The following is a 72,089-nucleotide window of genomic DNA, read 5'->3' on the forward strand; positions in this document are numbered from 1 at the left end:
GGTTGCAAGATAGTATTTGCAAGCTTCCTGGTAACCTCAAACAAAAAAACATACAACAGATACAAAAAATAAAAATAAAAAGCCAGAAGTATAATCTATCACCAGAGAAAATTACTTTCACTAAAAGGAAGACAGGAGGGAAAGAAAGAAGAAAAGAAGACCAGAAAACAAGTAACAAAATGGTAGGAGTAAGTCCTTAATTATCAATAATAAGATTAGATTTTCTCCAATCAAAAGCCAGAGTGGCTGAATGGATAAATAAAGCAGACCTATCGACCTGTGGCCTGCAAGAAAAATATTTTACCTATAAAGACACACACAGGTTAAATAAAGAAATGGAAAAAGACATTCCATGCTAATGAAAATTGAGAAAGCAGGGTAGCTACACTTATATAAGAAAAAATAGATTTCAAGACAAAATCCATAAAAAGAGACCCAAAAAAGTCACTATATAATAATACAGGGGTGAATTAAGTAAGAGGATATAACTGTAGAGCGTTTGATTTCGTCCCTATTTGGGGTGCCACTCGTAGCCTGGTGGACTGAACAAAGGGGGCGAATGCGGGAATAAAAGAAAAAGACAAGAGAGTATATTTGGAAGAAGGGGTCGGGGGCCACCTTGCCTCTAGTGGGCAAGGGCCCTGAGCTTTTTCAGCCCTCTGAATTTATTAGGTAAAAGAGATAATGAGAAAGGTGGGGTGATTGTTGGGTAATTGTCAGTCAGCTGTTTTGTTCACAGCAGCCTTGTGAGACTGCCTCCTTCAAACAATAGGCAACAGATTTCTCAGTAGATAATTTCAGGGAGCCTGGTGCCAGGAAGTGATGGCCCTCAGCAAACCTCCTGGCAGCAGGCGCAGGCGTGAGTTTGCTCATGTCCTGCATTCATGATAAACAGTTTGCTGTTTGATCATATAGCCTCCAGTGGAATGTTGAGTTGGCCACAATCTCTTTGGCCTTTTTGGCTCCCAATATATAACAATTGTAAATATATATGCACCCAACAGTGGAGCACCCAAATATATAAAATATTATTAGAGCTAAAGACAATACAATAAAAACTGGAGACTTCACCTCCCACTTTCAGCACTGGACAGATCTTCCAGACAGAAAATCGACAAAGAAACATCAGACTTAATCTGCACTATAGACAAAATGAATCTTGTGATGGTTAATATTAGGTGTCAACTTGATTGGATTGAAGGATTTCTAGAAGGCTGATAAAGTGTTGTTTCTGGGTATATCTGTGAGGGTGTTGCCAGAGAATATTGAGATTTAAGTTGATCAACTAGGAGAGAAAGACCCACCTTCAATGTAGGTGGGCACCATCCAATCAGTTGCCTGTAGTGCTAGAACAAGGTAGTCAGAAAAAGTTAGGATAACTTTGCTTGCTGGGTTTTCTTGCTTGCTTTTTTCTTCTCATGCCAGATGCTTCTTTCTGCTCCTCCTGCCCTTGAACATGAGACTCCAGGTTCGCTGGACTTTGAACTCTTGGACTTGTGTCAGTGGCTTCCCCAAGGTTTCTCAAGCCTTTGGCTGCAGACTGAAGGTTGCTCTGCCACCTTTCCTGCTTTTAAGTCATTCAGATTTAGACTGAGCCATTACCAGCTTCTCTCTTTTTTAGCAGGCAGATGGCCTATTGTGGGGCTCTGCCTTGTAATTTGGTGAGTCAGTTTTCTCAATACACACCCTTGTGAAACAGAATCATTGTCTGCAGTAAATACCTGAGGTTCGTTGTCTCACACCAAGGGAATCAAGGATGCAAACACACACAAGTAGTAAGTTTAGAAGTGGAGGTTTATTAGGCAAAAGAAAGAGAAAGGAGAACAGCTCTCTCTCCTGCGAGAGAGAGTGGTACCCTCACAGGAATTCCAGCCCACAGCAGAGTGAACCACATTTTATAGACAAGTTTGACGAGGTGGTGGCTGATTTACATAGGGCCCAAAGATTGGTTGGACCAGGTGTGACATTTACAAAGTGTGTGAGGAAACTGGCTGCCCCCATCCTAATCTTATTATGCAAATGGGGTCTTTGTTTGGCTGTTGCCATGTTACCTGCTCCTTACTGTACACGTGGCTAGCAAAGAGTAGGGATGATGGAGCCACCATGTTGGACATGCCTATCCGCAGTTATTGGCACAGCTGCCAACATTCGTCTGTGCAAGTTTCTAGCTTGCCTGTCTAAGTCTGCAGCTTGATTTTGTAGGCTGCTCTTTGTTAGAAAATAAATGATTTGGGGGCTATTTTTATTAAAAGGAAAACCTTACCAAGGACTTCCTTACCCTCACTATCTGCCTTAATAATTTCTTCTTAACAGCTATATAATTTCAGATATACACATATGCTATTGATTCTGTTCCTCTGGATAACCCTGAGTAATACAGATTTTGGTACCAGAAGTTGTTCTAGAGAAGCAGAATTTTAAGGATAGATTTCCTTAGTTCATTTTGGGGTTTCTTGAGAGGGCTGTCTAATGTGATTAGACTTACCAATGCTAAGGACTCTATTTTTAATAGTACCAAGAGCACTGATAGTCCTTGGTGTGCATTGTTTAGAGAGATGTGCAAAATAAATGCAATTGATACTTCTAATTCACCACTCCTGAGCGGCAGGTTTAGTCACTCTATACATAATACCTTTGAACAGTTTTGGAGAACCAATAACTGTAATGAAGTTCATTGGTTGCTCCTAAGTTTGCTGGGCAAAGTGGTGAAATAAAAGGATGAGCTCAGGGATATATCTCCCAGCTGTAAAAGCATATGTTTAGCCTCAAAGCTTCTAAGGGTACCCTGGTGAGACTCTTAGTTTTTTGGAGACAAAGGGCTGAAATTCAGACATAAGCTTGAGAGGCTGACCTAAAACAATAGGTGCATACTCAGCCTTGCCATATGTCCACTGTTTAAAGTGGCGGCTTTGATTGGGAAAAAAATGTAACTCCCTGTAACTTGGAATAGATATGTGTGGGAGGACCCTGATGAAGCTGGGGACACTGAGCTTCTAAATTCTGATGAGCCTTTTTTGTTTTTTCCAGAGGAAATGGCCTCCCTCCATTCCCCCTGTGGTGGCAACTTTCCTCTGCCTCATACAGGCTGTTATCAGCCTTTTTACCTTTGTCTGAGGAGATTAACTCTGCATTGCATGAGCGAAGAACAATAGCCTCCCCTGAGGCAGTTGCTAGGCAACACAATGCTGATTCTCTTCAAGACCCACTCCCATCACCTCTGTAACTAGACTCAAGTTCCAGCAGCCCCATGGTGGTGCGGTACAGTGTGACCCATGAGAAGGTGTGCTACACTCCAAAAGAATGATCTGAGTTTTCTAATTTATATGAGCAGAAACCTACAGAATAGTTATGGAAATGGATATTAAGGGGCTGAGAGAATGGTGGTAGAAACATAAAATTGGATCAGGCTGAATTTATTGATATGGGCCCACTAACTAGAGATTCTGCATTTGACGTTGCAGTATGGGGAGTTAAACAAGGTTCTAATAGTTTATTTGCTTGGTTAGCTGAAAATTGATCAAAAGATTGCCCACTTTGAGTGAACTGGAGATGCCTAATCTCCCTTGGTTTAATGTAGAGGAAAGGGTCCAAAGACTTAGAGAGATTGGAATGTTAGAGTGGATTTGTCACTTTAGACCTACTGTCCTAACTGGGAGGATCCCGAAGACATACACTTCACCAATACCTTGCAAAATAAATTTGTGAGGGGAGAACCAGAATTTTTGACATTTGTGACATTTTCTCTGTATGTCAGATCTTACAGTGTGAACCACAGTGACGTAAATGGAAAACTTAAATGCAATGGAAATAATTGAATCCCTAGGTAGCAGGGGCCAAGTGGTGTCACTCCACTATCAAAGGCAAAGGGGGCATAATGAACAGCAGAGGCAAAGCAACAGTCAGAATAGTCTGACTCATATAGAGCTCTGGCATTGGCTAATTAATCATGGCCTTCATAGAAGGAAAATTGATGGGAAGCCTACTGTGTTTTTACCTGAGTTGTGTAAGCAGAAAACTTTCAGGTCAAGTGGACTAAAGTCTAATTTGAATTATAAAAACAGAATCACAGCCATTCTATCAATTTCCAGGCTTGAGCAGCTTACAGACCCAGAACACTTTCAGTGAAGGTGAGGACAGGTCTTCTTGAGAAAGTACCCCACTACACTACCACAAATTTATACTGTTAGTCATTCTCCCATCCTTCCCCAAGAAGACTTCCATCCTTTTACCAGGGTCACTATACACTGGAGGAAAGGGAAATAAGAAGACCTTTCAAGTACTACTGGCCACTGGCTCTGAACTGACACTGATTTCAGGGGACTGAAAATATCATTGTGGGTTATAGAAGTAACCCACAATTAGGGGCTTATGGAAGTCAGGTAACGGAATTTTAGCTCAGGTCTGACTTATAGTGGCTCCAGTAGATCCATGGACACACCCCGTGGGCATTTCCCCAGTGCCAAAATACATAATTGGAATAGAAATACTTAGCAGCTGGCGGAATCCCCACATTGGTTCTCTGACATGAGGGGTTAGGGTTACTGTGGTGGGAAAGAGCAAAAGGAAGCCATTAGAGCTGCCTCTACCTGGAAAAATAGTAAATCAAAAACAATATTGCATTCCTGAAGGGATTGCATATATTAGTGCCACTACCAAGGGCTTGAAAGATGCAGGGGTGGTAATCCCCACTACATCCCTGTTCAAATCTCCTATTTGGCCTATGCAGAAGACAGATGGATCTTTGAGAATAGCAGGGAATTATGGTAAGTTTAACCAAGTGGTGACTCAAATTGCAGTTGCTCTACCAGATGTGGCTTCATTGCTTGAGCCAATTAATATATTTCCTGGTACCTGATATGCAGTTATTGATTTGGCAAATGACTTTCTCTCCATCCCTGTCCCTAAGTCCCACAAGAAGCAATCTGCCTTTAGTTGACAAGGCCAGCAGTATACATTCACAGCACCCCCTCAGAGGTATATCAACTCTCCACCCATGTGTCATGTTTGTTCACTGAGATCTTGATCGCTTTTCCTTTCGACAAGGTATTACACTAGTTCATTACATTGATGACATCATGGACCCAATGGACCCAGTGAGTGAGAAGCAGAAGCCACTCTGAACTTATTGGTGTGACATTTCCATGTCAAGGGATGGAAAAAAAATTCAGCTAAAATTTAGGGGACTTCAAGCTCGGTAAAACTTCTAAGGGTTCAGTGGTGTGGGGCCTGTTGAGATATTCCTTCTACGGCAAAAAATAAGTTGTTGGATTTGGCCCCTCCTAAAATCATGATAAAAGCACAATGCCTGGTGGGCCTATTTGTATTTTGGAGGCACCACATTCTTCATTTAGATGTGTTACTCTGGCCCATTTTTTGAGAAGGCTGATAGTTTTGAGTGGGGCCTAAAACAGGAGAAGGCTCAGCAACAGGTCCAGGCTGCTGTGCAAACTGCTCTGCCACTTGAGCCATATGACCCAGCAGATCCAACAGTGTTTGAGATGTCAGTGACAGATAACAATGCTGTTGGGAGCCTTTGACAGGCCCCCATAGGTGAATCACAGAAGCGGCCTCTAGAATTTTGTAGTAAGGCTCTACCATCTTCTGCAGATAACTACTCTCCTTTAGAGAGATACCTCTTGGCCTGCTACTGGGCCTTGGTAGAAATTGATGTTTGACTATGGATTATTAAATTGTCATTTGACCTAAATTGCCTATAATGACCTGGGTGCTTTCTGATCCATCTAGCCATAAAGTTGGGTGTACAAAGCAGCATTTAACAATCAAATGGAAGTAGAATATATTTAATTGGGCTTGAGCAGGTCCTGAAGGCACAAGCAAGCTACATGTGGAAGTGGTTAAAATGCCCATGGTCTTCACTCCTGCCACTCTGCCTTCTCTCTCCCAGCTTGCACCTTTGGCCTCATGGGGAGTTTCCTGTGATTAGTTGATAGAAGAAGAGAAGACTAGAACCTGATTTACAGATGGTTCTGCATGACATGCAGACACCACCTGAAAGTAAACAGCTGCGGCACTACCACCCCTTTCAGGGTTGTCCCTGAAGGACAGTGGTGAAGGGAAATTTTCCCAGTTAACAAAACTTAGAGCACTGCACCTGGTTGTGCACTTTAGTTGAAGTAGAAATGGCCTAATGTGTGACAGTATACTGATTCATGGGCGGTAGCCAATGGTTTGGCTGGATGATCAGAGACTTAGAAAGAATGTAATTGGAAAATTAGGCACAAAGACATTTGGGGAAAAGGTATGTGTATGGACCTGTCTGAGTAGTCAAAAACTGTGAAGGTGTCTCATGTGAATGCTCACCAAAGGGCAACCTCAGAAGAGGAGGATTTTAATAATCAAATGGATAAAATGGCCCATTCTGTGGCCACCACTCAGCTTCTTTCTCCAGCCACCTCTGCCGTCACCCAATGGGCTCATAAATAAAGTGGCCATGGTGGCAGGGATGGAGGTTATGTGTGGACTCAGTAACATGGACTTTTACTTACAAAGGCTGACCTTTCTAATGCCACCACTGGACACCACTGTGTGTCCGATCCACCAACATCAGAGACCAATACTGAACACTTGATATGGGACCATTTCTCAGGGTGGTCAACCACCTACGTGTTGGCAGCTAGGTTACATTGGAACTCTTTCATTATAGAAGAGGCAGTTGTTTGTCCTTACTGGAATAGACACTTACTTAGAATATAAATTTGACTTTCCTGCATACAATACTTCCACCAATACTATCATCAGTGGACTCATGGAATCCCTCAGCTACTGCGATGACATTCCACATGGCATTACCTCTGACCAAGGAACTCATTTCACAGACAAAGAAGTGTGGCAGTTGGCTCATGCTTACGGCATTCACTGGTCTTATCATCTCCCCATTATTCTGAAGCAGCTGGCTTGAAAGAATGGTGTAATGGTCTTTTGAAGTCACAATTACAATGCCAACCAAGTGACAATACTTTGCAGGGTTGGGACAGAGTTCTCCAGAAGGTTATGTATGTTTCGAATCATCATCTGATATATGGTACTGTTTCTCCCACAGCCAGAATTCAGGATACCAAGAATCAAGGGGTGGAAGTGGAAGTGGCACCACTCACCATTACTCCTAGTTGACCTGCTAGCAAAATGTTTGCTTCCTGTTCCTGCAACATTATGTTTTGCTGGCCTAGAGGTCTTAGTTCCAGGAGACACAACAATGATTTCATTGAACTATAAGTTAAGACTGTCATGTGACCACTTTGGGCTCCTCTTGTCTTCAAGTCAACAGGCTATTAAGGGAGTTACAGTGTTGGCTGGGGTGATTGACCCAAACTATCAAGAAGAAATCAGACTACTACTCCGCAATGGAGGTAAGGAAGAGAATGTCTGGAATACAAGAGAACCCTTAGGGTATCTGTTAGTATTACCATACCCTGTGATTAAGGTCAACAGGAAACTACAACAACCCAATCCAGTCAGGACTACAAATGACTCAGAGCCCCCAGGAATGAAAGTCTGGGTTACTCTACCAGATAAAAAGCCACGATCAGCCAAGGTGTTTGCTGAAGGCAAAGGAAATACAAAATGAGAAATAGAAGAAGGTAGTTATCAGTATCTGCTGTGACCATGTGACCAGTTACAGAAATGAGGACTATAATTGTCATCAGTATTTCCTCCTTATTTTGTTAAGAATATGTTTGTGCATATATATACCTCAACTAAGAAAATATTTTTATTTTATTTCTTTTTGTATTTCTTTATAATGTAACATAAGACTTACTGACTTCATATCAGCATTTAAATGTTGGTAATTTTATGTAATAGCATTCAAGTTAAGAATTGGTGCTTTTTAAATTATATAAAGGATAGTTGTACTATGTTAGGCACAAATATGACCTTATTATTATCTTCATTTGGAGAGTAAGTATGATTTAAGGAGATCTGTATGGATGCCAAGTTAACAAGGGGTGGACTTGTGATGGTTAATATTAGCTGTCAACTTGATTGGATTGAGGGTTGTTTAGATGGCTGGTAAAGCATTGATTCTGTGTGTGCCTGTGAGTGTGTTGCCAGAGGAGATTGATATTTGAGTTGGTGTCCTGAGAGAGGAAGATACATCTTCAATGTAGTTGGGCACAATTTGCACAATTTGGTGCAGATAAAACAAGGCAGACTGAAAAAGGTAGAATAACTTTGCTTGCTGGATCTTCTGAACTTTTTCTTCTTTTCATGGTGAATGGCTGCTTCTGCTCCTTGTTCCCTTGGACATCAGACTCCTGGTTCTCTGGACTTTGGACTCTGGGACTTGCACCTGTGGCTTCCCCAGGGCTTTTGAGCCTTTGGCCACAGCCTGAAGGCTGCACTGTTAGCTTTCTCAGTTTTAAGGCTTCTGGACTTGAACTGAGCCATTACCGTGCTCTCTGTTTCCCAGCTTGCAGATGGCCTGTAGTGAGACTTTGCCTTGCCTTGTAATTTAGTAAGCTAATTCTCCCTAATAAACTCCCTTATGTATCCTATTGTTTCTGTCTCTCTGTAAAACCCTGACTAATACAGATCTAATAGATATTTACAAAAGAACATTTTATCCAACAGCTACAGAATACACAATCTTCTCGTCTTCACAAGGATTATCCTCAAGGATAGGCCATACGTTAGGTCACAAAATAAGTCTTAAAACAATTACAAAAATTGAAATAATACCAAGCATCTTCTTTGACCACAATGAAATAAAATTACAAATTAACAACAAGAGGAATTTTGGAAGTCATACAAATACATGAAAATTAAGGCTGGGTGCGGTGGCTCACACCTGTAATCCCAGCACTTTGGGAGGCCAAGATGAGCAGATCACGAGGTCAGGAGATTGAGATCATCCTGGCTAACACGGTGAAACCCTGTCTCTACTAAAAATACAAAAAAAAATTAGCCAGGTGTGGTGGCGGGTACCTGTAGTCCCAGCTACTTGGGAGGCTGAAGCATGAGAATGGGGTGAACCCAGGAGGCAGAGCTTTCAGTGAGCCGAGATCACTCCACTGCACTCCATCCTGGGAAACAGAGTGAGACTCCGTCTCAAAAAAAAAAAAAAAAAAAAAAGAAAATTAAACGACATACTCTTGAATGACCAATGGGTCAATGAAGAAAAAAAAATAAAAAATTTATTAAAACAAATGAAAATGGAAACACAATATATCAAAACCTATGGGATACAGAAAAAGCTGTACTCAGAGGGAAATAAATAAATATAACTGCCTACATTAAAAAACCCTCAAATAAACAATCTAACAATGTACTTTAAAGAACTAAAAAAGCAAGAGCAAAACAAACCCAAAATTGGTAGAAGGAAAGAAATAATAAATATCAGAGCAGAAATAAATAAAACAAATAAAGAATACAAAGATCAATGAGACAAAAAATGGTTTTTTGAAATAAAACAAAACTGGCAAAATTTTAACCAGACTAAGAAAAAAACAAAGATCTGAATAAATAAAATCAGAAATAAAAAAGGAGACATCGCAACTGATACTACAGAAATTCAAAGGATTATTCATGGCTACTATGAACAACCATATGCCAATAAATCAGATAATCTAGAAGAAACTGACAAATTCCTAGGTACATACAACCTACCCAGATTGAACCATGAAAAAATACAAAACCTGCACAGACCAATAATGGGTAACAAAATCCAAGCCATAATAAAAAGAATCCTAGTAAAGAAAAGCACAGTAACTGATGGCTTCCTGCTAATTTATACTAAGCATATAAAGAAGAGCTAGTATCAATCATATTCAAACCATTCTGAAAAACAGAGATGAAGAAAATCTTCCAAATTGATTCTATGTGGCCAGTACTGCTCTGATACAAAAGCCAGTCAAAGATACATCAACAAACAAGCAAACAAACAGAAAACTGCAGGGCAAAATCACTGATAGTTATTGATGCAAAAATTCTCAACAAAACACTAGCAAACTAAATTCAACAATATATTGAAAAAATAATTCCTCATGACTAAGTGAGATTTATCCCTGGGATACAAGCATGATAAACATACACAACCAGTCAATGTGATAAACCCCATACAAACAGAATGATGGACAAAACTCTGATAATTTCAATTGATTCTGAAAAAGAATTTGATAAAAGTTCAACATCACTATATGATAAAAACCCTCAGAAGTCTGGTTATAGAAAGAACATATACCAACATAACAAAAGTCCTATTTTTCAGACCCACAGCTATTACCACATGGAATGAGGAAAAACTGAAAGCCTTTCCTGTAAGATCTACTGTATGATAAGGATACACACTGTCACCACTGTTATACAACACTATGTTGGAAATTTTAACTAGGACAGTCAGACAAGAGAAAGAAATGGAAGCCATACAAATTGGAAAAGAAGAATTCAAATCACCTTTGTTTGCAGATGATATATTCTTATATTTTGAAAAACCTAAAAACTGTACCAATAAACTATAAGAACTGAAAACAAATTCAGTAAAGTTGCAGAATACAACAACAACATACAAAATTAGTAGCATTTCTACATGCCAACAGTGAACAATGTGAAAAAGAAATTTTAAAATGTCCCTCTTATAATACCTAAACATGAAATTAAACACCTAGGAATTAAATTGACCAAATAAGTGAAAAACCTCTATAATGAAAACTATAAAACACTGATAAAATAAATGGAAGAGGAACAAAAATAAAAATAAAGACATATCTCATGTTAATGAATTAAAAGAATCAATATTGTTAAAATGTCCATACTACCCAAAGCAATCTACAGAGTCAATGCAACCCATATCAAAGTACCAAAGACATCTTTGCAGAAATAGAAAAAGCAACTCTAAAATTTAAATGAAACTACAAACGACCCAGAATGGCCACAGCTATTCTAAGCAAAAAGAACAAAACCAGAGGAATCACATTACCCGACTTCAAATTATACTATAAGGATAATGTAATCAAAACAGCATGGTCCTGACATAAAAACAAACACATAGACCAATGAAATAGAATAGAGAACACAGAAACACATCCACACACTGACAGGGTAGTCATTTTTGACAAAGATGCCAAGATCACACACTGGGGAATAAGTACTTTTAATAAATGATGCTGGGAAAACTGAACATCCATGTGTAGAAAAATGAAACTAGATCACACTCTCTTGCCATTTACAAAAGACAAACCAAAATGGATTAAACACTTAAATACTAGACCTTGAGCTATGAAGCTACTACAAGAAAACACCGGGGAAACTCTCCAGGACATTAGCCTGGGCAAAGATTTCCTGAGTAATACCTCACAAGCACAGGCAACCAAAGCAAACATGGACAAATGGGACCACATTAAGTAAGAAAGATTCTGCACAACAAAGCAAACATTCAACAAAGAGAAGAGGCAACCCAAAGAATCGGGGAAAATATTTGCAAACTGTTCATCTGATGAGAGATTAATAATTATAACACATAAAGAGTGCAAACAATTCTATTGAAAAAAATCTAATATTCTGATCAAAAATGGGCAAAAGATTTGAACAGACATTTCTCATAAGAAGACATACAAACGGCAAACAGGCATATGAAAAGGTATTCAACATCATTGATCATCAGAGAAATTTAAATAAAAACTATAATGAGATATCATCTTACCTCATTTAAAATGGCTTATTTCCAAAAGACAGGCAATGACAGATGTTGGTGAGGATGTGGTGAAAAGAGAATCCTTGTACGATATTGATGGGAATGTAAATTCATAGGACCACTGTGGAGAACAGTTTGGAGATATCTCCAACAACTAAAAATACAGCTACAATATGGTGCAGCAATCCCATCCCTGAGTATATATCCAAAACAAAATAAATCAGTATATGAAAGAGATATCTGCCCTCCCATGTTTGTGTCAGCATCATTCATAATACACAAGATTTAGAAGCAAGCTACGTGTCCCTCAACAGATGAATGGGTAAAGAAAATATGATACACATAGATACTGAAGTACTATCAGCCACAAAATAATGAGATCCTGTCATTTTCAACAACGTTGATGTAATTGAGGAATTATTATGTTGAGAGAAATAAGCCAGGCACAGAAAGACAAGCATCACATGCTCTCACTTATTTGTGGGATTTACAAATCAAAATAACTGAACTTATGGTGATAGTGAGTAGAAGGATGGTGACTACAAGCTGGCAAGGGTAGTGGGGGTGTGGGGATGTGGTGATGTTTAATAGGTACTATACAGCTAGGTAGAAAGAGTGAATAAGACCTAGTGTTTGATAGCACAACAGGGTGACTATACTCAGTAATAACTTAATTGTACATTTTGAAATAATTTAGAGAGTGTAATTGGATTGTTTGTAATACAAAAGATAAATGCCTAAGGGGATAAATATCCCACTTTCCATGATGTGATGATTATGTATTGCACACTTGTGTGAAACCATCTCATGTACACCATAAATATATACACCTACTACGTTTTCACATAAATTAAAAATAAAAATTTAATACAAGAAAATATATTTTTAAATTTTAGTATTATAATCCACCAGTCATTTTGATTTTGTCTTAATGAGGGAATAGATCAGATTAGACAGTAGGGAAATTTGGGTATCCCAATGATACACATTTTATAAATATCATTTTTTGTCAGATTCTCTAAAGCTCATATTTATCTTATGTTATAAATTTATATTAATTGCTAACATACATAAGGGTATAAATTTTAAATTCACCTTCAATACTACTTGTAGCTTTACTATACCAAGGTTATGTGTAAGAATGTAATTAATTAGAAACTATCAGTGTTACTATAGAGCTTTCAATCCATTCTCTGGGTGCATATCTAGCTATACAACAAACTACATTGTGTAAGGGCAATGTAAAGGTTCAAAAATGTATGGTAATTCAAATAATAAAGATAGATAGAGATCCACTTTAGATTAGTAAAATGAGACATAATAAAATTATAGCAGAAGAAAAATGTGCAGAGTAGGTGACTTCAAACACCCACCCCTCCACATCAACATTTAAAAAAAAGGTAGAAACAGTCAGAACCAACAGTATCAAAACTCTGAAAACAATCAAATATTTACACCCAAGCAAATGCTACATCAAGGAAAAGCTGGCTTAAAAATGATGGGAAAGTCTGGGCGCCGTGGCTCATGCCTGCAATCCCGGCACTTTGGGAGGCTGAGGCAGGTGGATCATGAGGTCAGGAGATTGAGACCATCCTGGCTAACAAGGTGAAACCCCGTCTCTACTAAATACACAAAAAATTAGCTGGGCGTGGTGGCACGCGCCTGTAGTGCCATCTACTCGGGAGGCTGAGGTAGGATAATGGCATGAACCCAGGAGGCGGAGCTTGCAGTGAGCCGAGATGATGCCACTGCACTCCTGCCTGGGAGACAGAGTGAGACTCTGTCTAAAAAAAAAAATGAAATAAAAATAAAATAATAATAAAAAGATAGGAAAGCTTTGTGGCAGTTTTACATCCCCTTGTATTAATGGCTTCACAGATCATCAGTTGTTTTGAAGATAGCTGCCCATGTTCTGCGTGTGGGACCCTGGTCTGAGGTTCTGGAGAGAGCATAGCAAACTGTTCACAATTTATTATGTTTGTCTTTTCTAACCTGTTAAGAAACTACTTGAAATTCTAATGCAAGATACTTTTCTCTGTTTCACCTAGTATGAACACCCTTAGGGTAGAAAAGCAGAAGTTATTTCATAAAAACATTGTAAGGTTAATAAAAAACTTAACAATGATCAGGAGCAGAAGATTATAGTTGAGTTATATAACAGACCATGTAAAGCTTGGAAGGCAAAGCTGTGGAGTTTCTTTGGAATATCAGGGCATTCAAAAGCACTTGTGTATACTAGTGATTTTAAAATTCTGTACCTCTATTGGGACAGGATGTATTGCCAGAAAATAAAAAATTTTTAAAAAACTAAGTTTTTATAATTAGCTGATCTCTATGTTCAATGCAAGCAGGAAATGAAACATAAAGCGTAAGTATAAATCATTTGGACAAGTGCTAAAGAGTATCTCAAAACAGAGCCAATTGTCAAAAACTGGGAGAGGTATGTATTATTTTGTTTTGTTGTTTTCCTCCTGGTATTTAAAAAAATCTTTATCAAGAAAGTAGTTGAACACAAGCTAAAGAAATCAAGACTTCAGTAGAAACTTCAAAAACCACATACAACGTGGATTATAATCTTTACAAAAATAGTTTGGAGAAGTCACTAAATAGACAACTGCACACTACAGCAATAAAGCATAGCAAATTCTAGGGGACAGGAAGAATCATTTGTCTTTAATATGTTCAAAGACCTAAATAAAACCAATGCACAAGAAGTAAAACAAAGAATAAAACAACATATTCACAAACTAAGAATACCAATAAGGAGAAATAAATTTAAAAAGGAAACAAAAGTTCTGTAGTTGAACATACTAACGTTAAAGTGAAAATTTTACTCTAGAGATTCTACTGCATGTTACAACAAGCAGAAGGAAGAATAAATGTACTTCAGATAACATAACTGAAATAATTCAGCCTGAAGAACAGAAAGTAAAACAGAATGAAGAAAAGTGAACAGAGAGTAAGGGACCAGTGAGCTGCCTTCAAATTGAATGATATACTCATATGGGAGGTCCAGAAGAAAAAGAGACTGAGAAAAGGGTGAAAAAAAATTTGACTAAATAATGACAAAAAAAAAACTTTAGAAACTTGATAATAGACAAAAATTTACACATCAAAGAAGCTCAACAGCCTCCAAGCTTCATGAACTCAAAGAGATCCACCTCGAAATACATTATAGATCAAACAAAAGACAAAAACAGAAAATCTTGAAAGCAACAAGAGAAAAGTGCTCATTGGGTACAAGAAATTCTTGAAATAATTTATGGCTGACTTCTCATAAAAAACCATGGAGGACAGAAGGAAGTAGGATGACATATTTAAAGTAATAAGGTAAAAATACTAACAACAAAGAATTCTATATCTGGTCAAAATAAAGATGAGTTTAAGATACTTGCACATAGACAAAATGTGACAGAGACTGTTTTATTAATGGATGTGCTCTACAAGAAATGTTTAAGGAAGTCATTTGGTCATTTGAGCCAGTAGCAGCTTTGCAACTTGCTGGACAGAGCTCTGAGGGACAACTGAAAGCCTCTCTGCCACTGTCTCTGCAGCAGATCTGCCCTTGCTACCCCTGGACTAACAAAGGAGCAAAGACGCTAAGTGCCTTATCCACACCTCCAAAAAAACTGCAGTCGACCCAAGGAGAGGAGGCCAGTCCATCTTCTCATATATCCCACCACCCACCCATTCGTCACCAGATAGGGAACCCCTGTCTTGGGACCACAGTGCAGACCATCCATTTTAAGATGATTGCACTGAGAAATTGATGATGTGCATGTCTCTGGGGTGGAGCCCCCAGGAGACAAGCAAAAACCCTTGGCTACAATCATTACTGGATTTCCTTCTTCTGCCATCCCCATGTTCAGAAAGAAACATAAACTGGGAGATCACCCCAGAGCTCCAGTGGGCAGGCCAGGAGTCACAATATACAGCCAACACCCAAAGGGGAGAAACACTCACACTTTCAGGACATTGAGAGGAAACATTGCTGCAACTGTGAAAAAGCACAGGAGAGCCACACAACTGAGCAAGAGTCAACCAACTGACCAATATGCCCAAGTGCAAATTACTGGATCACACCCCAAAGCTTCAACACCAAAAAAACCTTACTAACATACCCCCCTCTGAAACCAAAAACAAGAAGTTAGCTTCAAATAAAGACCCTGCACAAATGCATCAGCCCTGTGAAAACATTCAGTAGTCTATTGACTGTACTCAGTCTGCACTGCAGTTAAAGAAACACCCACATGCAGAGATGTGACTCAATTCAAGAACTCCAGTAACTTAAATGGCCAGAGTGTTGTACATCCGCCAAATGATTGCATCAGTTCTCCATCAAGAGTTCTGAGCCAGGCTGAGCTGGCTGAAATGACAGAAATAGAATTCAGAATAGGGATGTAAAAGGATCATCAAGATTCAGGAGAATGGCAAAACCCAATCCGAAAAAACTAAGAATTACTATAAAATGATACAGGAGCTGAAGGATGAAATAGTTAGCATTAAAAAAAAAAAACCCTAATGGATCTCACAGAGCAGAATAACCACATACAAGAATTTCACAATGTGATCACAAATATTAACAACAAAATAAATCAAGCAACGAAAAGAGCCTCAGAACTAGAAGACTGGCTCTCTGAAATACGACAGTCAGACAAAAATAAAGAAGAAAAGAATAAAACAAAATGAATAAATCCCTCAAGAAGTATGAAATTATGTAAAGAGGCCAAATCTGTGAATCATTGGCACCCCTGAAAGGGAAAGGGAGATAGCAAACAACTTGGAAAACACAATCAGGACATCATCCATGAAAAGTTCTCCACCCTTGCTAGAGAGGCCAATAGTCAAATTTAGAAAATACAGAAAACTCCTGCAAGATTCTACACAAGACAATCATCCCCAAGACACATAATCATCAGATTTTCCAAGGTTTAAATGAAAATTTTAAAAAAAGAACATTAAAGGCAGCTGGAGACAAGGGGCAGTTCACCTTCAGAGGGAACCCCATCAGGCTACAGTGGACCTCTCAGCTGAAACTCTACAAAGCAGAAGAGATTAGAGGCCTTTCTAAGTGAAGGATAAATAAGATCCCTTACAGATAAGCAAATCTCTTTTGTGTGAACCTCAATGAGGCTAGAGGTTTCATTATCTTTAGCAAATTTATGCAGAAACATAAAACCAAATACTGCATGTTTGCCCTTATAAGTGTGAGTTGAATAATGAGAACTCATGAAAACTAAGAAGAGAACAACAGACACTGCAGTCTATTTAATGGCAGAGGGTGGGAGAAGAAACAGGAGCAGAAAAAATATTGAGTACTAGGTTTATTACATGATTGATTAATCTGTACAACAAACTCCCATGACATGTATTTACCTATATAATAAACCTTCATATGTATCCCCAAACATAAAATAAAAGTTTAAAAAGGACATCACAAGGAAAGAAACATACAGAATATTATTTCTTATAGATGTGGATGCTAAAATCCTCAACAAAACACTAGCAAGCTAAATTCAACAGCATACTATTAATATAAGTATTATACATTAGTGCCAAGTGGAATTTACTCCAGAAATGCAAGGATGGTTCAACATAAAAATCAATCAATGTTGTATTCCACATTAATTTTAAAAAAATGGAAAGGGAACCTACATGTCCATCTCAATTGATGTAAAAAGAGTATTTGACAATTTCCAACACTCAAGATGAAGGCATTAAGAAAATTTATAATAAGAATGCCAATCAAATCGTTGATGACATATTACTTCATATATAGTAGAATGGACCTAATGTTAAAGAAACAAAAACAGAAAACAAAAAATATTGATAAGAATGTAGAGAAATTGGAACTCTTGTAGATTTCCGGTGTACATGCACAATGGTTCAGCTGTTATAGAAAAAAGTCTGACAGTTCCTCAAAAAGTGAAACAGAATTACCATGTGACTTGGCATCTACACGCATAGGTATACACATGAAATAATTAAAGGCAATTACTGCAACAATTAAATGTAAGTGCATATTCTTAGCAACACAATTTACAACAGTCAAAAGGTGAAGACAGTTCAAATGTTCATAAAATGATGAATATATAAACAAATCATGGTACACAACAATGGAATATTATTCAACTGTAAAAAGGCATGGAATACTAATATATGCTACAATATAGATGAAGCTCTAAAACATTGTCTTATTTGAAAGAAGAAAGACACAAAATATCACATAATATACAATTTTATTAATATAGAATATTGAATATAGGTAAATCAATATACAGAATGAAGATTGAGTTATTCCAAGGGCTAGGAGGAGGGGTGAATGGATAGAAATTACTTAATCAGTAAGGTTTTTATTTTGTTTTCTTTTAGAGTGTTTGAAATGTCTTGGAACTAGATAGAGGTGGTGATTGTGCAACATTATGAATGTATTAAATGTCACTGACTTGTTCAACTTAAAATAGCTAATTTTATGTTATCTGAATGTCACCTCAATTTCTTTTTTAAATTATAGGGCAAGATTAAAGGCCTCATGAAGTTATAAAAACTATAACCACTACTTCCCTAAATTATTAAAATATTATAATAAACATCATATGTAGCAAAATATGAAAGCAATTTTTATAATATTTCTTTGTACATTTTTAGCAATATATAAAGAAATGAAATAAAATCTGTCTTACCACTGACCCATAGAGTTTCTAAGCTGTGGGACTGGCGTGTTTCATGACTGATACTGGGGTTTTTCAGAGTGCATATATATCAATCATTGAAAAACGTGGGTGTGCCTTTGCACCTAGAGCACAGCACATATTTGTTACATGAAGCAGGCTGGAAAGACAGAGCTTGAGAAGATGGATGCATTTGGACACTCAGACTGCCATCCACATAAATCTACAGAGTGAGAATTAGTTTCATTATTATTGCTATGCCCTAACCAACTAGAAATGCCTTTTTAGCTATTATGAATAAATTTAGAAACCTAATGAAGTAATTCTGGTATACTTGGTAGCAGTCTGCTACACCAAAATACTTATATTGGATTAGGGTGCATTGATGTCTACACTTTTGTGCTCACAGTTAATTATGGCTTAGAAACAACTGTATTAACACACTAGGTAATGCTTTGTTTCCTGTGAAAATGCACAGATGGAGGTTTCTCTCATTCCTTTCAATGTGAATCCAGTGAGAACCTTCAAATAGGAAGGGAATCCTATTAGAGCAGTCCATTTATAATTTTAGTATAGGAATTGTTGAAGACTGAGTTGATAATAAAATAACTGAATCAGTGTGAGGTAAACTCTCTACTTGAGAGGTTCACCAAGCAGTGGAAATGGTGCTAAACGATCTGTCAGGCAACCCATTTAAGTCTCAAGGACAGCAGAAATATTTAGCATAAAATGATTGTGAAAAGTCAGAGAATGTAAAGGCTTGACAAAATTTGCAGTAAGAAAATTAGGAGAAACAGTATCAGTTCAAAATGAAATCTGCTTATAGTAACCTGATTACCCAGAAACTGATTATTCAATTTTATAATCGTTAGCCTGTTTGCTTTTATCTTTGCTGCTCCAGAATTACCCAATTCACTGCTTACTAGCATTTAAATGCCACGATGTAAAAGCATAGGTAAATAATAAATGGCCTTTGAGCTAACTTGATGCCCTGGGAAGATTGTCATGGCATTCAAGGCCTACTCAGAGTCAAAAGACATGATTCTTGAAAGAAAATAAGTCATTGTTCAACTGACCATGGGAATAAACAGCAACCATATAGATGTGTGCTCCCATCCTGACTAAATCTGGCAATTAACAATGTTGTGTCCAATGAATGAAAGTACAGGAGGGCTACTGGCTTTTTCACCAACAACTTTGTTACTGGGACTTATGTTTTAATTAAAGTAACTAAATAAATATTTATTTATTTTTATCTAGTATATATTAGATATTTTAATTAAAATAACTAAATAAATATTTATTTATATATAATATTTATTATATATTAATATATTATATATAATTATTTATTATTTATATAATATTTATTCACAAATAGGTAGAATAATAGTTATAAAAACTCTTACTGTAAGCTCAATGCATGCAAAGTATATTCTAGGCAGGTGGAGTATTAGTTTAATTTCAGAATCAGATGCCATGAAATGAAATACCAAAGAAAAAAAATAGGACACAGGAATTGACTGAGTCAGCCTAAATAATTATGTGAAAGAAACTAACTCATTGGTTCATCTGATTTTGACGTAACACTCAGGCAAAGTTGGAGATGTCTATTCAATATATCTAGATAACTCACATATATCACCATACATTTCATAATTTTTTTCATCTTTTATTATTATTAACAAAGTTTATGGTGTATCTTTAGACAGTGACAATTGAAGACTGCAGAATTCTCCTTTGGATGGTGGATTTTTAATTGCAGTCATTAAAATACAAGCTGACATGTCTAGATTATGGACTGTTAATTGTGATAAATTAGATGTTATTTATCTGCTTCTAGGCTACAGATTCCGATTCATTTACACACACTGATGAATCTGTTTATGTTGAAATATTTTAAAGTAAACAACAGAAAATAGCAGTCTTTGCTGTTAATGATGACCGTTGCAACACCTTTCAGAGGCTTCTCTTTCATCATGGACTTCTATGTTCCCACTGGGTGGAAAGGGACAAGATTATGAGAATATGCAAAAAAGTCTATCAGTGAAAAACTGGAGATAACATTTAAAATCACTTTTATTCTAGGACATTTCCTTGGCTGTAGAAATTCTGGGGATAATGATTCCTAATATGCCCGTCCTGATGCCTATTTCTTCTTACGTTCTTTTTTAAAGATAGGATATCAGGGGCAGAATATCATCTTATCATTTGTTCTATTGTATGTTGTGTGCAGAAGAAAAATATTAGCAGAGTAATTGTAGGTAGAGTGACCACAGAATTTATTAAGTTCCAATATTTGACAGTAAAAAGGGAGTGTTAGTAATCAAAATGACAGAAAAAAAGTTGTAAACTAAGACTATCCCAAACAAAATTTTGATGTATGCTCACTTTTGGTTATGGGCAAAGGATGATCAGATTGAGAAAAGATAAAGGCTCTTAATTATACTTTATAATCTAATATAGATTTGTTAATAAAAATTTTGATTTATCAGATTAAAATTTCTATTTCCCAATGACTGAAAAATAAAAATAATAATCCATGAGAATTCAATAAAATTACTTAAATATTTACAAATGTTATAGATATTTAAGCAACATTATTTATATAGTAAATAGAGATAAGTAAATTAGGCATACATTTATTGCAATGGATACATGCAATGACTATTAGAAAATAAGCCTAACTTGAGAAAAATAAAAATAAACAAATGACAACCAAAATGAAATATATATTGGTAAATAACATAGACATACAATTTTAATAGTAAATTAAAATAATACAAAGTGAAAATGAAGTAGTATTTGCTAAAACTAAGGATTACTTCAGTATCTATACAATCAACTATTTGTTTGTATGCCAGTCTTTGTGCCTATTTATAAAGAAAGATAAAACTAACAGTAAAGTTTTTAATAAAAATAATTACAAGAAGGCTTATGAGCTCTTACCCAAAATAATCTTTCTGTAGCCTAAAGTCATTAATTAATTTAATTTAAAAGTAGTAAAAATGTTATAAAATACATAGATTAGGCAGTACATAAATAAAAGTCATTTTATACATTGTAGATTGATAAAATCCAAATAATTAAAACAAAATAGTATAAAAGTAAAAAAAAATACAAGACACAAAATGCATGGGTAGTTCAAAAATGGATTAAACTGCAAGGCTTCATAATATATAATTTTGTTGTAGAATGTGCAATGGTTCACAAGCATTGTGTTTCATAATTTTTCTTCAAAGGAATTGAAACTTTAAACAAGATGTTGCAAATATAGAATATGATTCACATTATAAACTTGGCTTTTATTTCGTTTGTAGAGTTTTATTTTTAAGGCATTTTTAATATATTTTATGTAAATTCCCTCCAACCTGAAACACATACCATCAGAAGATACCTAGTGCAAATGCACAATAATATGATCTATATTAAAATGTATATAATAACATTAGAGGTCATGCCTTATACAGAATAATGTATTAAAGTATATTCTGTGATAAGCCAACCAGTTTATTTATAGTATTAGAATTAGCTTTATATTTGAAAATATTTATGAATCCAGAATTTATTGTTTTTTGAGAGACAGAGTATTGGTTACAATAGACAAAGTTTGATGTAGGAAACTTTCTCAAATCTCAGTGGTTTTATACAAAGTATTTTGTGTTAGTTTATTTCTCAGTATCTTTATAAAAATTAATTTGTAATTGTTTGTTTATTCTTTGGTCTCCCTGGTCACAATAACTGAAGAAGACAGGTGGAGTGTTGCTCTGCTTCACCAGCAGGTGAGACATGTCATCATCAACCCAGACCATTAGCTCCAGAAAATAATATTTCTGCCTATCTCTGCTAGCATTAGAAAATGAGAGGAGCAGAAGTAAACAGAAGGTTAAAAAGAACCTGTGAATTGGTGTGGTTTCTTATTCTTTAATTGGCTACATGTGTGATCCTGGACTAGCCATGTAATTACTTAAACCTCATATTCCTCATCTATAAAATAAATAGAATGAACTTGAATGATATTTATTTCCTGCTCATATGTAAAGTTCAGTGATGGCAATATGTAAATTAATAAATAATATGTAAATGAGTGAGGATGGCTGTGTTACAACAAATCTTTACTTGTAGAAAAAGCAATGAGCTAGATTTGACTCATAAGCCATAGTTTGACAACTTTTGATCTAGAATAGTTTCTGTTGAATAGGTAGCTGATATGGTTTGGCTTTGACCCCACCCAAATCTCATCTTGAATTGTAACTCCCATAATCCCCATGTGTCCTGGAAGGGACCTGGTGGGAGGTAATTGAATCATGGGGTTGGAGGGATTTCCTCTGCTGTTCTTGTAATAGTGAATAAGCCTCACAGAATCTGATGGTTTTATAAAGTTCAGTTCCCCTGCATGCTTTCTTGCCTGCTGCCATGTAAGACATGCCTTTGCTCCCTCTTTGCCTTCCACTGTGATTGTGAGTCCTTTCTAGCCATGTGGAACTGTGAGTCCATTAAACCTCTTTTTCTTTATAAATCACCAAGTCTCAGGTATGTCTTTGTTAGCAGCATGAGAACATGCAAATACAGTTAATTGGTACCGGGTAGTGGGGCACTGTTGTAAAGATACCTGAAAACATGGAAGCAACTTTGGAACTGAGCAACAGGAAGAGGTTGGAATAGCTTGGAGGGCTCAAAAGAAGACAGGAAAATGTGGTAAATTTGAAATTTCCTAGAGACTTGTTTGAAATTTCCTAGAGGCCTCAGAAAACAAGAAGATGTGGGAAAGTTTGCAACTTTTTAGAGACTTGTTGAATGGCTTTGACCAAAATGCTGATAGCAATATAGACAATGAAGTCCAGGCTGCCATGATCTTAGATGGAGATGAGGAACTTGTTGGGAAGTGGAATAAAGGTGACTCATAATATGTTTCAGCAAAAAGAATGACAATATTTTGCTCCTTCCCTAGAGATCTGTGGAACTTTGAACTTGAGATAGATGATGTAGGATATCTGGCAGAGGAAATTTCTATGCAGCAATGCATTTAAGAGGTAACTAGTGTGCTCTTTGAAGCACTGAGTTTTGTTCATCACAAAATATGGTTTGGAATTGGAACTTATGTTGAAAAGGGAAGCAGAACATAAAAGTTCAGAAAATTTGCAGCCTGACAATACAATGGAAAAAGAAAACCCATTTTCTCAGCAGAAATTCAAGCTGGCTGCAGATATTTGCATAAATTATAAGGAGCCAAATGATTATAACCAAGAAAATGGGAAAAATGTCTCCAGGGCATGTCAGTGGCCTTCATGGCAGCCCCTCCCATTATAGGCCCAGAGGCCTAGGAGGAAAAAATGGTTTCGTAGGCTGGCCCTGGGGCCTTGGTGCTTTGTGCAGTCTCAGGATTTGGTTCCCCTCATCCCAGCCATGGCTAAAAGGGGCCAAAGTATAGCTTGGGCTGTGGCTTCACAGACTGAAAGCCCCAAGCCTTTGGCAGCTTACATGTGGCCTTGGCCCTGTGGGTGTGCAGAAGTAAAGTATTGAGGTTTGCAAACCTCTGCCTAGATTTCAGAGAATGTGTGGAAATGTCTGGATGTCCGAACAGAAGTCTATTGCAGGGATGGAGCCATCATGGAGAACCTCTGCTAGGGAGGTGTGGAAGGGAAATGTGGGATTGGAGCCTCCACACAGAGTACCCACTGGAGAACTGCCTGGTGGAGCTGTGAGAAGAGGGCTGCCATTCTCCAGACCCCAGAATGGTAGATCCACTGACAGCTTCCACTGTGCGCCTGGAAAAGCAGCAGAGCAGATACTGAATGCCAGCCTGTCAAAGCAGCTTGGAGGGGGCTGTATTTTGCAAAGCCACAAGGGCAGAGCTGCCTGAGACCATGTGAATCCACCACTTGCATCAGCATGACCTGGATGTAATACATGCCATCAAAGGAGATTGTTTTGGAACTTTAAGGTTTAATGACTGCACTATTGGATTTCAGATTCGCATGAGACCTCCAGCCCTTTGTTTTGGCCAATTTCTCCTATTTGGAATGGATGTATTTGCCCAATGCCTGTACCCCCATTGTATCTAGGAAGTAACTAACTTGCTTTTGATTTTACGGGCATAGGCAGAAGGGGCTTGCTTTGTCTCAGATGAATCTTTGGGCTTGGACTTTTTGGTTAATGCTGGAATGAGTTAAGACTTTGGGGGACTGTTGAAACCATATGATTATGTTTTGAAATTTAATATCATGAGATCTGGGAGGGGTCAAGGATGGAATTATATGGTTTGGCTGTGTCCCCACACAAATCTCATCTTGAATTGTAGCTCCCATAATCCCCACTTGTCCTGGGAGTGATTTGGTTGGAGGTAATAGAATCATGGGGCCAGGTTTTTCCCATGCTGCTCTTGTGATAGTGAATAAGTCTCATGATATCTGATGGTTTTATAAAGGGCAGTTCCCCTGCACATGCTCTCTGCCCTGCCACCATGTAAGACATGCCTTTGCTCCTCTTTTGCCTTCTGCTGTAATTGTGAGGCCTCCCCAGTCCTGTGTAACTGTGAGTCCATTAAACCTCTTTTTTATTACTTAAATTACCCAGTCTTGGGTATGTCTCTATTAGCAGCATGAGAACAGACAAATACAGTAGCACTTTGTTTCTCTCTTCCTACGCTAGTTAATAAATCCTCAAAAACAATTTAATATGTTAAATTAAAATTTTCTAATGTAACAGAAATAAGATGAAAGAAATTTTCCAAGTTTGGAGAACTTGTACACTCACCCATACCTCTTGTATTTTCTGGTTACAACTCCTAATGATGTCACCTCCAGCATAATAGTGATCCGGCAATACTGTTTATAAAAGCATGTTTTTAAAAAGATACTGTTAGAGCATATGTAGTACAGATTCAAAAGCTTAGAGAGCCTAAGATTATGGCAAAGAAGTTGATTATATATAAAATTAATAATATAAGTTGTAGGTAAAGATAGTATATGTAGGGTAGAATCTATAATACTAAGGCAAATAATCTATCAAAGCAATGAGCCCAGAGGTTTGGATTGATGGAAAGATGGTGAGAATAGATTTGCTGATATAAATTTGTATATAATATACTCCCATGATTAGTTTACTTTTTTCTTTTTGAGACAGAGTTTTGCTTTTTTTTCCCAGGCTGGATTGCAATGGCATGTTCTTGGCTCACTGCAACCTCCGCCTCCCAGGTTCAAGCAATTCTCCTGCCTCAGCCTCTTGAGTAGCTGGGATTACAGGCATGTGCCACCACGCCTGGCTAATTTGTTTGTATTTTTAGTAAAGACGGGGTTTCTCCATGTAGGTCAGGCTGGTATCAAACTCTTGACCTCAGGTGATCCGACTGCCTCAGCCTCCCAAAGCGCTGGGGTTATAGGTGTGAGCTATCGTGTCCAGCTGATTAGTTTACATTTTTATATCTCATATTAAGATTTCTTTTTTAGTCCTAATCTAATACTGTTTGCTGCCTTCCATTTTTGAAAACCTTATTTTAAGGAATTTACCAGTTTTATTGATATTTTTACAAGAATCAGATTTTATAGTTATTATTTTTTGCATTATTGTAATTGTATAACATTATATAACATTTTCCATACTAATTACTGTTTTTCTCTACATATGTCATCAGATTGATTTTTGTTCATTATTTAATTTCTTATAATGAATAATATATATGTCCTTCATTTACATCTTTTTTTTTTTTTTTTTTTTTAGACAGGGTCTCTATCTGTCACCAGGCTGGAGTGCAGTGGCACGATCTTGGCTCAATGCAACCTCCGCCTCCCGGGTTCAAGCGATTCTCCTGCCTCAGCGTCCTGAGTAGCTGGGACTACAGGAGTGCACCACCATGCCCAGCTAGCTAATTTTTCTATCTTTAGTAGAGACAGGGTTTCACCATGTTGGCCAGGATGGTCTTGATCTCCTGATCTCATGATCTGCCCACCTCGGCCTCCCAAAGTGCGGGTATTACAGGCGTGAGCCACCGTGCCTGGCCCCATCTTTCTTTTTTCAATGTTGAAAGTATTTAAGCCGTTTTGAAAATAAATTTAACTATGTTCTATTAGTTTTTATTTAAAATGTTCTTATTTTATTGTTTTCTAAGTGAATAATAATTTTATGTTGAATTTTCTTTGAATAATGGAATACTTAATAATTTATTTCAAAATGCCTAGTAGTTACCAAATTTATTTCTTTCTATTATTTATTGGAATTTTATTGAATGTATTTACTTTTATCATTTAGAGGCATGTGAATATATATGTACATACATACACACAAAAGTTTTATTTTAAATTTCTTCTATGTGCTTCATTTTAATAGAAGTATACTAAAATCTTCCAGTGGACCTATGTATAAGTTCATATAGTCTCCCTTGTTGACTATGGAAATCATTATTGTGTTTGTCTCCTAGAATTCAAAATATCTTCTTTCAAAAGCTTTTTTTTTTGAGACAGAGTCTGGCTCTGTCTCCCAGGCTGGAGTGCAGTGGTGCAATCTCAGCTCACTGCAAGCTCTGCCTCCCAGGTTAACGCCATTCTCCTGCCTCAGCCTCCCGAGTAGCTGGGACTACAGGCACCCGCCACTACGTCCGGCTAATTTTTTGTATTTTTAGTAGAGACGAGGTTTCACCGTGTTAGCCAGGATGGTCTTGATCTCTTGACCTCGTTATCCACCCGCCTTGGCCTCCCAAAGTGCTGGGATTACAGCCGTGAGCCACCATGCCCGGCCTCAAATGTATTTTATACCATGGTCTGACTTACTTTGTAAAAGCAGCTTTATTTATTTAACTTCCTAATTTAAAAAATCCTTTATACCTAGACATTGTTTATTATATCTATAATAATATACTTGCATTTAAAGTACTCCCAAGTCTTGTCAACCTTTGTCTGAACTTAACCTGCTAGTAACTCTCCCCACACAGAAAGCAAGTTTTTTCACCTCTGTGCCATTAGTCACACATTTACTTTTGCCTGAAACATCCAGATTTTATCTCACTATCTACTTAGCCCCAATCTTTTTGCCAAATATTCTCCCCTAAACGACCTGCCAATTTTTTGTTTTTCTCAGCATTGCCTGTGTGAAGCATGAATTCTAAGCATTCTTTACTTTTTATTTTTTTTTTAATTTTATCTTTTCATTGTATGACAACCTAACAAAAATAATATGAGAATACAATCAGAGACAGCCATGTTATAACTCAGTACTGCCACAGAATTTTGGTGTCCATTTTAGTCCATTTCACATCAATTGTTCTCCAATAATTTTAGTATCTATGATACTACAGGGAATAAAAGTACAATTTTCTACCCTTAATATTATATTCAAATTTGGTCACTTCACAGGGCAAATGTTTTATTTCAAAAATAATTTACAATTTAAAAATGCTTACATAGAATAAAACCTAGTTTCTTAGATTCATATAGTGAGAGATTGCCTGAACATCATAAAAAATAAATAGAAAGGTGGTCTGAAAGTAATGACAAGGAGCTAAAAACAAAACAGACATGAGAAGGTAAATTTATTGTAAATGATAATCAAATGATATAATGAGGCTGAATGAAGAGTAGCTTCACAGTTGTTCAAGTCAATTATATGATAGAACTGACTCATTATATGGTCCACCATGTAGACATGTGTAACAACACATACAAGTATACTGCAGCATAACTGTCAATATCTCTAACTGATGGACTCTGTATATTACCTTTATTGTACTTTCCTTCTTGCAGTAGTTCTTTAACAGTAAGTGTGTTGGAAGGCAGTAACTCACTTTGCTTTATATAAATGGAAGCAGAACTTTTTTTTTTTTTTTTTTTTGAGGCGGAGCCTTGCTCTGTCACCCAGGCTGGAGTGCAGTGGTGAGATCTCGGCTCACTGCAACCTCCGCCTCTGCCTCAGCCTCCTGAGTAGTGGGATACAGGACCCATACCACACGGGGCAATTTTTGTTTCACCGTGTTGGCCAGGCTGGTCTCAAACTACTGACCTCAGGTGATCCGCCAGCCTCAGCCTGCCAAAGTGCTGGGATTACAGGCGTGAGCCACCGCACCCTGCAGCAGAACCTTCTTATACTTCCACTTACTGTTCATAGGTGTTACTGACCAGTGAGAATTTTCGAAGATCTTCAGAACAGAATGGTAAAATTTAGGAAGTTTTGTTTGACTAGCAGAATAGTGCTCAGAGTGTCTTATATGTTTCCTTCCAGATGCAGATGAGCTATAGGGTTTTGATTTTTTTTTCCATGTAAAGATGAAACTTAAGACTGTAGAGAAACATACAGATGATAATTCTCTTCACTTTCCAAAATTATGACAGCTAAGTCTCTTAGTCACAATTTAGAAAATCAGATTGCACATACATTGAGTTATGAAAAACAATGATATTTTTGTAAATGTTTCAAGATAACATTTTATACTGAAGATGAAAAATGTCTAATGTAGAAAACGAATCTATCCTAGAGCCTGAAGACAAATAATCCAGAAATATGATAGGCAAACAAAGAAATGCTTTTCTAAATATTAGCCCCACACTATAATGACTTTGACCCTGTGTGGTTGCTGTGATTACCAAGAGGAGAAAGCCTATGTTTACTTGAAATTGTGGCTTTGATCACTAGAGATTTAAATAATCCAGGACAACCAATATTTTAATAACTGAGGAAAAAAATCAGTTGCTTCAAAAGAGTATTCAGAATCAAATACTAAAAATTGAGTATGAGTTGGCATATGGGAATATACGTATTTGTTTATATAACATATAAATACATATATATGTGTGTGTAATCTGTGCATGAAAATGTATGTGTTTGTGTATGTGCGCATGTGTTAACAAGTCACAGAAGACTGTCTCATTCTAAGATTCGGAGTTTCCAATTTACTTGTGAATAATTTATTTGCCAAATTTTATTTTGTATATAGTAATATAAGCTTTGGAGCAGAGATTTTCAACTTTAGGTCTGTTGACATTTTGGAATGCACTGATCTTTGTTGTCAGAATGAGGCTGTCTTGAACATTGTAGAAAGTTAGCAGCATCCCCAGTATCTATCAAGTAGATGCTAGTAGTAGCCATGCCTTAGTCTGACAAGCAAATATTTCTCTAGATATTTCCAGATGTTTCATGGGAGAGGAAGTGAAATCATCCCAGTTAACAACTATTGCCTAGAGAAAAATAAACAATAAAAGACACAGAAGCTCTTTCTCAGCATACACAGATCCTTTGTAAATATGTAATTTCGATTTTTTTATATTATTATGTTCTTTAAATATCATACTTCATTCTTTGGCCAAGTCACATTTGAGAAGTATGATCATTTCTTTAGTAAAATCTATATAAAAGGATAAGGTCAAAGCTATTATCATACACTTCTACTTAAAAATTCTGCTTAAATTCACAAAGGCTGTAATAATTATAGGTTTATTATCTGTAAAGAAGTGTGTAAATTACATAACAATAAACTCTACAGGCTGTATTAAAATTTTAAAGGCTAGAGGCATCTGTACCTTACATAAAATTACTTCTATACACAAAGAAAATATTAATAATGAATATGAAGTTAAAAATGTTTTAAAATCAATGCTTGTCTAATTTTGAAAACTTATTGGAGTCTTGCAGTACTTTGATAATTTCTGCATTAAATTCTCCTAAAACGTTGTCTGCTTTGTAGAAGTTTCAAGGACACATTGAAGGGAATTAAATTATAAAGTAACACTGCAGCTTGTTCTTATATTTACATTTATCTTTAAGGAGAGTAATTTATTTTGGGGGCCAAAGAGAACTATATACCATACTAATGCACATTCAGTTTAAAATTTGCCCTTCACGCTATAACTGGACATTGTTAAGCTCAGTTTGCAGTGGTTTTATTTGCTGGAGGGGAAATTTCAAATAGGTAAGCTCTATAGTAGTCTCTGCTTCGAACATATTTTCTGTTTTGCATTTTTGTGGGAGTGGCAAAACAAAAAATCATCTGCTAAAAAGAATAACCTCATAATAACCATTTCCTAAATCTGTTGAACTGATCCTCATATGTCTACCAGATGGTGAAGTGGTGAAATGGAACCAAGAATGCCTTGAGGCAGTTGCTGTTGCTGTTAATCTCTGGAGGATTTCAATATGGAAGCATACCTGCCTAAAGCCTGCATCAACCAAAAAGAGATTTTTCAATATAGTTTCTGGAAAGGAAGATAGGAATTTGTTGTGTCTCTACTCTTCTGTTCAAACAAAAATACGAATTTTTGCTGGTTTTAGAAACCAGCTGGTTTTGCTTGAGGACTAAATTATCAACATATACTACAACTTTGTCCTGAGCTGCATCTAAATTTAGATATTCTGTTCTAATAAATTCTGTTCTAATGCATTTAAATACAAAGTCTGGGCTGGAAAAGAGGCATGCCAGGAAGAGGAGGGAACGTTGTGTGATAATCAAGAAGACAAATTCCATTTCCATTTGTTAAGAAGTGAGAAGCAAAACTCCACGAACTTTTTGATGTTTAAAAACAAGGTGAAGAATGTCACTTTAATACAGATGATGACATTTAGAAGTTCCTCTCTGAATAATTTTCTGGCCAAGGCTATAACATAGCTCCAAGCACAACCAATTAAAATATGGGAAAAGGACCAAAAATGTAATCTATCTTGTATAAATAGTTACTGGGAATTTGTTTTTTAAAATGGGACCGTTTATTAAATTAAAAGAGAGTCTTTAAGAAGCTTGTTTGTATTTGTTATTACTATTATAATGTGGAATGCCCCATTTAATTTAGAATAACATGCTAGGGAGACAAGAAAAAAAATCAAATTTTGCCATTCTTTTGACTAACTCTTAATCGTGACTTTTATATCAACATGAAGTATATACAGTTATTTCACAAATACTAATAATCAACAATACTTGGAATTTTCCAAGAGGGAAGAAACGAACAAAAAACTCTGTGAGGTTCTAAATTCCTAACATGTATGTATTTCTTAGAAATAAAAAAAGAATAAATGCTCTTGTTAGTTAAGGTATTAAAACTAGCAAAGTGTTTAACAAAGTACTTCTTTACTCCTTTGGTTAAGTATGACATATATGTGGCAGTATAACATATTTGTTAAACTTTTCATCATCAAAGTATATTATTACCACATGTAGCAATTAAAATAACATTTTCATGAAGAACCTGTATTAGTCTTTTATCCAGCACAATTCAGTACTTGAATGCTAATTTCAATAAAACTCAGTTTATTACCATACATTTCCTAAAGGCAACTTTGAAAATACACATGTAAGCTAGGACAGATCTTCCAAATGCTTCACATTTTATCCCCCTTCGAGTATCTTTAAATATAACAGCTCTTCTACTGCTCTGGTATATATTTTATTGTGAACCTTGACTAAAACCTCTCATGCAGTTTTATTTAATGTCTTATTCACGTTTTCTCCTCTCATATTATTTCTCCATTTTTTTTTTTCCTCAGATGTTCAAAAGATGGTTTGTCAAGGAAGAATCTTACTGAAGAAAAGAAATGAATGTGTCAACAGAGAATCCTCCTCATTGGAAATGTAAGGAAACCAGTAGAAGCAATATGTTAATGTAATTTTATTTCAATTATACAATACTATATTTAATACTGATAATATATTTGGTTTGGATTAATGGGGATTTAATTTAAAAACAAAATACCAAGATTATAACATTAATAAGAGAAATATAACAAGGTTTTTTTATTCAGTATATGTTTATTCTATGTGAATAAGCAATTCAAAACACAGAAAGTATTAATGAATAAAATAAAATTCTATGTTTATCCTATTAGTAGAAAAATTCAATGGTAAATAGTGTTAAATAACGTAGATTATTAGGAAATTTTATTCATTTCTGACTTTTTCACTTACTACATGTATGAGTATGAGCATATAACTAAGCCTAAGTTTCTTCCTCCATAAACTGGTGTTAATAACTTGGAGCTGCATTATCAATAGAACTTTCTGTGATGAAGAAAATGTCCTATATCAGCTTTGTCTGATACAATAGCCACTAAGCACATGTGGTTATTGAACACTTTGGATAAGATTGGTGCTATTGAAAATCTGAATTCTTAATTTTAGTTAATTAATTTTTTAATTTTATTTATTTATTTTGAGACAGCGTGTTGCTCTGTTGCACAGGCTGGAGTGCAATGGTGCAATCTCAGCTCACTGCAACCTCCCCTCCTGGGTTCAAGGGTTTCTCCTGCCTCAGCCTCCTAAGTAGCTAGGATTACAGGCGTGTGACACCATGTCTGCCTAATTTTTGTATACTTAGTAGAGATGGGGTTTCACCATATTGACCAGGCTGGTCTTGAACCCCTGACTTCAAGTGACCCATCTTCCTCAGCCTCCCAAAGTACTAGGATTACAGGGGTGAGTCACCATGCCTGGCCAATTTTAGTTAATTTAAATGAAAATAGTTACATGTGGCTGGTGACTACAGTATTGTTCAATACACCCTTAAAGGATTTAGTGATATTATCATGAAATTAATTACATTATTTATGAAAATAATTTCCCTTTTCATTTTCTCATAAAATTAGCAAAGGTCAAAATGTTTGCCAGGGTGTGTTGAGAATGTCTTTCTAATAAAATTATTATGCAAGAGTGTATTGATACTATGTTGGAAACAAAATTTGTATATCTAAATCTTAAAATGTTAATATTTTTAACTGTAAAATCTTATTTTGAAATATTACCCAAGAAAATAATCTAATTTTGACACTACAATTTTTGCTTAACAGACTTTATTTTGAGAAAAAGATTGGTCAATGGCTATAAGCTTTTACTAATCCGTTGTAAGTGCAAATTATGTGACACTTTGAACAATCATTAAATTAAGTACATATTAAGATGTCACAGGTTTGCATGAGTTTGCTATGAGAAACAAGAACAACAAAAAACAGCAATACACTGGAAACCCTAAGAAAGACATTTCATTTCTCTTATCAGTTAGTTGTGTGTCTTTGGGAACACCAAATGACTGCTCTGGGTCTTAGACGTTCTCATATGCAAAATGAAAGATGAATAATCTATAAAAGACATTTCAGTTATATTCTATGTCTCTTGCTGCTTTTTCCACTGAAGAACCCAGAAACAAGGTTTAAAAAATAGTCTTTAGTCTTGTCGTTTACCACAGTTGTATTCAATACAACGCATATCTTTGGGGAAGAATTAATATTTATCCAGAGGCAAAGATGCTTTTAAGGAGGATAATTTGTCAAATACTCTTTGAAAGCACACTGCTGAGCATCATCAAAGGGAGGGAAAGAGTACTTGGACTCATCTTGCAGTAACATACAAGGAGACTCTTTGGAGTGAAGCATATAAAACGAGAACTCCAAGGCACACACAGCAGTCAAAAGAGAAATGAGCTGGGCAACAGACCTGATGAAATATTAACCGTGCTGAGAACTTGACTATTTATACAAGATTTAGTATAAGATACAGTCTAAGAGAAAGGATGTGCATTTAGATTTTTATCTGCCTAAATTGTGATGATAAGCTATAAAAGAAAGCCCTAGATTATCTGTAGGATGCTAGTGAGATGAACTGTATGTAGAAGTATTTTTAATCTAATTAATGTGTAACAGATCTATAATATCATCAGCCATTACATTTGAACTTAAGTGACAAAAAGCATGGTGCTATTAATGAACTATGAATGTGAGAAAGAAAAGAAAAAATTTGAGAGAAATACCATATTTTAATTTTTGATCTTTTGGAATCATAAGACCTTAAGAAAGCTAAAGGGAATGAAAATCTGAAGCTTCAGAAGGAAGTCATAGTGAAAATTTTTTTACAAGCGTCACGCATATTCACTAAACTCAAAATTCTAGTCATTATTAAGGCTACTAAATTACATGCACAATTCAATTTGTTAAGAAATGTGGTTCCATCAACATATAAACAAACAGGATCCATTCAGACAGTAAGACAATTATGTCTAATAAATGCAAACCAAAGATACTTTCCCTCCGACTTTAGCAGTAATCCTTGTTCATTATTCCTACATTTTGTCTAATTGCCCTTCCATTTTTGTCCTAATCAGATCCTGAACCTTGAACTTGTAAGACATTTGGCCTCACTCCTATTTTCTGCTCTTGTCCAGAGAAATTTGAATTTGATTTTCTCCATTTAACTGTATTAATCTGTCCTTTAACAATAGCTGACCTAGCCTCCTTACTGGATCTTTCTCATTGGCTATGAAAAGTGGGATAGTCTATCTAGCTAAACTGTCCTTCTAGATCCAAAATTCTGTCCACAGCATTGGCATTGGGTGCTACATCCCAAAATGATCCCCCCTTTACTGGAAAAGGTTTTACTACCCATGGGTTACCCCTGAAGTCGTATCTATGCTACAGGAACTGTTTTTTTTTCGCTAGGGTTTCTAATCTAGGGAACATAACATGATCCAACTTAGGAAAATCAGATTTTCTTTTCCAGAATTTAAAACTTGAACAAAGACACAGATATTAGGAACCATGAAACTTAAGACCTTAGGGACATGTTGGCAACTTAGAGATCATTTTTGTGAACTATTGTGGCTGAGGTTTCAGGGCTGCTCTGCATCCAGACAAGGAAAAAAAATCTGCATATTTCACTTTGTTTTTGATCCCTGAGCTGCCCAAGGAAATGAGTTTCTTTTGGAATAAACTTATTCCAATAAGTTTATTTTGCTTTACCTGCCGGTGCAGATTTTGACCAGAAGAACCTTGGCAAACAGAATCACGCAGCCCTATGAGGTAAAAATACACATAAGCAGGAATCACAAGAAAAATCTCTCTCTATATATATAAATTGTAGTCTATCATTTTTTCTCTCTCTCCGTGTGTGTGTGTGTGTGTGTGTCTGTGTGTGTCCGGGGTGTCTCACTCACTGAAGCCATCTGATCCTTAATATTCTAACATTTCATGTGAGCTTGGTTATCTCATTTCTCTCACATTCTCTAAGAGTGCTTATTTAAAAGACAGGTTACTGTGACACACCAAGAGGTGCTGATTCACTAACGGGCTGGGTAGGAAATATGGACTATAAAACTGCATTTATTCATTTATGTTCACTATTTTCTCTGTTTGCATGTGTGTATGTATATGTATATAGAAGTGATATGTATAACAGTACCTCTTCCTTATTCTCAGGGGATATGTTCCAAGACTTCCAGTGGATGCCTGAAACCATGGATGGTGCTGAACCTTATGCATATACCATGTTTTTTTCCTGTATACACACAGTTATTATCAAGTTTAATTTAAGCTTGGTCCAGTGAAAGATAAACAATAATAACTAATAACAAAATAGAACAATTCCTGTAGTAAAAATTAGGAGATTGTGGTCTCTCTTAAAATATCTTATTGTACTGTACTCACCTATTTTGGGCCTGCAGTTGACAATGAGTAATTAAAACTATGGAAAGTAAATTGTGAATAATGGGATGGTACTGTATGTATTTATAAATATGTCATTGGTTGAAGCAGCAAAACCCACAAGGAGTAGGTTATATTCTCCCATTTAAAGAGACTCTAATGAAATTTTGTAGAAAAAAAAAACAGAATTTCATAAGTAAAGCTAGAAAATTTAAATGAAATCTTTTCTCTCCACTATATCACATATCCTTTAATAAAGAAAATGAATGGTTTGTGAATTTGCCTTATACCTATAAATATAAGAAGAGAAGAGCTCTGAATCATAACTTGAATCTCAGTTAATGAGAGCTGTCTTATTTTAAAGATATTTCAAATGTTCAGAATGCACATGTGTACTGACTTTCAGATAGAAGAAGCTAAGCATGTTAATTACCTAAGTTTTATAGCCTATGGACAATGTAAACAGAATTACTATCCATTGAATCTTTTTTTAAACTCATTATTTATATTTCAAGAATGTTCTTAGTTATTTTTAAGAGCAAGATAATTTTTAATCATGTCAAATAATATAAGAGACTATTCACATATCAGGTGTCAAGAAATAGAGCCCTTTGCTTCTGGCAGAAAGAATCTAAAAGAAGGCCATACTCGTGCCTCATTAGTCACTCCTTGGTATCTTTAGCACCATCAACCATTTTTTTTTTTCCATTTATGTCATGGGATATGCCAGTCAATCAGAATTGTCAAACCATGAAAAATTCCCTTTCCTCATTTTCCTATATGCCTCCATGGCACACTTGCGAGTAGACTTAGTAACTACAGCCTTGTCTGAATTTTAACTACTGACATGAAAGTGAAAGGTACTATCCTGAGTCATTGTGTCCTTCTCCCTCTAGATTAACTCCATTTTTAGTCTCTGTTACATGTGGTAAAATACCAAGGTGTTGAATCAGTAATTTTATGGAGTTACAGAAATTTCCTCACTGTTTTCATTTGAATTGAATTGAAAAGAACTTGGAAGTTTGAACATGGTGATGAGTCAGATGTCATGGCAAACCTTTAGCTGAAGAGAGAAATATATTTTCAGGGCTTACAATTAAAAGTATAACAATGGGTAACTCAATTCAACTGTATGTGTGCCTATCCAGAAGATAGAGGAGGGTTCATAAGTATCTTAGCACATTTATAGTAAACTAATACTGTTAGAGTTTCTCCCTTGGATTTTTACACAAAGGAAATGTAAAACAAACAAACGAACAAAAATTAGGCCTGGTGTAGTGGCTCCCACACCTGTAACCCAGCACTTTGGGAGGCCAAGGCAGGTGGATATCTTGAGGCCAGGAGGTTGAGACCAGCCTGGCCAACATGGTTAAACCCCATCTCTACTAAAAATACAAATATTAGCTGAGCGTGGTGGTAGACACCTGTAATCTCAGCTACTTGGGGGGCTGAGGCAGGAGAATTGCTTGAACCTAGGAGGTGGAGGTTGTAGTTAGCTGAGATTGCACCACTGCACTCCAGCCTGAGCGACAGAGCGAGACTAGGTAAAAAAAAAAAGGAAACAAAAAATTATTTTTCTTTCATTCTGATTTACAGTGGTTTCCTTAGTTTATATGTCATACTTTGTAGTTGTATTAATATTGCTTATTCTTCCTCTTTCCTTCCTACTCTTTCCCTCTCTCTCTGTGTCTTTTTCTGTGTCTCTCTTCCTTTCTGCATGATAAATCTTATGGGAAATTCCTCACCCCAAATACAAGGAAACTAAAAAGTTTGTGGAAAAATTAAATTGAAAGATAAAAAGTTTTAAAAAATAATATAAACTTTAAACTTTATTTCTCAACATAAGGGCCATCAAGCTCAATACACATCGTGAGAGATTATATCAGCCATTTAATCCATCCCTAAAGAACTGACAGTCTTAGGAATTTAATGTCAATGCAATCTTTTCTTATTAGGTTGGTGCAAAAGTAATTGTGGTTTTGCCTTTCAAAAAGAAATGGCAAGGTCGAGTGGGGTGGCTCACGCCTGTAATCCCAGCACTTTGGGAGGCCAAGGAGGGCGGATCACTTGAGGTCAGGAGTTTGTGACCAGCCTGGCCAACTAGTTGAAACACTGACTCCACTAAAAATACAAAACTTAGCACAGCACGGTGGCTTGTGCCTGTAATCCCAGCTACTTGGAAGGCTGAGACAGGAGAATCACTTGAGCCTGGGTGGCGGAGGTTGTAGAGAGCCGAGATCGTGCCACTGCACTCCAGCCTGGGTGGCAGAGTGAGACTCCATCTCAAAAAAAAAACCCAAAAAAGTAATGGAAAAACCGCAGTTAATTTTGCACAAACCTAATACATTGTTAACTAAAAAATGGATGCCCTATACAGATTTGTTGTGATTAGAAAACAAAAATAACTTAGAGCCAAATCAGAAGGGTTAGGGGGTTGCTTAATGATTTCCCATAAAATTCCCACAAAATTGCCCTTATTTGTCGAAAGGAATGAGCAGAAACATTGTCACCGTGGAAAGGGACTCTCAAATCGAGGTGTCTTGAGCATTTTTCTGCTAAAGCTTTTTCTAACTTGCTCAAAACACTGTGATAATAAGCAGATGTTATCGTTTTTTGGCCCTCCAGAAAGTCAAGAAGCAAAATGCCTTGAGCGTCTAAAGAAAACTGTCCCCATTAGCTTTGCTCTTGGCCATCCTGTGTTTGCTGTCACTGGACCACTTCCAGGTCTTGGTGAGCATTGCTTTGATTGTGCTGTGTCTTCAGGATCATGTTGGGAAAGCTATGTTTCATCTTTACTATACAATTATTCAAAACAGTGCTTCAGGACCTTGATTGACTTGTTTGAAAGTTCCATCAAAAGCTCTGCTCTTCTCGGCAGCTGATCTGGGTGTAACCATTTTGGCACCCATCAAGTAGAAAACTTGCTCTCCTTTAATTTTTTAGTCAGAATTGTGTAAGTTGAACTAACTGAGATGTCTATTTTATTGGCTATTGTTTTTGCTGTCAATCATCAGTGTTCTTCAATTAGGGCACAAACAAGATTGAATTTTTCCTTGCAAGTTGATATGGATGGTCTGCCACTGCAAGCTTCATCCTCAACACCATCCTATTCCTTCTTTTAAATCCATTTGTAAACTGCCTAGTTATTTGGAGTCTGTCTCAATAAAGTTTTCATAAAGCATATATGATTTCACCATTCTTTCATCCAAGCTTCACCATAAATTTGATGTTTGTTTTCACTTCAATTTTAGCAGAATTTATGTTGCTCTGATAGGGACTATTTTCAAACTGATGTCTTATCCTTAATGTTTCAAACTAGATCCTGTTGAGACATGTTATTAGAAGGTAGTATGAATTTACTTTGATGCAAACATAATTTTGAAATCCATGCCTAGTTTTTTGTAATATGCATTTTCCATGAATTTTTAAAAGTTCCTTCATATTTTCTTTAAAGTTTTCTTTTAAATTTTCTTCCCTCACATATTTCAATTGCTAGGTTTAATGTATATTGTGCCTCAGTAGTGAGTGTTGGTCGTGGCTTGCACCTTTTAAGCTCTGGAGAGCTAGCACTGAGGCAGCTGTAGGGCTTGGATAGGTGATGATGGTTCACAGAGTGAGGTCAGCAGGTGTTTGCCATAACTATCATGAGAACAAATCCAATATAAATGTTAGTCCCAAAAGGAAGTAAAATGATTAGTTTTATTGATAGGTATTTATTGTAAGTGGCACATAAATCTGTGGTTACAGGGGTTTGGCAAGATTCCTTATTTTAAAATTCAATCACGTATTTTATGACTTTTAAGGCACAATTTCTGTTGCCTTTGCCTTTCCTGCCAAAGCCATAGCAATCACAATAACAGCAGCATACTGGCTTACGGGTTCAACTAATATAAAATACTTTGGAAATTGGAAAAAAAATAGATATTAAGCCTCCATGAGTATATTTTAAATTGGAACCATGTCTGTCTTGTTCACTGCTCTACCTCTAACGCCCAAGCACAGTACCTGGCTCATACTTGGTATTTGATAAATATGTATTGACTGAATGAAGGACATTACCATCTTCTCCAGATTGCCGCAACTCCCGCTATTTTTCTGTGATCTTATTATGTACTTAGGACTATCTCTGATTTCTCAAACCCGAGTTACATTTAACCAAGTGTTATTACTTTTATATTTTTACAAAGTAAAACACAATTTACAAAGCTAGATAACTATATCCAAATGTAGCTAAAATATAATCTAAGGATGCTGTGTTAGCATGATAATCAAAGTGCTAGAACAGCATGGAGGAAGGAGTAATTATTCCACTTTGGAATTTCAAGGAATCTAGCACAGAGAATTCACCATTAAATCTAAGCCTTGAAAGGAAAGAATATGAGTATATGAAAGGCATTATAGTAAACCTGGCAAATCAAATACATGTGTTTACCTTTTACAATCCTACATGAAACTTGAAAAAATTATAAGAAAAGAATGAAAAAATGCATATATATATATATATATATATATATATATATATATTTCCACCTCCCCCTCAAAAAAAAAAATCAGAGTATTAGAGCAGGGGCAGTTGCATATAGGGGTTGTCAACACATTTTTGCACCAGAAGAAACAGCTGAAGGAATAAACAAAGAAAGTTACATGCCAATGGTCTACATGGATAGTGGGGTGCCAATGAGGGGTAGAGAGTTGAACATGATAAGACAACATAGAGGATATAATTTTATGAGATTATTACAATAAAAATTATAAAATATCTTTTTATAACATGTTTTCATTATGCTACACTTAAACTTTTGAATTTTTAAATGTTTAAGTAAAATTAAGAAATTTTGTGAAAGCAAAGATCGTTTAAGAGGACTATTTTCAAATTTTCATTAATATATATTTGCCAGGAGGTGGAAACTTCTTTGGGACATAGAACATTATGGGGAAAAAAAACTAAATAAAATACAGTATATTAAAAATTTTAGTTAACAATTTTGACTTACAAGAATATTTTATCAATATAAATATGAATATGGTTTGATTTTGGAAATGTTATTATTCTGGTCATTGCTTAAATAAGAAACAAAATTATGCTTGTCTTCATTTATAGTAAAAGTTTACAATAAAATTCAAGACTACATTGCTAATGGCTAACAACCCATTAGTTTATAATCTTACTAGTTTATAACAACAAACATCTATGTCCTGTTCATGTTGTATGTAATCAGATACAGGTTACTTCGATCTGCTCTATAGGTCTCCTTTCTCCAGAACCCGGGCTAAAGGAGCAGCCTTATTTTGAACATATTATTTTCTTATCAGAGGGAAAAAAGAAAGAGAACTGGTAGAAATTTTTAGCGCTTTTTAAGCTTCTGCTCATATATAACATATGCCATGTTTTCTCAAATACCACTTATCAAGTACATCACAAATCCATGACTATCATTAATGGGACAGAATAGACTCTCCTCACAAGGCAATGAATAAGATGTGACGCTGAGCTGGGGTGAATCCTCCTACAGGGCATGGAAATTATACCTGAGAACTATAATACAATCTGCTACGCTATCCCTGATATAAAACCAAAACAACAAATATACCACCAAATATTGTTCCAAATATTAGTCTATGTTGCTTAGCATTATTAAAGAGGTTTGTCTATAACAAACAAATATTTCCCACTTCAAATGGGAAATATTTGGTGAAATCTTGTTGAAATCAAAATGAAGCATGAGTGGCTAGTATCGTGATTTCATAAAACTGTGACTTTATGCCAGAATGGAAAGACAAACTAAGTGGCAACACTTTCTATTCAGTAAGTTATATTTATGCCTTTTAGTACATTTAATCATTGTTTTCTCTTGTCACGAAAGTATTCTACATTTACATTCTTATAATAGATAATTCATGGACTTCTATCTACTGTGAATTGAATCACTTTTTCTGTTACTCTTTTAAATTGATTATTACTAAGAAGCTATTCTGAACTTTCATTACGTCTATTTTCTTCTCGGTTGATTCATTTAAAGTTTATAAGTCCTCCAATGATGGGCTATAAGTGATTTTTCTTTGATTTTCAACATTTTGTTTAACAAACATATATTACATTAAAAGGTAAAGTCTCATTAGAAAATCTGTAGGGTGTTTTCTAGTTCAAGCGTTGTATAAGTTCTCAGATGGCAGCAGCTTGAGAGATTCAGAATTCATAATATGAAAGATTAAAGGAAACCTTTGTATTTTAAATAGCAAAGCCATTTTAGCCACAAAATCTAGCATAGTCCTTGCCATTTAACATTCATTTAATTCTTTCCATTTGATACAGTTACTGGCAACAGATTAGCATCTTGATTATACTACAGGAACAGAGTAGAGCAAGGAATTGACTTATAAATTATGCTCAGGAACAAACAAATCAGCCAAATGTGTGGAGAATGATTTCAATTATAGCTTAAGTATTACTGTCAATTGAGAATCAATCAACATTGAAAATATTATTCTGTTTTGTGTTGCATATGGCATGGAAAGGCATTCTTATTATGTAGCAGGGAGTTTTAGATACATTTAGGATGAGACAAATGGAATACATTTGGAGAGTTCAATGTTTTATACTAATACATTGCACTTCACTTTTTGAATAGCAACAAGCCAGAAATAGAATAGTAGGTAAATCATTACAAAATATCTGTACAAAACAACTAAATCAAGATGAGGCTATTTTCAAAGTAATAATTGACTTTAAGTTTAGAACAGAGGAATGAGCTATAGACAACAATATGATTAATGAATGAACTATGGCTCACATGCAAAAATTAGGGTAGGAAGACATCAAGGAAAAGGCATTGTTCATTTCAAAGTGTGTTGCATCCCACAGAATCTTGCAAAGGGATGGGGGAGGTAATGGCTAATAACAATTATGCTAAAAATTTATTGAAAGGCTAGTAAATGCCAGGCAGAATGCTAAATTCCTTTATAAACCTCATTTAATCTAATCCTATCAACCTCTCTGTGAAGTACTATGATTTCTATCTAGTTTAGAAAATGTGAAAATTGGCTTAGAGAAGTAAAATAATTTGTCCAACAACATAATTTCAATCAATTTTGATTCAGTTTCATTAGATAGAATAATTGTTTTGTTTATAGTTGTAAGCCTGCTGCAGTCACATGAACTTTGATGAGAGTAAATGAAATCATACAGTTTATTAACTCCTGTAGGCTAGGCTTTTTATTTTTTTCTTAAAACTGTGGACTGAGCACACATGTTACTCTCAACATCTCTTATTGGAGTGATGGTGTAGTGAATCGATAGACCTATATGTTAACAATTTTTTGAAGTGAAAAATAGTGGAAAACAGATCTACATAAACATAAAACAGAGATTACTATAGCCTGCATTGTGAACAGGAGGGGGATGCATTATTATTCGGTGGTGATCTTCCCGATGAAAATCAGTATAGAGAACAGGTTAAGAGCTAGGTACCGAGTATGAGAAATGAAATGAAGTAATTGAAAGTGTATCTCCGGAGAGGTTTCTTCAGTTGCCTCTCAACCCTTCACCAAGAGAGCCAAGCAGTCTGGTACTTATAACCAAAAATGAAAGAAAACCAAAATTACTTGGGGTCCTTTTTAAAAACAAGTCAGTTAATTGGAATGTGGCTCACCTTATTTTGATATATTTTGGCCTCTATGCAGACAAGCACTCTGATTTTTTTTTTTTTTTTTTTTTTGAGACAGAGTCTCACTCTGTCGCCCAGGCTGCAGTGCAGTGGCTCTATCTCAGATCACTGCAACCTCCGCCTCCTGGGTTCAAGAGATTCTCCCACCTCAGTCTCCCGGGTCGCTGGGATTACAGGCACCTGCCACCACACCTGGCTGACTTTCGTATTTTTAGTAAAGACGAGGTTTTACCATGTTGGCCAGGCTGGTCTCGAACTGCCGACCTCCTGATCTCTCCACCTCGGCCTCCCAAAGTGCTGGGATTACAGGCATGAGTCATTGTGCTCGGCCCACACTCTGATGTTTAAAGAAAGTGTATAATGCAGCAAGCCTGGAAAACATGTCAATTTTATTCAGAATTCCAGTCACTGTTTCGTTTAAGGTAGAAACCCCTTAGCAAGGCAGAGCAATAGCAGAGGACTCTTAACCTGAACTTAGAAAAAGCAAAGGAGCCTCCTTAAGTATGAAAAAAGCCTTAAGAAACAACAGATATATAGGGAAATTTAGTATGAAAGAACAAAGCAAATAAAAAATAACAAGGAGGAAGCCAGAAGATACAATTTTATGAGTATTCAGGGTGAAAATATCTCTTATAATATAGGGCTTAGGCTAGACAGTATGAAAAAATATAAACAAGAAAGATGATTGATCTAGAAGAAGTGATATCTTACTATGAAGTTCTAGGCAAGGATAACTGACGAACAAACTCATCAGAAAAAGAAAGAAAGAAAGAAAATGAGAGCCAGAGGGAGAGGGAGAGAGGAAGGGAGATGGAGGAGAAGAAATGAATCATTCATGTGTAAGAAAGAAACAAGTCTAGATCAAAGGGCATGCCAAATGACATATAGAATATATATTTTAAAATTCACACCCAGATCTGATGTAAATTTTTTGAATGCACAAGATAATCAGGAAAAACTAAAATTATTCAAATCAGGAGGAGGGTGGTGGTAGATAAAACATGGGTGACTTAGAAAGAAATAGCTCCAGATTATTATTAACACTGGACTCTAAAAAAAACTCAATAAATTTAAGTCCAATGAACATGTACGTAACTAAATCAGCTTCCAAGAGAACATATTAGTAAAGTGAGAGCATGCAATGCAAGTGTGAAAATGTTTTAGAATGATCACTGTGCAGCTGGCTTTGGAAGTGGTCAGCCTAGTTTAGGACAGTTAAGTTTTGAAAATAATGTGTTGGGTTTTTTTTTATTCTTATTTTTGTTTTCTTATTCTTTACTTCTTTGAGACAGGATCTTGCTCTGCTGCCCAAGCTGGAGTGCAATGGCAGGATCACAGCTCACTGCAACCTCTGCCTCCCAGGCTCAAGCAAACCTCCTGCTTCAGCCCCCCAGTAGCCGGAACTACAAGCACACAGCATCACATCTGGCTATTTTTTGTGTTTTTTTTTTTTTTATAGAAACTGGGTTTGGCCATGTTGCCCAGGCTGGTCTTAAACATCTAAACTCAAGCAATCTGCCTGCCTCAGCCTCCTAGAGTGCTGGGATTACAGCGTGAGCCACCGTGTCTAGCTGAAAAGAATGTTATAAAGAACAGGAGAGTTTCATTTCTTAGCAAAACATGAAAGACTAAAATATAGAAAAATGTGGTTTCATGAATAAATTATGCATTTCTGATTCAAATATGAAGCAAACTGAAATCTGTTCTTATTTTGATCAACTAAATAGAAAAGAATAAATATATCTCCTTTTTGCTAAAATTATTATTCTAGAAAGGTCATATCAACCCAGTAGGATGAAGTATGCAAATTATTCTGTTGTAAACAATATTTATCCAATCACAAACAAATCTTTTATTTCCCTTTTATTGAGGCATAATTTATATAGAGTGTATGTACAGATCTTAAGTGTAAGTTATATGAGTTTTGAAAATGTACAAATGTATGCATATAACCCACATCCCTATCATGATGTAGAACATTTTAATTGCCCTAGATAGTTCTCTGGTGTACCTTCCCAGCAACTCTCGAGCTGTGCCCCAACCCTAGGCAACTACTGCTCTGATTTCTACCATCTTTGATAAAAATCTGTCAATTTTTTTTATTCACCACAGAGCTTTATTTTTAAAATATCACACTATATGTACCTTTTTGTGACTTTTAGTAAAATGTTTTTGAGATTTATACATGTTGTGGTATTATTAGCTGGTTCCTTTTTATTTCTAATAGTATTCCAATGTATGAATATACAATTTATTATGCATTCACCTGTTAATGGGTATTTGGGTACTTTTCACTTTTAAGTTATAATGAATAAAGTTTCAGTGAACATTTCTTGTCCACATTTTTTCTTATGAATATAGATTTTTATTTATTTTAGGTAAATACCTAGAGCTGAAATCTTTTGTGTCTTAATGGTATATATGTGCTTAATTAAAAAAAAACACCAAAAAATTTTCCAAATGTTGATATGATTTTGCTCTCCCACCAACTACATATGACAGTTTTTGTTGCCTCACATCTTTGACATTTGCTATTGTCAGATGCTCTTAAGCCATTTTGGTTTGTAAGACAATTAGTAATACATTGTTGTCATTATTTTCATTTACCTGATAACATAATTTTGATCATCTTTTCACATGCTTATTGGCCATTTTTATGTCTTTCTTTGTGAAATGTCTATACAAGGGTTTTGCTCATAGTTTTGTATTATTGCTTGTCTTTTTATTATTGAGCTGCAGAAGATGATAGATGGAGAGAGAGGCAAATAGATTTAAATATCTAAGTTTTAGCAATAAAAGATGTTAGTTCTACGTATTGCAAATATATTATTCTACTGTGGCTTTTTTATTTATTTTCTTAATGACTTTTTAGTGTGTTTTAAGCTTTGATATACTTTATAAAGTTTAATATACTTTGTCATGAGACACTATTCCTCAACATACTACTGGATTCAGTTTATGAGTACTTCTTAAATATACTTGCATTTATGTTTATAGGTATGTTAGTACTTTGGAGAAGGGGGTTATATGTTCTTCAAGTTTCATATCAGGTTCATGCTGGTCTCCTAAATTGAGTATGGGAGAATGGAGTGTTCACCCTGTTTTTGTTAAGTGTTTGTGTAATATTGACATTATGTATTCAGTAAATGGCTTGAAATAATTTACCATGGAGGGTATCTGGGCCTTCTCCTGTGTACCTAGGCTATCTGGTGTAGCCTAGTGATCCTAGGCTACAAACCTGTACAGTGTGTCAATGTCCTGAATAATGCAGGCAGTTGTAACACAATGGCATTTGTATATCTAAACACATGTAAACACACAAAGAGTACAGTAAACATACGGCATAAAAGATTGAAAATGTTACACACCTGCTGGGGGCACCTATGATAAATGGAGCTCGCAACACTGGAAGTTACTCTTGATGAGTCAGTGCGTGAGTGGTCAGTGAATGTGAAGGGCTAGGACATTACCGTACACTACTGTAGACTTTATAAATGCTGTACACTTAGGCTATCATAAATTTATGAAATTTCTTTCTAGCAATATTAACCTTAGCTTATTGAAACTTTTTTATTTTGTAAACTTAATAATTTTTTAACTTTTTGACTCTTGCAATAACACTTAGTTTAAAACACAAATACATTGTACACTTGTAGAAAAATATTTTCTTTATATCCTTATTTTATACATTTTTATATTTAAAAAATTTTTATTTTTTATTTTATTTTTACCTCAAACTTTTTTTGTTAAAAATCAATATACAGCTGGGTGCAGTGGCTTAATGCTTGCACTTTGGGAGGCCGAGGTAGGAAGATCACTTTAGCCCAAGACTTCAAGACCAGCCTGGGCAGCATAGTTAAACCTCCTTTCTACAAACTGTAAAAAAAAAAAAAGAAGCCAGTTGTGGTGGCGTGCACCTGTGTTACCACCTGAGATAGGATGATTGCTTGAGCCCAGGAGGTCCAAGCTGATCATGCCACTGCACTTTAGGCCCTGGGTGACAGAGCAAGACCCTGTCTGAAAAAACATAAAAATAAAAATAAAACAATAAAAACCAAGACACAAACATACACATTAGGGTAGGCTCGAACAGGGCTACGATCATCCATATCACTGATTTACCTCCACATCTTGTCCCACTAAATGGTCTTCAAGGGCAAAACATGTACGGAGCTGTCATCTCCTATAATAATAATGCCTTCTTCTGAAATACCTCCTGAAGGACCTACCTCAGGCTATTTTACACTTAAAATTTTTTAAAATGTAAGTAGAGTAGTACGCTAAAAAAACAATAAAAAGTATAGTATAGTAAGTGTGTAAACCAGTAACATAATCTTTTATTATCTTTATAAAATATAATCTAGTGTACATAATCGTATGTGCCATACTTTCATAAGACTGGTGGCACAGTATGGTTGTTTACACCAACATCACCACAAACATGTGAGCAATACATTGCCCTATGATATTATGATGGCTACAATATCCCTAAACAATAGAAATTTTTCAGATCTATCATAGTCTTGTGGGACCACTGTCATGTACGTGGTTCATTATTGGTCAAAAGGATGTTAATGTGGTGCATGACTGTGCTTAACAGGTTTAGAAATTTTTAGGTTTTCAACTCCTTTTGTTGTCATTATTTACAGGTTGTGATTTTAAATAATTATTTTATTTTACATAAGTTGTAAAATTTGCTAGCGTAAAGTCGTTAATTTTATACTGCTAGTGTCTATTTAATATCTACAGATTCTGTAGTGAAATCTTTGTTATTCTTGATATCAATAATTTATGTTTTCTCCTATTTTTTCTTGATTATTCTTATTTATCAATTTCATTAATATTTTCAAAACTTAATTTTTAAAATGTTGATATTCTCTGTTCTTTGTTCATCTACTGTTTTAATTTTTTTATTTCTATATTTTCTGTTTTCTACTTATGTTGATTATAATTTGTTATTTGCTTTCTAACATTTTCATGTGGAAATATCATTGATGTTCTACCTTTCTGTTTCCTAATATACGTCACGAATTTTCATGTTATGACATTTTTTTGCTGCAGCATCTTGATAAACTATTACATAATTATGAACTGTCCCTTTTGTTTTTGGTATTACTGTTTTCTTACAATTCAATTTGTCTGACACCAATATAGATACAAGCTTTCTTATGTGTATATTTAATTTGGTATGCATTTTTTATTCCTTTTTAAAAATCTCTTATTTATGTCTAAAACTTTTTCTTGCAAACAGTATATGGTTGAGCTTCACATTCTTATTCAGTCTGACAATCTCTGCATTTTAGTTTTTTATGCAACTATTGTTAAGTTTAAGTCTAACACATTGGCGTTTTTTTTCTCTTTGATTAATTTGTTCTTTTCTTTGTTCCCACTTTTGTGCCTTCTTTTTTAGTAAATCATGGACTTTTACCTTCTATTTATTTTGTATGTTTTATTATACCTCCTTGAATTATTAATTTTTGTGAGTTACTGTAGAGATTATCATGTGCATTTTCATCCTATTACTATCTTTGTTGAAAAGCATATTTTAGTAATGTAAGAACCTGATGTAATATGGTTTTCTTATCATCCTGCTTTTTTGGTCTAATAACACATAATTCGTATCTGCATATAGTATCAATTGTGCAACATCAACAATTTTACTTTGTATAGTCAATACTATATTATGAAAATTTTAGTAGTTGAACTTAGAAGTTTTATTTTTATATTTATCCTTTCTGGTTTCTTCATTCACTCCTGAAGACTTGTCTTTCTTATGATATGCTTTAATTTTTTATCATCAAAAAACATTTTAAAAAATATTTCTTGATGTTCAAATCAATTGGATAAAAATTCTCATGTCTTGGCCGGGCGCAGTGGCTCACGCTTGTAATCCCAGCACTTTGGGAGGCCGAGGCGGGCGGATCACGAGGTCAGGAGATGGAGACCACAGTGAAGCCCCGTCTCTACCAAAAAATACAAAAAATTAGCCGGGCGTGGTGGTGGGCGCCTGTAGTCCCAGCTACTCGGAGAGGCTGAGGCAGGAGAACGGCGTGAACTCGGGAGGCGGAGCTTGCAGCGAGCCAAGATTGCACCACTGCACTCCAGCCTGGGTGACAGAAAAAAGAGCAGCTCTCAAAAAAAAAAAAAAAAAAAAAATTTTCATGTCTTTTGTTCATCAAAAATACTTTAATTTGCCTTCATTTGGAGAACACATATTTTACTGAACATGGAATAATTCCACATTAAAAGTATGTTCTATTGTCTTCTGACCTCCATTGATCTGAAGCAATGTCCTTTACCCTGTGGTGACTTTTTAAGATCCATTCTTTATCCTTGGTTTTTAACAGTTTGTCCACTATACATTTAAGTATGTTTTTCTTTCTACTTATACTTTCTGAAGTTCACTGGGTTTCATGTTTCTGGTGGTTATAGTATGTCTTTCACTTTAGAAAAATTTAAATATTCTCTCTCTCTCTCTTTTTTTTTTTTTTTTGAGACAGAGTCATTATGTTTCCTAGGCTGGTCTCAAACTCCTGGGCTCCAGTAATTCTTCTGGCTCAGCCTCCTGAGAAGCACATGCCACAACACCAGGCTTTGATTTTTTACATACTTTTTATTTCTCCTCTTTTGTGAATTTCAGTTATGCATCTGTTAGAACATTTGGCATAGTTCTACAGATCAGTGTATGTTTCTAATTTTTAATTCAGTTTGAATAATTTCTCTTGTCTTTTCTTCAAGTTTCTCTGCTATGGCTATTTATTTCTAATACTACATTTTTCCAGGTATAAAATTTCTATTTTAATTTTTTTCATATTTTCCATCTTTGTTGTGATTCTTCAAATACACACACACACACACACACACATATCTTTTTACTTTTTCACACATATATTTATTTATAAGCCTGATAAAAACCAACATCTTGGCCATCCCTTGCTTGTTTTCTATTAAATGTTTTCTCTCTTGACAATTGGTTATATTTTCTTGCTTGTTTTTATTGCATTTTTTAAAGGTTATCCCAGATTTTGTGCAGAAAATAGTAGAAACTATATTAAATGATATGTATACCCTCAAAATGTGTGCTTTTCTTTTTGTCAGGCTTCTAGTATTGAGCAAGTATTTCTGAGACAGTTATCTCTGTAGAAGGTGAATATGCATTTTTGTTGTCTAAAATTTAGTTCACTACTGTCTTGAAATTATTTGAGAATGGAATCAGAGTCTTCTTTTTATCAAAATTTGAAATCTGATAACCAGAGATATTCCAGAGATTTGCTCCTGGTTTAAAGTCCATATGCCTGTTTTATAAACAGTAGGAGATATCACAGTGCTTTAGAACTTGTCAGCTTTTCTACACAGTTTATTCTCCCATCTGGCCCTTTCATTTTATGTTTATCTTTTTCTGCTCTGATTTCCTGTCCCAAGTCTTGGATGGTGAAGGCTGTATTTTCTATGAATGTCCACATGCCTGCAGGAGTTGTCCTCCCAGTTCTCTTTTTCGTCTCAGCAAGTGTGGTCCTTTCTGTTCTCATTTTTGTCTCTCAGCATTAGCAGTTCCTGTATACCTATATATAGAAGTGGTATGTCAAAAATTCCCAGTTTGAAACTTGATACAAGAGATATAGAGAAAAATATAGAGTTATAAGTCCACTGTCTTATGCAGTAAATAATTAGGAAGTATTGTGTAAATGAGGGAACAAGTGATGGAGATGTATTTATATTTAAAGTTTGAATGCTACTTGGAAGGATAAATGCAACTATTAAAATTTAAGGAAGGTACATGAAAGTGGAATATGAGTATTATATAAATGAGCAAATTAGTAATCTTCTATGGAGACAATTGGTAGGGTCTACAGTTTATTAATCTAGAAGTAAATATAAAATATTTAATGTTAAAGAAGTAAGCAGAAGACAATGACTAAAATTGTCACACTTAGGAAGAGACAGTGGTGATGACATCGTGTGGGGCAGGGAATAATTTTATTATATGAACAATATATTACTTAATTTATAAACAATACATCTAGTGGATATTCTAGTGCTTTTTATTATAGGTCAAGAAAAACCAAAAGAAGAAGGGAGGGGAAGATACAGGATACAGGGCTAAGTACAAAACATGTGTTTCTTTTCTAATAAAAAAAAATGAGTCTTTGAGCATTAATACCGGATTGCTTTCACAGTTCTGCCTAGTGATATGGCTGAAGTTGCTTTTCACAGTTCTGCCTAGTGATATGGCTGCCTAGTGATATGGCTGAAAATGTAAGCCCTAGTGAAATGAGATCAGAGAAACAGAAGTTGATGCCTGTTCTATCAATGAATGTGCACTATATCCTTAGGTTTATAGAAAATAAAATTTTATTCTAAAACGTTTTCTTTTGAGAACCCCCAGGCTATAAGATCAGAAAAAGAAAGAAACTGGATTGTGATTGAAATACAAAACTGAATTATATCAGTGATTTTATATCTTTAATTTATTTTGGGCTTTTGTAGGAGGGTAACAATTATTCTGTGCAATGTAGTATGTATTTATATGCAAACATGACTAGGATATACTTTATTAGGTGCTGCTTCTCTTCTGCAATCTGTAGCTAGAAATTAATGGCCGAAACTATAAGTTCTGCTTGAACTATCTATTGTAGAGAAGCAATGAATTTTATCAGAATGCAAATATTAACGGATTGAAGTAAATATGAATTAGTATATCCATGTAGAATGGCTAATATTGATGAATGCGTGTATAAGAAATGAATGTCAAGAAAAAAGATAAACATGAGAGAAAGAATGAGACATTTGGAAAATAAGTTATAGTCTAGGGATAATTTATTTAAATAAATGCAAATTAAACCTTCAACTCCTAACATTGATATGATCCACAAATTAAGAATGGTAGTGGTGCAAAGCTCATATTTGGAGCTTACTTTACTCAAAACAGATCTTCATCATCTTACCTTAGCATTAAAACAACAGAAGCAACTAGAGCAAGTCAACTGCAAGTGAGTGACTCATGACAATTAAACTGTAAAGTTGAGTTTCTTTTTCTTCTATCTACTGCTGGAATAAAAGTGCTTTTTTTATTTTTCTAGTCTTATGAATAATAGGAAAGAGAAGGAGGATGTGTTTTTAAAATAGTATTAGCATGCTGATTCCTTTTATCAGAATGTTTTCAGTTATAGAGCATAAGGGTTACATACTAGGAGAAGTCGGAATAGTAAGCTATGAAAATGAGAGTTTGTACTAAATTGTAGTAATAATAACTTGTAGAGAATAAGTGAAATTCCAGAACTAAAGTGTTTGGAATTTTTTTTAGACTATGACTGAAAGTCTTTTAAATAAAAAAGAGTGAATGGCACAAAAAAAAAAATCTGGTGAGATCATGAAAACACTCAGAGAACCAGTACCTTTAATATTTAATCTACATATTTAATGGCATCAGTGACCTAATCACACAGAGTATATGCTTTGGAAAGCATACCTTTCACTCAGTTCACAGGTCATGTGTTTTCATATTCAATCACGCATGAATGCACAAACTTTTTAGTGCAGTATTAATATTGATAATTTAAACTCCTTAAAGTTATGAAATGCAGATTTCAGGTTCTTATAGTTAATTCTGTTTTCTAGGAGACATTTTGCAACTCTTTTTGAATATAAGCAAACTCTAATTACTTTGATTCTGTTGAGTAGCCATTTATATATTGAAATTAACCATAGAAATCCCAGAAGAGGTTTATATAATAACCATATGATGTTTTCTTGAAGATAGGATGTGAGGCTGAGTCAAGCAGGCTTTAGGTGCTTTCACAGCAGCAGAATCCTCTCCAGCTGTCTTCCAGTATTTCCCAGAAAAGTACCTGTCCTCGTCATTGCTGTGATGTGCTTACTGCAGTTTAAGTTTCCTAACGTGTTCTCTCTGATGGAAGTCTATGCAGGAACGCAGGGTAGCGGCGAGCAACTGGGAGGGAGTGGCAGGAGAAATGTAAGAATGGCAGTGGAAATAGGGAAGTGGAAGTGGAAGAAGACAAGAGGAGAAGAGTAGATTGATTATATAAAAGATACCAGTATTTGTTGCTCTGGTATGTTTAATTTTATGGTTCCAGAAAGTCATCCCATTACATGTAACTTCTAGACGTGGTGTTCTTTAGAATCTAACCTACTCATGGAGAGTGAGATCAGTTTAGTTCACTTCACAAGTTTTAAACAAATACAAACTAGAATAGACAATGTAAGTGCCTATTACATATCATAAAGATAATATTGTTTAATTACAATTCATTTATCTCTTTTTTATATATTTACCATCTATCTATATTCAGCAATTAAACCAAAGTTTCAGTTATTAATGACACAAACTATTATTAAACGTTTTCCCTGAGGATTCTCAGGCAATATTGCCCCATAAGCTCATTCTAAAAATATACTAGGGACAAAATTTTAGACAACCAAAATAACTAGAGAGACATCAATATAAGAGCAGTAATAGGTGGTGATAGTATTAACATTGTATTATTATTTCAAGAATGTTATATTATAAATTGTATCATAAAAAAGTGTGATTAAGCAAATGAGTAATCAAGGATGTTGTATTCTTTATTATTCTCTTTATCATTGAAAATGCTGGGAAATTTTCTTTGGAAATTTGTGTGAAAGAAGGCAATAGAGACATATTGTAGAGGGGATTAAGTAAACCACATAGTCCTGAATTTGAAATCACCCTGAACATCATGACAAATGCATGTATACACACACACACACACACACACACATTTATGTATAAACAGATATGATTATATATATTATTTTATATATCTGTGATATGACAGTACATATATGTGTGTGTGTATATGTGTGATATATATATAAGTATATATATATATATATACTTATCCCCAGATTTGTTCACTAATAATTCTAGAACCAATTAGCAACAATGGCAATGAACGTTCATAGTGCTGAAATTGTTGTTCAGCAATATAATTTAGTACCAAAATATAAGATATTTTGGGGAAAGTGTTCAAGATAAGCCTGAAACATCTTGACATACTAGATAGGGATATCAAGCTCTTAAAGTCAATGAGGGCTTTATGAAAAGGACACCACAGTCAACTTGAAGGGGTTCTCACTGGCCTATGAATTGGCATTTTGTACTTCAATATGTGTAAGAATTGCAATCATGTAGAGTAAAGGCAACAAAATATGTTTAAATCTCTGACACACATTTTAATTGGTGATTTTCAGAGGTGAGAGAGAAATTGAAAAATAAGAAAATTACAGGATATAATTGAGCATTTATTCTACCTTTCCTACATAAATGAAACCTTGTAGAAATAATAGAGACAAGCAGCATGTGATAAAATTATCCTAACCAATAAATGAAAACAAAATGATGCAGTTAGAATATTGCCATTTTGTACCCACCTCTGCAATGAATAAACAGGCATTGAACATCATCAGCATTTTTGCTACTTTTCTCCAAAGGCAACAAAAACAGATATATAAATGCCTTCTAATGAAGAAACATACAAACACTTGAGTTCCATCAAGTCTTTATATCTAGCTGTCAAATACATAGAACTGAGAAACACATGTAACTTCCCCTTAAAGGATGCAATCAGACACATCCAGACTTCAACTGTTAAACCCCAAGATCCAAAAATACTAATGAGTTGGATTTATGTTTCTTTTCATTTCCATGACTTGATTTTAGTTAATAGTGTTACATTTACTATAGCCTACCTACAGTACATGCGTAGTATTTGGTAGGTTAACTTCCCCCTCTTATTCTTCTTCAGAATCATCTTGACTCTTCGTCACTCTCATACATTATTAGGAAGTTAGGATTACCTTGCCAAGTTATTTGAAGACTGACATGAAATTGTGGTCGAAATTTCACTGAGTTTTTGATCATGGCATAATTCTATAAATTAATATTTTTCTGTTTTTATTGGTGCCTTCATTACTTTTGTTCAAAAATTTTTGTTAAATTTATAATATTCCAGACTTTCTAACAATATATTTAATTTTTATTATTTTAGTGGGATGTGAATGAAAGATTTAACACCTCAGAGGCATCCACTCTTACCAGTTTCTTGTGCAATGTAAAGTCTGCAGAACCAAGTTTACAGCCCATTCTTACACGTGCTTTCTTCTCATACCATATGGTGCTTACATGCATGCAGATGATGGTGCTCACCTTTGTCTGCAAACATGTTGTTCGTTCATCTCCTTTACTCCAAACAGCTATTTTTTGGCACTTCTCAAACCTGCAAGTGTGCATCACTGTGCATAGACCATTCATGGAAGAATGGAAATGGAAAAAAATGGCTTATGATGTCCTTTGATTTAAACAAGAGTATTTATGGGGCAGGGATTCCTGGGGTTCTGGATCACTGGAATTTGTTGTAGAAGGGGGATCATGGGCTCCAGGTGGTCATGCTCTTTCCTCTTTCACCCATTTCTTTCATTGTGAGGAGCAGTGCACCTGGAGAAGGGCAAGAAGCTCTCAAATTGTGGAGTCCAAAGCACATAACTTCTTGCTTGAGTCTAAGGGTGTTATAAAGTAGAAGAAAGTTTCTCAGTTAAGCTTGAGGGAACAATGAGAATTGTAAAGGGACACACTGACATATGAAAGCCAAACGGTGTTTTGAAGTAGGTAAGATAAACACAGTAAATGCTGCAGGTGGATTTGACAAAATAAGGAAATAATACTATGCATTTCCTTTAATAACATGAATTGCAAAAGAAATTTCAGTGACGTAGTTAGGATAACCTGTAATAAATGTTATTGCCCTTATTATAATTACAGTATCTCTCAGCTACAGTACAAGTTTTAATCCTCTTCTGTTCTGTTGTATCTCAATTCAACCATATAAATCAATAAAACTTTTCCATGAGTTTTGGAATGAAGAATTCTCTACTTGTTGAAGATAGTGTCAGTGTTTTCATTTGAGTTCAGATACTGTAACATAAATAATTTTATTGCCATTATCTACCCAACATTGAGCTTGGCCCTTTTTACTCAGTAAATATTTACTGAATTAGCACCACTGAATAAAGGAGCTTGTCTGTTGTCAAGTGGATTGTCTACATTACTGAAGCATCACGTTTTCCTCCTTAACCGTGAAAAAATGTCTAAGTTGATGTATTATTCTTGAGGCTTAGGCATTGGTGAGTCAATTTATCTCAAATAGAAGCCTATACAAAGTAAAATTCTCAGCTGCCTGAAGAAACAAGCTTATTGAGATAATTGAAAACAATTTCAGAAACAACTACTTGAAGTAAATCCTACTCACTTCAGTGGCTGAAAATTGAGAAAAGAATCTAAGTTTACTTGCGGCATGAAAGAAACAAGTGGAATATATGAATGCAGCAATTTTCTTTCTTGTTGCTGTATTTTTAACAAGAAAATGCAACAGTGAGTGTTAACTGCCAGTTTCAATGATTTTTGCCAAAAATGGCCATTATCTTCCCCCAACTAAGCACAAAGTGATTTATTTCCACAATTCACGTTTAATATTCTTGTAGCCAACATAAGTTACAAAATGCTTTGTTCTCTTTTCCCCTTTTTGACAATTTAGTGCAAAACAACATTTCCAAGAGTGGTAAGAAGGAGCAAAAAATATTTTCCTAATTTCTTTAACTTTATAATCTTCTCTTTTCAGCCTGAGTCTGAGTTGGCTAACAAAACAGCTGTGTAAAGTTATAGGATTATTACAATGAGCTTGGAGAAGGCAGAAAGAACAAACAGTGGGGATTTTTTTTACTTTCTGTTTCATCACCAGAGCCTCATGGCTTTGACTTTGAGATTTGAATAGTCTCTCTCTCTCTCTTTTTTTTCTCTTGAGCAAAATTCTATTGCAATAGGAAGTGGTTTTGATTTGCTTTGAACTTGTACTCTGCAACTGAAGAGAACAAGTTCTTGAGCATAATTTTAATAATTGTTGAACAATTGGCTATTTATCCAAAGAGTTGCAACCATGTATCTGAAATTTCTTTTAGTACACCAAAATCAACACTGAACTTTCTAGTTCTTTTTTTTTATTCTGATGCCTCTTTTGCTTCAGAAATTTATTTTTTTATTTTTAAATTATATTTATATACTTTTCATTTTAGAGATAGGACTTTGCTCTATTGCCAAGGCTGGAGTGTGGTGGCATGACCAAAGCTCATGTAGCCTTAAATTCCTGGCTCAAGGGATCCTCTTGCCTCAGCCTCCCAAGTAGCTGGGCCGACAGATACTCTCGCTCTGTTGCCCAGGCTCATCTCTAACTCCTGGCCTCAAATGATTCTCCTGTCTTGGCCTCCCAAAACACTGGGACTACAGATGTGAGCCACCATGTGAGGCCTCCTTTAAAAATTTATGTTCCCTTCTTGTTGTGTTCCACAAAGTCAGCAAATAAAAGTAAATACTGGGGTTTGTTCAGTGCCCTCAATTTTGCATTAACAGAAAGTTTATATGTCTTCATAATATGGGGGTTTCTTCACTGTAACTAAAAAGGCATTTTATGGAAATATTTTTAAATTAAAAGTAATTTTTCTCTTTGCAGCTATAATTCTTTTATTTTGTGAAACTCAGGCTTCTCAAAAACAATTTTCTTCTAAATAATGAAATATCTTTAAAATGTTATTAGTTAATGAAGGTGTGTACTTTTCTCTAATGCATGAGAAAGATACAATTTATGTACATATTTAATTCTATTAGAATTTCTAACATATTTATTTACTTTATTTCTCTGGAAGAGCATTGTCTCTGGCAGCAAGTACAAGTGGTTGATCCTGCGCCATTTGTGGTACTATCAAAATACAACTGCCTGAGAAGCTAAATACTCCCCTGAGTTGTTTTTTAAAGACATTCACATAAGGTTTTTCAAGCATATCATTCTACTCTGCATTAGTCCAAAAAGCTTGATAATACAGTGTAGATAGTCAACAAAGTCGGGGAGTAAGCCATTGACCTCAGAGAGCTCTAATGTTCAAAAAGCAAGAATACTCCAAGGAAGGAGAGCAGAAAAGTGCTAAGGGACTAGAGTGGCCAGCACTACTGTGTTTCTGCCTGAGTAATATTATCATTAACAGTTATACACACTAGGAAATCCTGGGTAAAATTTTATATAAAGTAACTAGACTTCAGTTACAAGCTGCACTACTTTGAAATCAAGATATGTTTGGCAAGGTATATTTTAACAGTTTCACTTCTGTAAATATGAACATCTCTAAGTTCAGCAAATATTGACGTTTGCTCCTTTATGTCATTTTGTTTCTAAATAAAAGCAAGGAAATAGGGGGGCACGTGTGTCTCGGGAAGTCGGGGACCCCGAATGGAGGGACCGGCTGAAGCCACGGAAGAACATAAATTGTGAAGATTTCATGGACATTTATCACTTTCCCAATTGGTACTCTTATAATTTCCTATGCCTGTCTTTACTTTAATCTCTTAATCCCATCATCTTTGTAAGCTGAGGATGCATGTCGCCTCAGGACCCTGTGATGATTGCATTAACTGTACAAATTGTAAAACGTGTGTTTGAACAATATGAAATCTGGGCACCCTGAAAAAGAACAGGATAACAGTAATTTTCAGGGAACAAGGGAGATAACCACAAGGTCTGACTGCCTGCGGGGTCAGGCAGAACAGAGCCATATTTTTCTTCTTGCGGAAAGTGAGTATCACTGAATTCTTTTCCCAGCAAGGAATAACCCTGGGGAAGGAATGCATTCCCAGGGGTGGGTCTATGAATGGCCGCTCTGGGAGTGTCTGTCTTATGCAGTTGGAGATAAGGGATGAAATATGCCCTGGTCTCCCGTAGTGCCCTCAGGCTTACCAGGATTGGGAAATTCCAGCCTAGTGAATTCTAGTCAGACTGGTTGTCTGCTCTTGAACCCTGTTTCCTGTTAAGATGTTTATCAAGACAATCTGTGCCCAGGGGGACATGGAACCTCATCAGTAATTCTAATTTCACCGTCTGCTCTGTGATCTTTTATCGCCCTCTGAAGCATGTGATCCCTGTGACCCTCTCCTTATTCATACACCCATACCCTTTTGAAATCCCTAATAAAAACTTGATGGTTTTGAGGCTCAGGTGGGCATCAAGGACCTACCGATATGTGATGTCACCCCCGGAGGCCCAGCTGTAAAATTTCTCTCTTATTACTCTTTCTCTTTATTTCTCAGACTGGCCTACACTTAGGGAAAATAGAAAAGAACCTACGTTGAAATATTTGGGGCTGGCTCGCCCGATACATGTGGATATCTTCGGCTCATACAAGTAGAAATATATGTAAAGTAGTTGAAAACATGACTCTGGAGTTCAGGATGTATGCAGAGAATTAAGTGAAATATTTATTTTTAGTGTCTCTTAGTATCTGAAACTTCAGGAATATATAATCTCATTCAGGAAAACTGTATAGAGGAAAAAGAGAGACAAAATCTGGAGACTTTTATATGGCTTCATTTTATGGACTTTTAAATAGTCTCATTTCTATGGAATAGGATGTCTGTGTGTTAAACAGAAAGAGAATTTTGCTCAGTGTTCTTTGTATACTCCCCAATGATATAGATATAGATTTTCAAAGCTAAGAATTACTCATTGAAGAGTAGACATTTAAGAGATCTGTTGTACTACATGGTGAATACAGTTAGTAACAATGTACTGTATTCTTGAACATTGCTGAGAGAATAGATTTTAAATGTTCTCACCACAAGTAAATAATAGTTTGTGAGATACTGCATATATTAGTTAGCTTTATTTGGCCATTCCATAATGTATTCATATTTCAAAACATTATGTTGTATACCACAGACATATATACAATTTTTATTTGTCTACTTAAAAAATTAAAGAAAAAGGAGGCAAAAAAAGGTGAAAGAACACTAAGAAAGAAATCCAGAAAAGTGATGTTGTTTAAAATTAATGTAGGGGTATACGAAGAATGAGGAAATGCAACAATGAGAGGATGTGGTGATGTGATACGTTGTACAATTTTTCTTTGGGGCACAGCACATCAAAAGCTTTAAAATATATTTATTTTTGACAAAATCACCCAATTATGAGAATTTATAATAAATACACAAGCATATACTTGTAGATTTGGTGCTATAGTAAGTGATTAATAAGTTAAATGGTACTTCTATACAAATACTAAAAATATTGTGGTGGTAGCTTATTTAATAACATTCAAATATGTTCATAACATATTTTTAAAAGCCAACAACAACAAAAAAGCAAGTTATAAATGTTTTGCACATGGAGGCAATATAGTAATTGACTGCATAATATTCAGAATCATATGTCAAACTTATTGCCTAGTCCTACTCTTAGTAATCATGGGTCTTTCAGTAAGTTACTTCAACTCTTTGATTCAGATTCCTCACCTTCTAGGTTAAATTAATATAAACCTACCTCACAGTGGTGCTGTTGGTATTAAATATCCTTACAAAGTAGCATTTAACATGTTAGTTATTATTGTTGTTTTTGTAAAATGAATTGTAAATAGATGCATATGCAAAGGAGTTGAATATAAATATTTATAATTATGTATGATTGGTTGCAATTACAATAGATTTTAATTTTTTATATTTTTAATCTTTTAAAAAAATTCATGGAAAAAATTAATTGTAAAATTTGGAGATCAAGCATAGAAATTAAATTGTGACAATGAAAATGTCATTAAAATATTCTTTATGACTTCTATTTTTTATAAATTGATGGAGAGAAAAATCAGTTTTCTATGTGCTAAACAGAAAGTGAAGAAGAGTTTTAGAAGTAGTAATAATGAGTGTATTGTATTGAGACAAAAGCAGGGTGACAGGTTAAACACTAAAAAAAAAATAATCATGATTAAAAATAGTCATTATAGAATTACAAGTTTTCATTTATTATTTAAAATTTTTCTACATGCAAGCTATTTGCTTGCAAACTATCATGCCTATCAGCAATACTCTTAAGGATTTAAAATATATGTATACATATATATAGTCCACTGTTTTTTATTTTGATTCTGTAAATATGAACATCTCTATTTATTGCAAATAAAAGAAAAAAAATTCATAGATGATACTAATGTCGACCAAAGCTTGAGAAACTTTGTTCCAGATAATAATTGTATAAAAATATGTTAAGTGAAAAGGTAATAGTAGAGTATTTCTAAAATACATTATAGCTGTATTTGCCTTTATTTTTATACACTGAAAGATACTCTATAAACAGCAATAAGATGAAAGGACTATTTATAACAAAATTAAGTAAATCTAATCAGATGAAAGTTTGCTTTAAAATAGATAAATGAAATGGCACAAAGAGTTGGTGCCACCCAATGACTCACCGGCATACTATAAATACATAAGGACCTCTTTCTATCTACGAATGGAAGGTGAACTTCTCAGAATGCCAGAGGTCGGCAAGAATGTTAGAATGATAAATTGATGAAGTGACCCACATAAAATCATAGATTAGACTTTTGAAGAAAACTACGTTTGTTCTAAGTTGAATTTGGAATTACTATCTTCTGGGAATCAAATATTTGTTCTCTGTGTGTTTTCGTGAATCCCATCTGTAATGGATGCATGAGGCAGTAGAGGCAGAAAAAGACTATATTACAGTACAGTAGAGTGTTGAATATTAACTCCTGATGAAGTTCTTCTAATCAGTAAGAACTGTTAGGAACACTGATCATATCCTGGCAGCCTTCTCTGAAAATGTGAAACAGAACCCTATCAGAAATAACTAAATATTTGGATACAGTTCTTTGTAGATCTCTTATGTTTCTAGACAATCTAGGTCTTCTAAGCAAAAGCATTTACAGTCAATTTAAGATTTATTATTTATTTTATTTATTTATTTATTTATTTTTTGAGGCAGGGTCTCACTCTGCCACCCAGGTGGAAGTGTAATGGAACGATCATGGCTCATTGCAATCTCGACCTCCCGGGCTCAAAAGATCCTTCTGCTTCGTTTTTTACTTTTTATTTTTTTGTAGGTTTATTTTTTGACAAGGTTTCAGTATGCTGCCCAGTCTGGTCTCAAACTCCTGGTCTCAAGCAATCCTCTTGCTTTGGCCTCCCAAAGTGCTGAAATTACAGAATTTAAGATTTTTTGTACAAGACATTCCAGAAATTTAAAGCTAAAGTCTTCCTTTTCTTCCCAGGATGAAATTTGCTTACTTTCCAAGGTAATAAGATAATACATCTCCTTGGAGGGGACAATGTGTGTGCCTACCAGAGCATCCCTATAAGATTTGAAGGAGTCCTAAGCTTAGTATTCCTCAGCTGTGTCACCGATCCATCACGTATTTATCATCCACATGAGTCTACTCTACCTTGGCCCAGTAGATAGGAGAGAAAGTGAAACCAGTGGGAATATGGAGCACATGTGGTCTGCTGTGTCATGAGTAATAAACTATCTAAATCCATTTAGGCTTCTTTCTTCTTGCTAAATCTGTGATAGAGTATGGAGCTGACCTGGCAGCTGCCTACAGCTTAGAAACAACAAATAGCATTAAATCTATAATTTAAAATAAGCAATTTACAACAAAAACTAAAAAATTATTTAGGAGCTAACTAAAAATACATAAAACATCTATGGAAGAAAATATAAAACATGATAAAGGTAATAGAAGATAAGCTGAATTATGAGAAGACAGTTGATGCCCTTGAATGTGACATTAGCATTTTAATGACGTTAATTATTCTCGAATTTATATACCTATTCAATGAAGTTCCAATATTCTTAATGTACATTTTTAGAAACTTGACAATGGAATCTAAAATGTAAATGGCAGAAGAGAAATGTGAATAGAAAGGTTAACTTTGTAAGAGAGTAGCAGGAAATTCTAAGAACGAAGTATTTAAAAGACTTGTAGAAAAAAAAAAAAAAAAAGAAAGCCCAGTGTGGTACTGGGGCAAGCAAAGCCAAATGATATGTTGGAAAAGAAGAGAGATTTCTCCATGTATATATACAAATTTAATATAAGTAATGGTAACACCACAAATCAAAAGGGAAGAGGTAGATGGTTTAGCAAAAGTGTTAGAAACCTGGCACATTAAACGGAGAAATGTAAAAAAGTTTTCCTATCTAACACTATATAAAAAGATAAAATAAAATGAAATATAAATTGTAAAACTATAATGTTAACTAAACAAAAACAAGACAAAAAATGATATTTTTAATTTATCTATAAGGCAATATGGATTCTTAAAGAAATTCCAAAGCTCAATCCCTAAGAAAAAAAGTATGCATGTGCTTAACTTAAAAAGTATCAATAAAAATACCATGGACACCATTAATTTAAAGATAAAATATTAAAATATATTTACAATGCCTGAAATTAATATCTAGACATAAAATTAATATCCAGAGTATAAAATAATTTTTAAAACAGTAGGAAAACAGCAAAAATGTTTGAACAGACAACATAGAGAAGGAAAATTCCTCAAAGCTAGCAAACATGAGAGAATATGGTCAAAATGATTTTAATTAGACAACACCTTTTTGAACAATGTGTGTATTACTTGATACTTGTTAGAATGACAAAAATTAGGATGTCCTTTAAAGCCAACTGTGAAGAAGATGTGGAGATATGGTGTTCCTCATGCACTGCTGTTGATAACGTAGTCTGGTACAGCTCTCCTAGAAAGCGATGTAATACTTCTTCCTTAAATTATACATATGCATATTCTACTACACAGCAATTATATTTTTGGGTGGGTATTACAGGGAGATTCTTCCACTGTTTTATATGAGGACATGTAAGATATTCATGGTGGCATTGATTGTAGTGGTGGGTCATTGGAGGATTATTGATTAGGTAACATTTGAAATATATACTTTCTAGAGTATTATATAAGAAGTATATGCAACAGACAGGATAAACACACAACAGGAATGGATCTTTAACATATGGTCTTTAGTGATTAAAGCAGAATAGATAAGCACATACATAACACAATTCCATTTTTGTAAATTTGAAGAACATTTATATGAAAGGATGATATAGATTTTGTAATAACACACTGAAATGATCTCCATCTATATCTAAAGCCTGAGAAGTAGCCTTAAGGTGGAAAAAACATCAAGCTTATAATTATATTTTGCCACCTTAAGTTTAAGAAATGATATCTATCTGTATAGATAGATATATAGATACAGATGGTTACAGATTGCAGGGAGAAAGTAATGGATATAAACATAAATTAAGAGAGGGCTTTGCAGGAGTCAATAATGATTGTGTGACCTAAAAATTTTAGGTTCACTAAGTTTACTCAGTCAATAAATTATATATATGCTAATATATGTATATATGCTAATATGGCTTTAGGAATGAGAAAAGGATAATAGCTTGAAGGTAGAATGAGAGGAGTCCATCAATGTGTCTCACTGTCTCACAGTAAATTAAACATTACAGTAGAGCATTGCATTATGATGAAACAACTGTCAGGTGAAGAACTGGAAAAAGAGTTCTCCAATCAGAAGGTAAAGAAAGAACAAAGAACAGATTGTGAGCCGGGCGTGGTGGCTCAAGCCTGTAATCCCAGCACTTTGGGAGGCCGAGGTGGGTGGATCACAAGGTCAGGAGTTCGAGACCAGCCTGGGCAATATGGAGAAACCCCACCTCTACTACAAATACAAAAAAAAATTAGCTGGGCGTGGTGACGCGTGCCTGTAATCCCAGCTACTCAGGAGGCTGAGGCAGGAGAATCGCTTGAACCCAGGAGGCATAGCTTGCAGTGAGCTGAGATCGCACCACTGCACTCCAGCCTGGGGGACAGAGCGAGACTCCGTCTCAAAAAAAAAAAAAAAAAAAAAAAATCAGATTGTGAAGCAAAGGAAACAGAAGAGTGAGGCCAGCCAGCTAAGAAACTCCTGGTATAAAGTACAGCACCTATAAAAATTGTTGCACAAATCCTGATGAAAGTCATAGGAGAAATATATATTTGAGAGAGAGTTTATGGCATTTGATGAAAAGGAAGAAATAAAAAATAATTCCATGAATTTGGCCTGACCGTATCTGTTGAAGAGTGCCACCACTAACTGAAAGGGAGAAACTTTGGTAAGGAACAGATTGGGATATAGGGATAGATAAATAAATTATATTTTACCACCTTAAGTTTAAGAAACGTATTGGATACCCAGTGTAGACATGGAAGGCCTGAAAGAGGCAAGATTTGGAGATAATGACTTCCTGTCATCATCATAGTGATACGGATATTGGTTTGAATGGAATCACCTAAGGGAATATAACTAGAAAAGCAATCACTGAGAGGGAGGAAGGACACTCACATACTTGAAGTCCCCTGAGCGGGTGTACACAGCCAAGAAGCCTGAGAAGTAGCCTAAAGGTGGGAGAAAAAAATCAAACTTATAATACTGGAACCATAGAGGAGGAAGTTCTCTAAAAGGAGTTAATTATCCAATATGGTAAGGGTAAGTGTAGCGGATTGACTACTGGCTTTGGCAATGTTATTAGGACCAATGGTGACCTTGCCTGGGGAGGAAGAATTTCTTTCAAGTGGTGGAGACTAAGTCCTACTTGTTTAAGCAGAGAATCCTTCTTGTTTAAGCAGAGTTCATTTAAGCAGAGAATGGACAGGGCAGAAGGGAGATAAGTATAGACAATTATTTTAAGAAGTTTTAATGTAAATGAGAATAAATACATAAATGATAGATTAACAGGGGTATAGAGTCAAGGGGAAATTAAACAAAATATTTTTAAAATAACAAATATTAATGAAACAAATACATGATCAGGAACTACAAAATTATTTAAGGATAAACTCTCACTAAAGAAAAAATAAATCAAAAGAGAAAGCTTTGGTTTAAAAGGACTAGCATTCCTTTACTCAAATGAGAAATCTAGTTATTTATGTGTTTTTGGGTAAATTTGGGATATCAAATTAACTGTTTCTTTGAAATGCTACTCTTTTGAGATCCTGGAAATATATTTTTTCAAGCCACATCCTTTAGATCTTTTTCAAGCTGCAATTGTTGTACATACAAGCTTTCACAAAAGTAACCAGTACTTGTCTAACCCAGCACTTACTAAATAGTAATAGCTAAACAATTGATACATCCAAATTACTATGTTGAGAGAATTATCAGATATTTCTTCTCCTATTTCCTCTTTCTTTCCTAGCTTTTCTCCTGTATTCATCATGAAAGCAGAGCTACATAAGGCAACAAATTGAGCATTTTTATCACCAGGGATAATAAGAATTGCTTTCTGCATCTTTTAAATTTTATCACAAAAGCTACATCTTTTTCTTTTTTTCTTTTTTTTTAACCTGAGGAAGACCACCTGTGGGAAACATTTGTCTTCAAGATTCTTTTCATATCACCTTCATTCCAGGGTCAATGAATTTTTATTAACAAATGATAAAAACATGTAATTCCAGTATGATCACGATTATTTGAAAAGAAAAAAACTAAGGAAAAATTTGTAAGAAGAAAACACATGGAAATTAATAATTAATAATTAATTAATATTAATATTAATTGTTAATACTGGTTATTAATAGTACTAGTTAATAACAGTTAATTATTAATAATATTAGCCTCAGCCTCCCGAACAGCTAATATTACAGGTGCACACCACCACACCCGGTTAATTTAATTTAATTTTTTGTTTTTAGTAGAGATGGGGTTTCACCATGTTGGTCAGGCTCGTGTCAAACTCCTGACAACAAATGATCTGCCTGCCTCAGCCTCCCCAAGTGCTGCAATTACAGCGGTGAGCCATCGCACCCAGCCTGACTAATTTTTTAAAAGCCAAAAATATTTTATTTTAGTTCCAAATGTTCTTCCATGCATCCAAGATTTATAAAATATAATTCAAAAATTCCTACAGCATCATTTGTCAACTTAAGCCTTTAAGGAAATTTCATCCTAATAACCATGCAATTTAGATAAGAACGTGTTCTAGGTTAAAAACTCATAGTCCTGTTGCATGTACAATCTGCGATCGAAAGTGGCTCTGATACTTTTCAGAAAATGTTTTGATCACTGTGATCTGTAGTAACCCATTCTCTAGGTCTCTTCTATTTTTGTATCCACCTTCATTTGGGGAATGGAAAGGCACAGGACAGTTTTGTATTTATATATGTACAGGACAGCTTATTCTGGTGTGTCCTAGGAAAAGCTCATTCATTGGCTTTCTGCTCTTTTCCATGGATTTCCTAGTTTTCTGAGCTCTAAGACTTAGAGTTGAAAGACTGCTTCCTATGACAATCTATCTGCTTACAAGCTAGACTTTCAAAATCACACCATATAAGTTCATATGCTGTGAGCCCTATATTTGGTATCAAGGTTCCATCTCTTTAGTAGCAGGCTCTTAAGTTTTCAAAGAATAGCACTACTATGACATTGTCCAAAGGCCTGTAAAGTTGTTGCTATTGCTTTCATCAACTTTGATCTGTACTCATCTAGATTAGCTGCTACAACTATGGCAGGCTTCACACCAACGCCCTGCCAGGTCATGATCACCTTCTTTTTACGGTGGGAAAAACATTCTTGGTTAATTTTTGAATGGCATGTCTGCTTAAAATAGCCCCAGCCTGACAGCCAACTGGTATTTGATCACACTTTTTTTAGAATCCAGTGATCCTGTGCCCAGGTATGCCCTGGCAAGATATTCAACTTCAATACATAAACTTCTTCTTCTTCTTCAGACTTCAGTTAAAGTATTTAAAGAATCACTTCCAGGCTTTGTGCTCACTAGAAAGGTTACTCTGACAATTGCAGTTTCAGCAACTTCTCAGTCACATGTTGTAGCTTCCACCCAAGATTGAGTAGCATCCTGAAAATATGTCAGTGTTGATGACTCCATCCGTTAGAAATATGGGGAGTAATGTTCTCCAAGGATTCTTCCTTGTGATGAAGTATACTTTGACTGTACAAGGCTACTGACTATGAAGGGGAATTTCCTACCACACTTGCAGGCCAGCCATGGTATATCTTTTTTCTCAAGTAATAAAGGTATTCTCTTTAAGAAGTTTGAAACTTAGTTTTAGGAGTCTTTTCTCTCAGTATCGTTCTTGGGATATAATTCTGATTCAGTAAACGTTATGTCTCACATGAAAGCACATAAGAGCAAATTGTTTGTTGTGTAATCACAGATCTGAACTGCCGATGTCCTAACTGTCCTATTTTAGATTTTGCCCTTCCAGTCCTCCCCCCAGCTAGAAGGTATTAGTAGCATTAGCATTTCAAGTAGTTGGTTATTTTTATTCTTATGCCCCATTATCATTGCCACAAAATTGCTAAATTTGCCTAGGTGACCCACAAAAATAGGAAACGTTTGAAGAGCTATTTGAACTAAAAGGTATGGAACAGTTTTTATACAACAGGCAAGATGGTCTCCAGTTCACAAGTGCAAAAAAATAAATTTCTCCAGGTTATGTGACTTGCCTACAGTTATGCATACACAGCATTATCTGGAGTGAAAATTGCCTGTGAGAGTTCTGTGACTAGTGTGTGAGTTAATAAGAAAATCACCATTAGCTTTCAAATCTACCTATGATAAATTTCACTATAGTCTACATAGGATAAAATAAAATAAACTGAGATTCTGGCAATGAGGTATCAAATCTTTGTTTGTGATCAAAAAGAAATTCCCTGGATGGAGAAATGTTTTGAACCTGCCTTGAACTTGAAAACCCTTAGTCTTATTGTTTTCAACATTTACAAAATCGTATCTTGTGTGATACAGTAGGCTTTCAATCTCTAAAGCATTACACAATAAATATGTGTTATTGAGTGAATTACAGGCTCACTGTATCACACAACTGATGTGAAATTGTTTGTTTGTTTTTGTTTGTGTGCCAGTAAGAAGAATGGATTTAGACTCCTATAACTGTGGGAACACCTTCAAGAGTTTAGCGTTTAAGGGAGTATCCAGTCCTCCTGTGTCTGTGTACATACTCTAAAACTTTTGTATAGATGTCTTTTCTTTATTGCTTTTTTTATGGATGTTCATCCTATATTGCCCCCAACTTTCTACCAACAGACACATAAATATCTAGGCACCATTAACTGAAGGAGCACCATTAATATTCTAACGCCCCTAGAATATACATGTTGAGAAAGCAGACCCTTGAGTGGCCCTCCTTTCAAGTTTAGCTTGGCCCATATCTTCCTGAGAAGTTCCAGCTTGCTTAGAAGTGCAGCACAGAAATATTCTAAAGGGAAACTTTGCTACAGCTAGCAGGGAACATTAGAGGACTCTGGTAACTGATGGTTACTCTGAAGTACACCAATCTTAGTCACATTTCACAAAATTTCAGTATGTCATATTATGCTAAAGGAAATGAGTGGAAAAATTCACATTGTGTCTATGGTTAGGCAAAATTGTAAACTGAATATTCTTTCTGACCCTTTTCTACTATATGCTTTCTCAATGGAGGCAATACCATTTCCTCAGGGAAGTAAGAATTCCTTATTCTTATGTGTAGCACAGATATACATAAATTGTATAAATAGATATACAGTACAGCTGCAGTATTAAAATTTCCTGGGAGGGATTAAGATAAAATGTCTAACAAGCCTGCTCAGGAGACTAATAATTTTTTAAAAATTTTAGAAACACTGGTCTATAGGATTAATGGATTGGCAATACCCCACCTTCAAGTTGAAAAGCCTGAAACCCACGGTCCAAAGTGAGAACTTCTATGTCTGCGTGCCCACTCTCTCCCGACTGGTTCTTTCTGAATGATGTCTTTTTAACAATTGAATGTTGCCTTTTCCAGAACTACCTATGACACACCATGCTACCCATCCTGTGCCTATAAAGACCTCAGATTCAGCTGGCAGAGGAGAGAAGCAGCTGGATGTCAGGGAGAGGCGACTTGGCTTCAGAGACGGTGGCTGTATATATTTGAGATATATATATATATATATATATATACTGCATATACTCTTATTTTCATAGTTATATAGGTATAGTTATGTAGGATCTAATGTGTCTGACCTTTCTTACCTAAAAATATTCTCAATACCTTAGTCATGCAGTTTTTTTTTTTTTTCTAGCATGCCATTTTGCCATAACTGGTTTAACTTAGCCATTTTTATGCATTTGATCATTTTCCTTGTAGACACCAGGATGAGCTGAGATGCTGGAGTGGCATTCCACTGCCATTTTGTGGATATTTTGCCAATGTTGGCAGAAGTTGGATATTCAATAATTTGTATTTCATTTCAATTTAATTAAAGCAGCTGCATCAATACACTGTGAACTTAAGGAGTGCAGCTCTATTTTAGTTAGTATTTTCAGTGAGACCATGTAGATGAAACCAGGTATGTTTAGACACATAACAAAAAAAAATTATGTGAAACATGATATAATATAGTCATATACAAAGAACAGTTACAGAAGAAAAAAAGGCTTTCCACTGAAAGTGACATTTGCATTGAGACTGAAGAATAGAAATTTTCTTGGTGAGCAAGGGATAAAAGGGCATTTCTATTAGAGGCAGAAAACTGTGAAGTGGGGAAAACAAACCCTGCCGGGAGACAGAAAATAAAAAGCTTATTTACTCCTGAATTGAGAGAAGTTCAGAACAGTGGCAGAAGACGGACTAAGGGTCTGGTTTAGTGGCTGGAAACAGACGGAGGGGAAAGCCACATGATGAAAAACCTCGACTGTCCTGTGAGAATTTAGATTTCTTTTTCCTGTAGGCTTTGGGAAATGGAAACTGGTTTTGAGTAGTGCAGGGCCTCAACGCTTTTCCTTTAAGAAACTTACTACACTGTTAGTGTTATGAAAAATGTGTTGAAAATAATGATCAATTGGAAATGGTAGAAGGACACAAAGGAAAGCTGGATAATCTGTTTTGTGTGTAGAGCGATGTAATAGATCCTAAGGGCAGCAGTGTTTTCTGTCTCAATTTTAGAGAAGAGATTTATGATTTTCAGCATATAGGTAAGATTTCCAATAAAGATAATGTATGAAACTACCCAGGGGAAACACATAGAATGAAATGAGAAAAGGCAAAATTACAGAACAATAGGAGCTTATCTAAATTAAACCACATGGGGTTAATGGTGAGATTAGCTGGATGACATTTGTATAACCATTCATATATATTTAAATTTGAATCACATAATCATAAATGAAAGTTTCTCAGATGGGTCAGGTAATGGTATGGTTCTTTGCTCCTTCATTGGTTATAAATTCTGTTTTCGTGAAGGTCTAGGGAAGTCGTTTGTTAACGTCACTAGTCATTTTATTACAAAGATGTTTACTCATGTGTGTGATCCTGTTTATGTAAAACAGCTATAGAATGCTGACCCATAACTAGCACTGAGTTCTCTCGCAGCACTTACTGTAAACTATTATAGCTTTCTCTTTACATATTCTTCATACAACTGGACCACCGCAACTTACTTTTCCAGATCATGGAGTACCTACTCACTTCTCCTTAGGGTAATTCTCTTCAATGCTTCAAGGATGCCTATATACTGCCTTCAGGATAAGCAACTTTGGGGATTCAAAGGGATCTTTCTTATGATCCATGAGACTTGCAGAGTAGAGTGGAACAAAAATAAATAACACAAACAAAAATGACAACCACAAACTGAATCTTTAGAAGACCCTAAGAGACTCATATGACATAAAGTGTTCTGTGTAGACTTGGAACCCAGTATAGGTTCTGATTGTACTAACTTTCTTAAGCTTCCTGAGCCACAGTTTACTCCTTTATAAATAGAGATATTAGTACCTGCCCTACTTACTCTGCAAGAATAAAGC

Source organism: Hylobates moloch, unplaced genomic scaffold (genome assembly GCF_009828535.3).
Source record: "Hylobates moloch isolate HMO894 unplaced genomic scaffold, HMol_V3 SCAFFOLD_2, whole genome shotgun sequence".
Lineage (NCBI taxonomy): Eukaryota > Metazoa > Chordata > Mammalia > Primates > Hylobatidae > Hylobates > Hylobates moloch.